Source organism: Gymnoscopelus microlampas (assembly GCF_963454915.1).
Source record: "Gymnoscopelus microlampas genome assembly, chromosome: 17".
In the NCBI taxonomy this organism is placed as follows: Eukaryota; Metazoa; Chordata; class Actinopteri; order Myctophiformes; family Myctophidae; genus Gymnoscopelus; species Gymnoscopelus microlampas.
This window is the reverse complement of record NC_139954.1, coordinates 3,393,746-3,465,834: the sequence shown is the minus strand read 5'-3', so window position 1 is coordinate 3,465,834 and position 72,089 is coordinate 3,393,746. Positions and strand designations below refer to the sequence as shown.

General features: G+C 43.0%; 1 protein-coding gene across 1 annotated transcript; it reads right to left on the bottom strand.

Moving 5' to 3' along the window:
- Positions 1-37,974: 37,974 nt before the first annotated feature.
- On the bottom strand, positions 37,975-49,258 carry LOC311065184 (extracellular calcium-sensing receptor-like; the record flags this gene model as incomplete). Its single annotated transcript, XM_084085401.1, has 9 exons — positions 37,975-38,888; positions 40,187-40,310; positions 40,396-40,623; positions 44,037-44,312; positions 44,557-44,763; positions 45,604-45,873; positions 47,220-47,306; positions 48,155-48,435; positions 49,255-49,258. The coding sequence occupies 9 exons, from the start codon at positions 49,256-49,258 to the stop codon at positions 37,975-37,977; spliced, it is 2,391 nt and encodes a 796-aa protein (XP_083941527.1).
- Positions 49,259-72,089: the final 22,831 nt, after the last annotated feature.

Genomic DNA, 72,089 nt, shown 5'->3' with positions numbered 1-72,089 from the left:
CATGCTGAACAACTTTCACCCTCTGACTTTTGACCTCTGACCTTTAGATCTCCCACCATTTTGAATTATATGAAAAACAGTCATTGGCTCCTAACTTCTGCATTTTTTCACTTATGGAAAATCCGTTGGAAATTTTTGTAGGCAGAGGTCCAAAGTTCAAGTGTTAAACGTTTCGTGCAGATTGCTCAAAAATCCCAGGAGGAGATAGATTTTAACTATTACAGTTTTTTGAAAATTATTCATCTGCGCCTAAAACATACATGCAGACTCACATTTCTTTGAAACTTTGCAGAAATGTAGAGGTTCATTCCAAATATCACTGAAACCAACACTCAACACTCATTCGTCAAAGGGTGGCGCTATAGCCACCCTAACTTTGAACAGGTACAACTCATGCCCTGTTTGAGCTACAACCATGAAACTTCGATACACACATGCGTCTCTTCATGCCCGACAACTTTCGTGGTCTGACTTTTGACCTCTGACCTTTAGATCGCCCACCATTTTGAATTATATGAAAAACAGTCATTGGCTCCTAACTTTTGCATTTTTTCACTTATGGAAAATCCGCCGCTTTCGTTTTGTCGGCAAAGGTCCTAAGTTCATGTGTAAAATGTTTCGTGCAGATTACTCAAAAATCCCAGGAGGAAATAGATTTTAACTATTGCAGTTTTATGAAAATTATTCATCTGCCCCTAACACATACATGCAAGACTCACATTTCTTTGAAACTTTGCAGTGATGTAGAGAGTCATTCCAAATATCACTGAAACCAATCTCACTCCAATTGGCGCTATAGCAATTTTTTGAAAATGCAAACTTTAAACAGGCAAAAGTCATGCCTCGTTTGGCCGAAAGTCGTGAAACTTGCTTACACTTGTGCCTTGACTCATGAGGAACACATCTATCGCTTTGACCAGTAAGCTCTGCCCTTAGATTGTCCGCAATTTTGAGCAGTTTGAAAAACACTTAAACCCAGGATTTTTCAGCTATTTGCGTGAAACTGTATCATCTGCGTGATCTCCTTTTTCACAGTTATTTGTCTGTTGGTCCAATGGCGTCTCCCTTAAATGAATGCCTCACAATCGCAAGGTCACCAGTTCAAGCCTCACTTGATGCAGACTTCATTTAAGTTGAATTGCAAACAACATGACTGTATCAATGAATACATGTGCAAATGGTAAAGATAACCTGAAATGCATATTTGAGAGTACGTTTTTTCAACGTATGACATACTTCATTCTGAAAATAGCCGATCTACAATCTCAAAACTTTTCAGATAGCAACGTGTTTCTGAGCTTGTAGATCGGCTGCTTTCACTGTTTTCGGTTGCGAGGAGACATACAATTTCTCTATTGGTAAATGGTTTGTGAACGAGTGATCTTAGTGTTGACTTGGTTCATGACAGAAGGCAAGAGTTTATGATCTTCAACAGACAACATCAGCCTGGACAGAGCTATAGCACTATAGGGAGTGTTGCAGCCTATTAGTCCGAAGGTTAAGAGTTCGATTCCTGTTAATGGCAATAGGTTGAGATGTCCAATCAATCCATTCTGTTTTCATCTCTCTCTCTCATCAATCTATTCCGTTTCCATGTCTCTCTTCAATCTATTCGGTTTCCATGGCTCTCTCTCTCTCTCTCTCTCTCTCTCTCTCTCTCTCTCTCTCTCTCATCAATCTATTCCGTTTCCATGTGTGTGTGTGTCTCTCTCTCTCTCTCTCTCTCTCTCTCTCTCTCTCTCTCTCTCTCTCTCTCCAATCTATTCAGTTTCTATCTCTCTCCAGTTTCCATGTCTCTCTCTCTCTCTCCAGTTTCCATCTCTCTCTCTCTCTAGTTTCCATGTCTCTCTCTCTCTCTCTCTCTCTCTCTCTCTCTCTCTCTCTCTCTCTCCAGTTTCCATGTCTCTCTCTCTTTCCAGTTTCCATTACTCTCTCTCTCCCTCCAGTTTCCATGTCTGTCTGTCTCTCTCTCTCTCTCTCTCTCACTGGCCCCGTATTATCGCTGCTTGCAGCTATATTTTTTATTATTTTTGTGGTAATTTAAATCCAAGAATAAAAAGTACAAAATGGCATTAACAGTTCAAATACGATATTACATGCCCTCATGAGCATGCACTCATGAGGAAGAATATTTTCTGTATATTGGTGTATGTCTTCAGCAGCCACAGCGACGTACATAGGCTGCATAGTTTTACTGAGGTTAGGGTTAGGTTTAGGCATTGTTTTACTGAGGTTAGGGTTAGGTTTAGGCATAGTTTTACTGAGGTTAGGGGTAGGTTTAGGCATGGTTTTACTGAGGTTAGGATTAGGTTTAGACATCATTTTACTGAGGTTAGGGTTAGGGTTAGGTTTAAGCTAGAGTTCTCAATTCCTGCCGGAGCCCGACCTCGCCCTACCCGACGGGTTCGGGCCGAAAATGTATGCTAATTGATCTGGCCGGGTCAGGCTCAGGCTGTCTAAAAAAAAAAAAATCTGTCTGATCTGTCTTTGTGTGTATTTATTAATTATGAACAGCAGGGCTGTCCATATGGTGCTGCGCTGACAGTGACTGCCGATGATGCCTCACCATACTAATCCTTGTAATAATAGACCGTAGACTGTAATAACTAACATAATTTGTCAGGTTTTTCATTGTTTTTATTATTTTTGTGGTAAATTAAAATAAAAAGTACAAAACGTCAATAACAGTTCTAATACGATACTACATGTCATGCCCCCATGAGTATGCACTCATGAGGAAGAATATTTTCTGTATATTGGTGTATGCCTTCGGCAGCTACAGCATAGGTAGCATAGTTTTAATGAGGTTAAGGTTAGGGTTAGATTTAGGCATAGTTTGACTGAGGTTAGGGCTAGGGTTAGGTTTAGGCATAGCTTTACTGACCGGCAGCTTCCGGTGCCGGTGCCGGAGGGCAGCTGGCGGTCAGTAAAATGCCTAAACCTAACCCTAACCCTAACCTCAGTAAAACTATGCTGCCTAGGCAGCGGAGCTGCAGCTGTGTGAATGCCCATGAGGGCATGTAATATCGTATTTGCACTGTTATTGACATTTTTATCCTAAAAAAAAAACTAAAAAAACAATTACAAACCTGACAAATTATTTGAGTTATTACTACAATAATATTATATTACAAGGATTAGTACATGGTGAGGGAAAGACCTTGTAGGACTATGTCCGCTGTCCCTCCCATTTTGTTTGACGTGGCCAGAGGGAACAGAGGATCTCATGGTGGTTACCATCACCATCAAACCCCGTTTAATCAATGTGAAAAGTAAACAGGTTCTTCCTTGCCCTATATGGTCAACATTTCCAAAGACTTTTAGTTATAAGTCACACCTGCTTCCACTCCTCCTATTGACCTCTTTGACTTTGTTGTCCCATGACCACATTTACAGCGTTTCATGCAAATTTGATTATAATGTTTTAGAGTTATGCTACTCACATAAAAACAAACAGACAAATGGAATGAGGTAAAATCCAAGCCCTATCCAATTCTGTTAACAATAACAATTATGTAATCGTTTGATTTTATTGAACATGCTTTTTCCATCTGAAGGTCTCCGCTGCTGAAAACGAAGAGAACACAGAAGTTCCTGCTTTATGTCCAGAGAGTGATTCTGCACTACAAGGTCAGTCTCTAGCAGAGCATACGAGCAGAGTGGAGCGGGGCAAATGCCGCTCCATGCCCCCGTGGGCTCATGTTGCCCCCCCCCCCCCCCCCCCCCCCTGCTCTGTCGCTAATTAAAATAACTTGCCCTCTACTAAAGCCTGATTTAAATTTTGGCGCACAATGTTGTTGAGCAGTGAAAATTGCCAATCCACAAGCTCAGTGTCAGATGTGAGGTGCTGGGAGTTTCGGCAGTTTTCGCCACACGACACAGTTGTACAATGAGCATAATTTTGATTTGACAAAGCACTGACAGCCTCAAAAATGTTAATATTTTGCCATTGCTGGGTTTTTGATATCCCTTGTGTCAATACTATGGAACATATCATCAATTTAAAATTCTACTTCATCACATACAACAGGTAGAGTGGGTGAAATTATCCACATTTTGGTAAGATTTCTTCAATAGTTCTTCAACATTGATCATAAAGTGATCATCTCCTCATTGAATTACATAGCATGGTGAAACAGCTTTCAATGAGTCTTTAGCAAATAAACAACAATTATGACGATATAACATCATAAAACGCAGTAAGCCATTAAAAAAAAAAATACATATAATCAATGCTTGCTGTCGATCAGCTGTTTTTGAAAATATGTGATACATTTAGAAAACATATGGGTACTTTTGCTTATGGCACTTTAAGTCTATTTTGATGCCAATACTTTTGTACTTTTACTCAAATACAATTTTGAATACAGCACTTTTACTTGTAATACTTTGTGTTATTGGTACTTTTAGTAAAGACAGCTACTACTGTACATGGACTTCTTCTACCACTGTCTGGAGACCAAAGTCAAATAAGAAATGGTTTAGCAAAAACTTTAACTTTGAACTATTTAACTTTTATTTAATTGTTTTAATATTATGCTAGTTAATGGAGTAAGGATTGGCCTGAACCTTACGTTTGCCCATAAATGGAGATAAATTATGTCAAAGTACTGACATCAAAGTAGTGATGTCAAAGTACTAGATAAGCATAAACATGTACTGTAGTACAGTACTCATGTACTCAATACTCTACTGTCCACCACTTTCAAAGTGTGAATAGAAGGTGTGACAAACACCTCCTTCACATTGCTGTCTCCTTGTGTAATACAGGATCGCTTTCAGTACATTGTTTGGAGCTGTGGTAATTTGTGTCTCAACTTTTTCCCCCTGTATTCTTACTGTGCAGTTTTGGTGTGATTCTGGGGCTCATCCGTACTCTCCAGAATCCAGACATTCCAAGATGTAAGCTCCAGTCTGTGCTTTAAGCTCATAAAGGTAAACCATTAAGGCTCATAAAGATACCCAGAGCTTCTTGTTAGCGAATCTACATTATGGTAGGGCTGGGAGATATGACTATCACCAATATCACCATTATTTCAAACTTAAAAACGTAAGCGTAAAAGTGATTTAAATGTGCTATTATTGAGCAGTGTAACCATAGAGCTGTTATACTACATATTATTATTTATTTATTCTGTCCATTTTTTTGGCACCTGCCATTTGTATTTGTTGATATACTTTGAACTTTTTTACATATTTAACCTTTAATCACAAATAAAATAAAATAAATAATAATAATAAATCCTCTTAGCTTGAATACGATACGATACGATAATACTTTATTGTCAGTTTGCACTGAAATGTGTCTTGCGACCCAGAAACAGCCATGTATGCAACATATAACAGTACACACATTTGACATGACACAAGAAAACAACAAAATACAAATACATACATAAAGACATGCAAAGACAAGAGCAATGTCCACCACTCAGCCTACCCCTGGCTTATAACTCCTGATTAAGCCTCAATGTCGTCTGATGGACAAAGGACCTCTTCAGTTTGACCTTATTGTATGTAGGAACACTGTATCTCCTTCCTGAAGGCAGCAACCTATATTCTCCTTACAAAGCATGGCTAGTGTTTGAAGTGATATTCCTTGCCAACCTTATCATACTGTTATCATACGTAGATGTATAGAGCCTCTGAAGTGGTTGTCCAACAGTCTTTGAACAAATGTTCACTTGTTGCAGCAGTTGTGACTTTAAAGCTACAGACAGACATCCATACCAGGTGGTACTACAGTACTGCAGGACACTCATAATAACAGAAGTGAAAAACAAAAGAAGAATCTGTCTACTAGCACCAAAAGATCTCAGACGGCGAAGGAAATAGACTCTTTGTTTTGTCTTCTTACCCACTGATTCAATCTGGTCTTTCCATGACAAAAGGTGGTCTATTACTACTCCTAGGTATGTATACGAACATACCTGGTTGATCTGTTCACTATGAATAGTAATAGGGGATCTGTGTATCTCTAGTGGGGCACTAAAAACAATCTCTTATGTCTTTTTTGTGTTAATGATAAGAGAGTTGTTATCACTCCCCTCCACCACCTTATTTACTCTGTGTTGGTGCAGTCCAGGATCACTGGAACTATCCAGAAGAGAAATCAAAACTGTATCATCAGAGTACTTTAGAATGTATTGGTCTGGCTTGTCAGTGTGACATTCAGACAGACATTTCTCAGTACTACAGCTGTCAGTATAAAGGGTGAACAGTACAGCTGAGCTTACACAACCCCTGGGGAGCACCAACATTAGTGGTTAATGCTGAGGAGAGGGTTTTGTTCACTTTCACCCTCTGTACTCTGTTAGTAAGGAAGGAAGCATACCAGTGAATTAAGTATGGATTCAGTTCCAACTGTACCATCTTTGACACCAGAATATCAGACTGTATTGTATTGAAGGCTGAAGAGAAGTCTAAGAACAGCACCCTTGCATGATTCTTATTAGACTTACTGTATCTAGGTGTTTTGTAATGAAGTGGACCAGTGTGACAACCGCATCCTCTGTACAGCAACCTTTCTTATAAGCAAACTGACAGGGGTCAAATTTGTCTTTAGTTATACTCACAAGATGTTGCAACAGTATTCTTTCCAGTGATGGTCACTGAAGTAAGAGCTATGGGTCTATAATCCTTATGTTCTTTTGGACATTGGATTTTGGGTAATGGTTTTATGTGTGAGGTTTTCCAACACAGAGGAATTATATGTGTGTCTACAGAGGTTTGAAATATTGGTTGCCACACAGGAGCCAACTCGGATGCAAAGTTTTTGAGGAGAAAAGCACTGCACTCGTCCGGCCCATTAGCTTTCCTTGTGTTAGTACACCGAAACACTTTCCTGACATCCTCTTCAGTGATGATAATTCTGTCTGAGGGGGCAGGTGTTACAGCCTTAAGTATTTCAGTGCACTGGCATAGAAAGTATTTAGGTCATTGGCAAAGCCAAGTTGTCTGTCATTGTCTATCACAATAGGTTTGGTTGGGGCTGACATTCCTGTCATGGATTTCATAGTATCCCACGCCTTTTTGTGATTTTTAGCTTTGAACGCATCCTCTAGGTGCTGTCTATGTGCCAATTTTGCCTGCCTCATTTTTGTTTTTAGTTTATTTTCTGTCAATTTGAGTGCACCGAAATCTTTGTTTATGAAGGCTGTTTTCCTTTCATTTATTATATTCTTTATGTCCTTGGTCACATATGTTTTATTGTTCGGATAGATTTTAATTTCCTTTGTAGGAACAACCAGCTGTACACACAAATTAATGTAATCATTTGTAACTGTGGTTATTTTGTCCAATGAACCATCTCTAAAAGTGTCCCAATCTGTACAGTCCAGGCATGCTTTTAGTTGTTCCTTGCTTTCATTTGTCCATGTCCTAACTACTTTCTTCTCCACCTTTCCTCTCTTCAGTTTTTACTTATAAACTGGAGTCATGTACACAACATTATGATCAGAGGTCAATATAGGTGGGCCTACCTTGGCAACATATGCATTTGGAATGTTCACATAACACTTGTCCAGAATGTTATTTTTCCTAGTCGCATCCTTGACATACTGTACAAATCCTGGCAACACAGTGTCTAGATAACACTGGTTCAAGTCTCCAAGTACGATTGCTGGTGCCTCTGGGTACTGTAGTTGTAGTCCATGTACACAGTCAGCAATGTTTTTTGCTGCCTGTGCTGCTCTTCCTGGCCCTTTAGGAGGCACATAGACTATGAACAGTAGAATGCACCCAAATTCGCGGGGGAGATAGAACGGTCTTAAAGTCATGCCCAGGATTTCCACGTTGGGATCGTCGCATATCCCGAGTTTGACGGAATGGGTTCGACACCAGAGATCATTAATGTACACACATACTCTACCGTAACAACTCCCTCCACCTCTGTCCTGTCGCACCAGAGTGAATCCGGGGACCTCATAGAGTGAGTCTAGTTTTGATGGTTTTAACCAGCTTTCAGTGAAACATAACAGTGATGCCTCACGAAATTTGTAGCTGTACCTTGTGTATGTTCTTATCGTGCTGATTTTGTGTTCCAAGGATCGCACGTTGGCCAGAACGATAAAGGGGAGCGGGGGGGCGGGTGAATCTCCTCCGTAAACGGTTTCGAATTCCCCCTCTTTTTCCTCGTCTCCTCCTCCTCTTTCCTCGGATCAGTTCCACGGGTATGCCATCCAACACCGGCAAGTGGACGTGGCCCGCCGTTGTGTTCGGCTCGGCTGTACACATGGGCGATCCCGGTAGCGCCGTCTTCACGCCAGATGTTTGTCTCGAGCCGGGTCCCCGGTTCTATCGACCAGCACTTTCCACAGAAGTTACTAATGACCAGGATCAGCAGAGCTACCTCTGCGGCTCTCATCTTGGCGACATTGCACATCTTTACATGTGACGACATATAGACACGGACAATACAGATAACTAAACAATAAGGCACACAAGGCAAACTCTGAGGTCGCGGTGCTCACACACGGAAGCAGCGTCAGCGTCACAGCGTATTCTTACGCGCTCCTTTGGGTTTGCTGAATGGGGAAATGCTAGTGGTTCGTAAACTTTTTTTGCCTTTAGATATATTCTATACATCAAAATGGTACATAGCCTATTTCTTTTGCGTTATGACCACTTGAACAAACCCATGTTCCTCTACCCAGTTAATTAGATCACTAACACTAATTAGATCCCACTAATCAACTACACCTGCCACTTTTCCAAGTGTAAAATTAGGTCAATCCCTTAAAGGCACAGTACGCTCAAAAGGTAATTCTCATTAATGTTTTACCATAGCAACGCTCATTTTACCCTAGCAACCGCCTGTTTCACCCTAGAAATCAACTCTTAGCATTAACACTTTCTTAACTGCTAGGCAGGTTTATGAAATGTCCACAGCCCTCCTTTGAGACACGGAGTCAGTAGCCAACAACTGTAACATATTATAAAGAGCATTCGTGAGGACCAATTATATGAAGATAAGGTTGAAAATCGGTGAAGTTGTCCTTTAAAACTAACAATACTCAACACTACAAACTTTCTTAGCTACTGCATACTGGCTAACAGAGCAAGCCCACACTGTTTCTTCAGGAACAGTATTTTCTGATTACTAAATCATATTATTATTATTATTATTATTATTACAATTATTATTATTATTATTATTATTATTACCCTTATTATTATTATTATTATTGTTGGGCTGATAAAATTAAAATTGTGTGTCATGGAGTTGTCACAAATTAAGTTGTGAAATACATTATGTCTTATTTCAGAAAATAGTGTTCTTACCAAAAACCTCTTCATTGAGTGAATAAATGGATATTGTTGAATTGAATGTTTTGTCCCCCGTTTTTTAACACATTTAAAACAATACCTGGTATTCAACGTGTTCCTAGATGTTTAGTATGTTCTGTTGTGCAGAAAGGTGTGCTAAGCACAAAAATAATTGGTGGTCTGGGGCTTGGACGTGGAGTTGTGAATTGTAGTATTGGTCAAAAGCCTGGCAGCAGCATTTTGCATCAGTTGCTGGCAGGAAATTAATTTCTGGGTAGGCTACTGCAGACCATTGCAATCTAGATGGGAAGTGATAAATGCATGTATGATCTTTTCTAAATCAGCAGAAGGACTTGACTTTTGCGATGGTTCTCAATTGGAAGAAGCACGTTTGAACGACTCTTTTGACTTGGACATTACAACTGTGATGCAAGTCAATGAAAACACCTACCTTTTTGACAACTGGCTAAAGTGTTGGATAAAGATGGTCCGCCCATGTGACATTCGTAGCATTCTTGGGTAGTCAGCCGTCACCACCTTCAGCATCATCCAGGGCTGTACATATAAGGCTCCCCAGACAAGATCCTATAAATTTGCCGAAGCAGGAACTGTCGTCCTCTCCTAAAATATATAATAAACATTACTACTACTACTAATAATAATAATCATAAACATAATCATAATCATAATCATAATCATAATCATAATCATAATCAAACAATATTATGTGAATTCAAGTTAAATTTAATGTTTGACAAATAAGACTACCAGACCAACCGATTTGACCAGTTAGTTCACAAATTGGTTTGTGCCAGGGACCCTCAGAAGAGAGGGTTTGTGTAAAAAAAAAAACACACACACACTTTCAAGATTTTTTTTAAATGTTCAAAAATAGCAGTACAAGCTCGCAGTGTGGCACAAAGTGTCGCACTGTGAAACTTGCATTCTGCTTTTTTTTTAAATCCTAGCCAGATTTTAGCTATATATATAGTATATATATATGGCTAAAATCTAAAATGACACAGATGCTTTCCCGGTTTTAATGGGTTAAGAGACCAGCACTCAAGGGAAGCAGTACTGTATATAGCCTGTTAAAACAATGTTTGTGAAAACTGAAGCACCAATGACATTTGTTTAATGAGGACATCACCCCCAGATTATTTTAGTGTTTTAGTCATCTTGATGAGCTCAAACAGGTTTGGTTGAACTGATTTACTTAAGTTTATAGTGATACAAAGAGAGGTTTACATCCGGCAATCAGGCAATCTCTGCAGTTCACCTGTTATGAAACATGTACTGTAGCCTACACAAACATTAAGCATGCTGGTGCAGAATGCACGTCTTGAAGATAGCTTGTCTGCTACAGACACTTCCACCCTAATTATTAAAGGGTGCTCTTAGTAGGAACAAATATCTTCCAACAAATAATTAACTGTAGTTTTATTTATTCATCTAGAAAGTAAGAATGTTTGCAAATGTACTGTTCCTTATGCTGGTACTTACACACACACAAAAAAAAACTGTTTTGACTTACCTTTACAACAACGTTCACAGGAACAACAGGCACCCATCTCAACTTGAACCAGTTCTCAACGTGCAGATAGTAGTGCATGTGAAAATGTTTTGTTCGGTTTATTAGAACGGCGACTTTGAACACGCCCCCTAATTAACATATTATTAACACACCATGCACATGCTGTAAAACTGGCACAAGTCAGATTCCAGCCCAACTTTAATGGAGAACACAGCTGGTTACAAAAGCAGGAGAAAATGCCTCAAATTAAGTACTTTATTGATAACTTAAATCCAATGGAGTATACTGTAGCACAAAAAGATAATGACCTCTAATTCGGGTGAAAAATAACTGACTGACTCAGTTCCCTCTATTAGTGTGGTTGTCCCCTAGGGGCAACACAGTATAGTACGTGGGCGACTTTAATATTATTATTATTTATTAATACCCATCCCAGTTTTGCTGGCGCAAACAAGTCAAGTCTTAATCACATGCTTCCATTTTACTAAGCAATATGTTTCATAGTTTAATTTAGATTAATTCATTAGTGAATTATTTTTGTTCCCATTAACATGAATGTAAGTATTTTTCTCTCGGAAACCGTAACGGCTACAGTTACCACACTTGGTGGAAAGGTTCACGGTCCACAGCCCTCTTTACATTTCAGCCTATAACTCTTGAACCATATAGTTGTTTTTTTTCACCATTCAACTTTTTCACTGGATTCCTTGGATCATGACGCAACTCCCCATATTGGGTACGCCCATTTGCGTCTTACTAGATTTTCCGCCATGTGATAAAAACACACCACACATCATTTTGCCAAAAATCATAAACAAACCGTCCAATCAACCGCAAATTCTAATCACACAACACAGCGACAAAAGCAATTCTACTTTCACCCATAGGGGCGCCACAAATGTGAAGAATGTAACAATGTAAATTGCAAAAACATGATTTTGGGGGGAACAAATCCCTCCGAATTATTTACACACAATCTCAGGGGTGAGGTGACAATGTAATTGGCTTGCAAAATTGTGGGAGGGGCCTATTTCTTAAAAAATTAAATGCCATATTCCATAATCATGAACGCATCCGATCAGCACCAAATTTGAATCGCAAGTTGCTTGTTCTCTAACACGATGTGTCTCAGCGGATTCCTCGCGTCCCAACGGCATCGGTGTGATCAAGGCAACCACACTTGCAATTTCCCCATATTGCACCTTTCCAGATGACTCAAACAACTAGAAAGGTGCAACTTGCTCTTAAAGGGACATTTCACCCCTGGAAGAAAATGACCCAATGGTAATGAAGTTTAGGACTCAATTATTATTATTTTTGTGAGTGATCTGTGTTTTGAGATATCTAGTAATCTTCCAACGTCTCGTGACGTTATTTACGTCACGAGATGTTATGTCATTCCTTTTCCGCACTACATGTTGTCTCGTCGCGTCTCAGTCAGAGCAGCTCCAAGGGGGTGTCACCAAGATTTGGTCCAACCTTGAACCTTCTTGGACTCCACCCCTTTGTTTTGAGTTGTAAATAATCCCCACCCCTTTAGCTGCGTTCCCCGTTCAGATTAGTATCATGGCGTCAGCACTCACATCTGAGTCAGAGGATATGGAAGAAGAGGACTTTTTGCAAATTATTGCAGATGCTGAGATACAGCAGGGTTATTTATTTGAACCGGAATACAACGCTGAACAGCTCCAGCTCAGGGACGAGGAGGAGGCGGCGGCGGCTGCTGCCAGGCAGGCAGCAGTTGCTGCTGGGGCGGTCGTGGCGCAGCCACGCGTCGGGGACACTTCTTGGTGCCTGTGCACCAATTGCATGTCTATGGTGACAGAATTAGAGTCGATTTGTTGCCACGAATTCCCCCGTGCGCAATTCCTGCTGGATGAGCTGTTGGATGAGCAAGATGCCAGGGGGGGGGCAGCAGGGCAACCCATATGTGTAACCCTGCACAACAGCTATGCAATCAACTTAGATCGACATAACCTGGAAACCTACTTCAGGATTCCCAAAAAGAACTGGGAGAATCAACCAAAACCAAAGGGGCCAGGTGGACGCATGTCTGACGAGTAAGTAAACATTGCTGTAAAGTAACCACTATCACTAAAATCTCAAGTTGTATACCTCGGGTAGGCTAAGCTACCTGAAACATGTCCCCCCGGTTTATCGGCGTGTTCTATTTTTTTACATTGCCAACTCTCACATGTACAAAAACGTTCAGATTTCAAATATAAAGTGCTTACCCCCGAGCCACGGATGTTACCTCGCGATCCGGACCGCGATAAGTACCCATATCTCCCGTATTGTTCAATAAAAAGCATTTTAATCCGATCATCAGAGTGCAATACACCTCCCAACCATTAGTGTCGCATGGTTGAAAGCAATGGTGAAAATGTGGAGAAAATGGCCGGCGATCGGATTAAAATGCTTTTTATTGAACAATACGGGAGATACGGGTACTTATCGTGGTCCGAATCGCGAGGTAACATCCGTGGCTCGGGGGTGAGCACTTTATATTTGAAATCTGAACGTTTATGTACATGTGAGAGTTGGCAATGTAAAAGAATAGAACACCGCGATAAACCGGGGGGACATGGCACCATGACACTTGCGTCATGTGAACCATGGCTAGCTGATGAAGGTACATGGAGGCAACACGCGTCCTGATCTGATTGCATTGTTGCCTCTTTTGAAATAAAATAATAAGTACCCTGTCCTATCCTACACGAGGAACACAACGTGAGTGCTGACATCAATTATTTTATTAGCTTATGAATTGTAGACTCCTGGGTTGTTATAATGTTCCGTGTGGATAATATTCTACCCAGTGTGTAACAGTGTTCATTTTACATGTAAATATTAGGCTACTGTAGGTCTGTATTTACTGTAAGCATTGAAGAGTCAAATGGAAAGATCCGTGGTAGTCACAGGAGCATGAGTGTCCATGTAACGGTAGTCTACCGATCTAATCAATGATTAGTAATCATGTCTTTTGTCAATTATATCTTTCAGTCAATATCGTTTGGTAGCCTACAGGCACTTTGTTGAGTGGGTCTTGCAAGGAGAGAAACTTGGTCCAGGAGTTCGCCTCGTCTTACCGGCCTGCGTAATAAAAGCTACCAGATCCGCATACCCATCACCAACGGGACAGTACCGGGGATTCCAGCAAGTCCGTGAGACTTTTGAAGAGCTATGAACAGCCCCCTTTGGTTCTGGTTGATTTTTCCAGGTTATGTCGATCTAAGTTCATTGCAAAGCTGCAGTGCACAGTTACACATATCGGTTGCCCTGCTGGTCCCCCCATGGCATCTTGCTCATCCAACAGCTCATAGCAGGAATTACGCGCGGGGGAATTTGTGGCAACACCGCGCCTCGATTTCTGTCTCCATGGACATGCAATTGGTGCACAGGCAGCTGAAATCCAGCAAACTTTTTTTTCATATTTCTTATTTGTTTTGTAAATAAAACTAAGATTCTTCACATTTGGTTGCAATATTCATTGAAGGTATGCCTATAATAAGCATTCATGAGAAATGTACATTTCATTACTTGGTCAGTATTTTCAGTTTGACATTTGATACCAATTACAGCTGTGGGACTATAATGTACTTTTGAACCATCATTACACATATCTGGTCTGATGTCTCATTTGGCACAGAATTCCTTTTAGCATGTATGTTACATAAACAGTGTACTGTCCATGTTTTAGTCATAGATAACAGTGAAAACTGCCCATGAACAGAGTTCTTTGTATTTGGTCACATGTAATGTAGCAGGGGAAGCCTATACTGTTATCAATTTGGTGTTAGGCAGAGTAAAAACCAGATTACAAAGTATGCAAGTCTACTAGCCTGAGTTCCATATTATCAAGACTTATCACAACTTTGTGGGCTGATAAATAACACTGGTTGCATCTTACAGTACATGACATAGCTTGTATTTGAGCACAATGGAAGGGACACAGCACACAGGTAGTAGATTCTTCCTTTTTACTTCCATATTGGCACATACAAGGATTTTCTCTGAAGCCTGTGCATTGCACAGTAGTATGCAAAGTTCTCCATTCACTCACAATGTAAACAAGCAATGATAAGGTAAACGGTTTCCATAGTTTCAGCTTGATTCAATATTCCAATTGTCACACCTTGATTGACAAGTACATAATAGTAACATTCTATGTTTTGGTTCCTAAAATGATAGCAGCAATAATATACTGTACACAATCCCTGGCTGTAGAATAAGCATAAATGCACTCAGACAATGTTATGCAAAAACAATGTGTTGGTATTCAAATGTGATCATACCCACTTTGTAGTCCATATATTCATTTCTGCTCAACTTTCATGTGCATGAGGGGCCTTCTTTCAAGGACAGTTATTGTCACATCACAAGTTTACAGCTGTGAAACAGAATTCCTTTTAGCATGTATGTTACATATACAGTGTACGTCATGAGTATACTGTCCATGTTTTAGTCAGAGATAACAGTGAAAACTGCCCAAGAACAGAGTTCTTTGTATTTGGTCACATGTAATGTAGCAGGGGAAGCCTATACTGTTATCAACTTGGTGTTAGTGTTCGCATATCCAAAATGATATGGAGAGTAAAAAACAGATTACAAAGTATGCAAGTCTACTAGCCTGAGTACATAATACAATACATAGTACAATGCCTGGCTGTAGAATAAGCATACATGCACTCAGACAATGTTATGCCAAAACAGTGTGTTTGTATTCAACTGTGATCATACCCACTTTGTAGTCCATATATTCATTTCTGCTCAACTTTCACATGCATGAGGGGCCTTCTTTCAAGGACAGTTATTGTCACATCACAAGTTTACAGCTGTGAAACAATGGGTGAAACAATTGCAGTTATAAAATATAATCATAATAGAGGAAGAAGTGATAATGCCTGTGTGACGTCCCACGTAGCCACAGTGATATAGCAGCAGGGCTCAGCCTTTTTCAGCACATCAAGTGTGGCCCATTTGAGGTCCTTGGTCATGTGTACTTGAACTTTTGAATCATTTGCAGTCTCCTGGAAATTAGAAAATAGCCATAGACAAAACACAAGGAAAATGGTCAGATATGTGAAATGTTCCCAATATGAGCAGATCAGATGTATGAACACATACCGGTGCAGGGTTCAACTAATGACAATGAAATAAGGCAGCACAACAAGGAACTTGAAATTGCTGACCATCTCCACTGCGACACCGTCGATGCACAGGGGAGTAAGCTCTCTTCCCAGCCTCCTGTAGTCCATAATCAGCTCCTTGGTGTCCTTCATTGAGTGCGAGGTTGTTATCATGACACCATTGTGTCAGTGATTTGACCATATTCCTGTAGGCAGTCTCTCTAACCCACGATTTTGTAACCCATTTTTTACACCCAGTGCCAATTGCCTATGTAATCCTGGGCACTACCTTCCCTCTGCCAACCTAGGGAGGTCAGGGCCGAGCTCATGCCTCCTTCAATGCATGAGAGCCAACTGACCTTCTTGTCACCTGACAAGGGAGAGTTTCCCTGGTTGGACGTAGCGCGTGGAAGGAACACGTTATTCCAACCATTTCCTTTCCCCTCTAGGGAGGGTACCTACCCTAGGGAACACGGGGAGAACATGCAAACTCCACACAGAGGCCCTTTCGCCAACCCCACCTAGGGTATGGGCACTGATGACGCGGAGGAGAGAACACGCCCCCAGCGCCCACAGCGTCCTCTGCGGGAATCCTGTAGGCAGTCTCATCATCACTGATGAGACCCATCACCGTTGTGTCATCAGCATGGTCACCAGCAACCGACCGTCAACTGCATCAGAATATGACAGGAGAGGTGTCACTGACTGGCAACATTTTTGGGAACAATCAAGGAGAAGACTATAAGCTTCACAACATGCAGGACTTACCTATTGGAACCGACTCCGACTTCTGTCGAGTAGTTCCTGCATTGGGGGCGCAGGTGTACGGGCAATGTTGGGCGGAAGGTCCGATGGCTGAGGCAGATGGAGTGAGGATGTCGGGGCCTTGTACACCACACTTGGGTCCAGGCGACGCTCAATGACCAGCTGCATTAGAGTGTCTCTAAAGTGGTAGGTGCGAGGCTTATAAATCCCTTTCTCCACCCACATGCCTGAGCGCCTGCAGTTGACCTTCTTGTGACGCGGTGCACCTGAATAAAAGGAGGAAAAAAAGTTTCAACAAGGACTCACCATTGAAAGTATGCTGCAAGTGTAACAAAAAAAACATATATCTGCTCCAAAAACACACCTGCAAGAGTAGTGGCTTGCCTTCTCTTTACAATATTCTCATTGTGGTCCATAATGGCAAGATGGCCTCTCTCCTTCATCCCCATGTAGGAGAAGGACTGGCGTTTCGGGATGTATTTCAGCAGGGCACTATGGAACACCTCAAGCTCACCTGTGTGTTGTAACATGAAAGCACACAAACATCCACTGTAAACCAACTGGTATGTGTCATTTGAAAAGGTGTCAACTTGACAATGCCTTATGCTTATCGCGTTCAAGGGCTAATTCCTTACCAGTATGCTTGAAGAGGCCCATTTGTCCAAGGTCCTTTAGCAGCCTTTTGTCCTGGACCAGGGAGGACAGCGTCTTCTAGGATGGAGACTCCCTCTGCATCCAGATCCTCTTCCGTCGCTGCTCTGAGCACAGTGGAAGATGATGGCAATTGTGCTGATCATCACCCTCTGTCCACTTGTGCTCATCACATACATGGTGAAGAATGGACAGCCACCGCTGCTCCAGTAGCTACAGTATTGTGAATATCAGTTATTGACTGCTTGGTAATGACTGCAACAATGGAAAGACATTGCAACTGTCTGAGAAAAATCCAGAATCGTACTGCTGGCGATCCCTCACCTCTGTGTCACCGTCACATGTTGAGCAGGAAAACCACATGTGGTTATAAATGGACCTATCAAGAACAACATACACAAGAAAAAACAATTAGACTGAACAAATGACATGTTTGAAATATGCGTCTTCTTTGCATAAACAGTCAACACTCACATTGTCCACCCACGCAATATGTCCAGGCTTTTTTTTTTGCTTCTGGTCTTCAACTTTTTCAGGAAACCTACACACACACACACACACACACACACACACACACACACACACAACACACACACACACACACACACACACACACACACACACACACACACACACACACACACACATACACACACACACTGAACATTGTGCCCTGTATTGCATGAAATTACATGTGCTGCCACAATTATCTGATGATAACATGAATAGTATATACTGTATACAGCTTTGAACCAGAGACAACCTTTAGCTGTGTGCCATACGTCAAACTGATGTTCGATATCCGGGTGTTCAACTCTCATCAGCTTTCGGACCGAGGGAGAGCGGTCTGTAGCGATCACGTCCACATACAACCCCATACCAAGCAGCTCTGTAAGTAAGCAAAGTTTATCTATGAAGTACCTTTCAAAACATAGTTACAAGGTGCTGTACAATGACCCACAAAATGAGAAAATGTAGTTATAACAAGGCAACATAAGAGCAATAAAGCATATGAGAACCTGTCAGTCCACGCCTGAAGCCCAGTGGTTCCATCATAACAGAGCTGGAGGCTTCTGTGACCTGGAAGGAGGAGCGAGAAACAAAATGCAGCAGTACAGAAAGTTATTTCAGTAACAACACAATGTTACACTATGTTCTGTTAGAAACAGACAACATTTCAAAACATCTACATTACCTGAACCAGTTCAGTGTGAAGAATCTCCTTCGTGTCCTCCAACATGAAGGTGTAGTGGCAGAACTTGGCACTGAATCCAGGAGAGTCGCATCTGGCATCTCCCAGGAGCTGTGGCTCCTTACTAGGACTATATTCTATGCCTTCCTGCTCAAAGAAGACTCGTGCCAAGAGTCCTCTCCTCTGCTCCTGGTATAGGTCCTCAATGACAGGGTGAAGATAGGCCTTTTGAAGTGAATGGAAGGTTGTGAGACCAAACATGTTGAGTCTCATGGTCTTTGCCCACGCGGAAAGCTCAGTGAAGCTACCCCCCGTGAAAACAACCGCTCCAGCAACTTGTAAGTGGACCTCTGGCATGCCCCTGACATCCGGCGATGACCTCCAGGTGTCTGTGTGCCCGTCAGTGCATGTCCACTTGATGTTGAGCTGTGCACCAACATAGTGCTTCTGCACCTCAGATTCTGGGATAGATTTCCCACACACCTGGCAGAATTTGAAGAGGGACATTATCCTCTCCTCATCCACCAGCACCTTCCCATCCTCGAGTTCCTTCCCCTTCCCATTCAATGCCTCCTCTTCCTCCTCCTCCTCCTCCTCCTCCTCCTCCTCCTCCGTCATCGTCTCAGGCTCGTAGCTCTCATCCCCCAGGTCACACGCCTCCACATCGGTCTCAACTTCACTGGAAAGTTGTCCTGCGGTCTGAATGAAAACCATGACTTGAAAGCAATCTCTTTCATATGGAAGTATGATTGTATTCAAATGAGAAGATTACAGATGTTCACGTCAACATTTGCAGACTTTTCATTGCATATTTTCTATGGCGCTAGAAGTGGATGACACCTGAGTAAAGTAGTTTTTCAAACAGCTAGGCTAACTTACAGATTGACTTGCCCCTGGCACTGCCACTGGAACAATGTTCAGCGACGTTGACGGTTCCTCTGTCTGGATGAGAGAAGAAACAGCAACAGTGTTATGTCCAAAAAAAAACATGATTACTACATTCAAACATTTGGACAGCTGTGTGAGACCTGGTGAGGAATGGTTTAGCGGTACGATTCAAACAATTCAAACATGTTATCAGATTCTGTTGTCCAAGCAATATAGAAATTACTTATATTTGGTCTTATATTACTTTGACTAGTTTTTCTTTGTGGTGTGACAAAGTGCATTCTGAAGTGTAAGATCAGGGTAAATGGCATGACTAGTCAGCAAATGGAGATGTTCTGTAAATGGAGTGAAAATAAAATCACTTGCTGTAAAACATCTGGCCCCCCAGATATGTGGGCCAGTTGTAGGGGAGGTATTATTGAACTATTTTCCAACGTTGTAAAGCGAATTTGAAAAAGGAACTGACCTTTTCCTACAGATGTACAAACAAACTGTACAAAAGGTTTACATTTGGGTTTTTGACAGCATGTATTGAAAAAGACGTTTGGGAATGTAAAAATGAAAACACAAACCCGAAACAAACAACTCAGATGGGCAAGGAAATATTACACCAGGCAACTTCGACACATGCAATAATAACGATAGCCATTCATATATACCCATTGTTATGCTACGCGTAGCTATGTTTGCTCAATGTATACAGATATAACCATGGATCACACGACGGTCGTGAAGTCATCTACATAAACATTCAGATTTCACATATAAAGTGCTTACCCCATTGCCACGGATGTTACAATATACATCGGGTGGGTCTAAGTACCCGTATCTTCGTTATTGTTCAATAAAAAGCATTTTAATCCGATCGGTGGCCATTTCCTCTGAATTTCCTCCATGCTTTCAACTATGCGACCCTATCGGTTGTGAATTGTATTGCACTCTGATACATTATAACTATGATGAAATGGCTGCCGATCGGATGAAAATGCTTTTTATTGAACAATACGTAAGATACGGGTACTTCTGAGGGCCCGTACATAATTGTAACATCCGTGGCCATGAAGTAAGCACTTTATATTTGAAATCTGAACGTTTATGTAGATGTACGGGTTATAAATGCAGAAAGTACCTAAACACCAGGTTGAATTTGCGCCATGACGCTCGTGACAGACGAACATCATGCGAACCATGGCTAGTTTCAGGGCAATACTAACATATTATCGTGATCCGATCAAAACAAACTTGGTATACCTGTGTTCGACGCATTTTCGCAGGCGAAGGTCCGACTGACTCGGCGTCGTCCAAGTTTATGGAAGGAACCGCGGTGGTCGACAGTACCGATCGAGGTTTTCGACCTCCCATGAGATGGTACCTCATCTGGTCACATTCATACTCCTCCGGGTTGAAATGTAAACTACACACTCTCTTGTTCTGTAGCTCCCTGAGCGGTGTGTTGTCATTGAAGTTCGGGTTCTTGATGGCTCTGACCCACTTCTTACAACGCTCTGGATCCTTTACTGGAAAGGTGAAGGAACTCACTCCACCAGGATGATTCCTCCTCTTAGCAACTGTGCACGGTGTTACTGCACAAGAGCACACGGGCGGTGTCATGTTTCAGTAACGTCGCTAGCTCAACAAGAAACAAGTCACCTCAACACTGCTCTGAACTCCTACTCTACGAATTGAATATGGCGCTTCTTCAGTTTATGCATACATGCCCAAAAACATACCCAAGTGGCACCGGGGTAGCCATGTGTTGTGGGTGTGTGTAGGGGTGTGTGTAAGTGATATTACGTATGCAATGTGGGTGGCTGCATTTGGGAACCGCGCCCCGTAGCAGAGGGTGGGTGCACAAAGCATTCTGGGAGTTGAAGTTATAGGCAGTGATCCGCTGTGGTCTGCAATTCCATAAAACACAGACAGACTATTTTTGTCCTCCAGTTATGGGACGCCAATTTTAAATGTTTATACTTGTTCCCACTACATATAGAGGTATGTTTGAGTGACTAAAATTTCTTCCAGGGGTGAAATGCTCCTTTAAGCACTGTGGTATACCATGGGCACAGTGAAATTGTGTGACGAGTTCGTATGCTTTTTCAAAACATCTAATGGAGATCTTATCACCGTTAATTCCCCTTCTCTGGACATGCGGAAGTTTTCCTTCCACTCCTCCTCACTCACAGTCCCTATCACACAATTGTCCCACCAGATGCTGGTTTGACCGGATCTGATCCAGAACCGTTGTTTCTTGCAGACTTTAAACCACGGACCCTGTGAAGTAGTGCAGTGGTGCAGTTGATGCAACAATGCTAAGTTCAGTTGTAATGTTGAAATTTGTCCCAAAGGTGGCAAGCAAACATAGACACCCCGGTGCATAGCCAACATATTTGTTGTTGTTGTTGTTTTCAGGTGCATGCTCACCGCTAAAAGCAAAAATCAAATCAAAATCAAACTTTATTTATATAGCACATTTACAACAATCAAGATTGATCAAAGTGCTGTACATGGAGGGTAGCAACAGAAACAGGCCTGTGCAACAACATAGTCACAGGACAGAGCAAACAATAAAATAAAACAAAACAAAACAAAACAAAACAAAACATGAGAAACAAGGTAAATGACAAGAGTTTAAACAACATTAAAAGCTAGAGAAAAGAAGTGTGTCTTAAGGCATGTGCATGGGCATGTGCGAATAGGTTGGGGACGCCATCGTCATACCCGCTCCACATTACATGTCAACACAGTTCCACTGAATCAGATGTTTTTGGAAATCTTTACTTCTTTATCCGTTTACAAAAATATGCGTTTTTGTGGCCAAAAACAATGTTTTTGTGTGTCTGAAAGGCCCAAATGCACAAAAGATTTAATTGCGTTTCTTCACTATTATTCAGATATTTTAGCTTAAAGCGACACTATGTAACTTTTTTTAACGAATAAAATGTATTTTTTTTCCAATCTGTATGGTAGTATGTTAATACAATATAATTTATATCCTAGAATTGGGTTGGTTGTATTTTGTCTCCCTTTTTAGATCGTGTCAGAGGTCGTGTCTCACCTAGACACGGGATCTGACATGAATTTGGACCTGATGGTCAAGATTCAAATTATCCCGAGCAAGCAGGCAGGCTCTATTAGCTCAATGGTAAAAAATGTCAGCTCTTACGCAGGAAACCTGCTTCAAATCCGAGGCAGAAGAGGAAAGTTACACAGGGCAGCTATAACTGCCCAGTGTGTACACCGGATGACACAATGTTCAAACATTGTATGAACTTGCTCATGCAGACATTTCCTCCACTCAAAACTCACTCAAAACACGGCAAAATGTAGTGATGATCTGTTTTCAGTCAATCTCACATAGAACACAGTCATACAGCTGTTAACCCATTAAGACCTGGAACTGTGTCATTTTTAGATTTGTGCTAAAAAGCATTATTTTACACTTTGGGCTATTCAAAAATAGCAGATCTACAAGCTCATAGCGCGGCACCGAGTGCCGCGCTACGAGCTTGTAGATCTGCTATTTTTGAAAATTTGTGAAAATGTGTGCAAATCTTTGAATATATATATTTTTAAACCGAACATTTTTAACTCAAATCTGTGCTTCTGGGGGGTCCCTGGAACAAAATATTTTGATGGGGGTCCGCGGCCAAATACATATAATTTTGAGGGTCCTTGACATGAAAAAGATTGAGCACCACTGATATAGAATACGTTTTTCAGAAAACTGTTGGGATTTAGGAGACATGTAGAATCGTCTTCAGGTCTCAATGGGTTGTTAAGATAAGATAAGATAAAACTTTATTGATCCCCAGAGGGAAATTCAGGTGTGTTTTGTGTGTCTGTGTGCATGTGCGCAGTGGCGGACACCAGTGATTTGTGGCCTTAGCTGAACCCTGGTATGAGGCCCCAGGCCGCAGATCAAGCACAGGGCATGAGGGGGCAGAGGTAGTGATTTAAGTCAATGAATACAGAGTATTATGTGGCATTACCTGCATGGATAGAAGTGTTTATTCTTGGTTCCATGACAGGAGGTGCTGGTTGGATCAGATTACTGCTGCACTATGTGGTGTTGAAAAGCTCAAAACATATTGTATTACCTAATGTGTTTGTCTCTCTCTCTCTCTCTCTCTCTCTCTCTCTCTCTCTCTCTCTCTCTCATGAATGGTTTTGTGAGTGGACCTGGTTTCATGGGCTGTCTTCTGTCTTCAACAATATAAAACAAACTATAACATGATAAACACAGTCTACAAGAAAACACGTATTACCTCTCTCTGTCTGTCTGTCTGTCTGTCTGTCTGTCTGTCTGTCTGTCTGTCTGTCTGTCTGTCTGTCTGTCTGTCTGTCTGTCTGTCTGTCTGTCTGTCTGTCTCTCTCTCTCTCTCTCTCTCTCTCTCTCTCTCTCTCTCTCTCTCTCTCTCTCTCTCTCTCTCTCTCTCTCTCTCTCTCTCTCTCTCTCTCTCTCTCTCTCTCTCTCTCTCTCTCTCTCTCTCATGGTTGCCTGTATACCTTTTTTCATGCGTTGTCTTTTATTCTAAATAAGAGAAGAGTACAACAATGGAAACACAATATATTCATATATTAACATTAATATATTATATTTTACAGTAGATTCTAAAACCACAATCATATCATTTCAAATAAATGCTTTTAACCCTGCAAGGCCCAGTGTGATCGCACGATCACATGTATGTTTTATAAAGAAATGAGTTTAAATCATTTTTCTTTTCTGTTATTTTTTTTTTTGTCACCTCTAAATCCTCATTGGGTCCTATTGTTTAGTTTTACAATGCCATTGGCCAGGATATTTGCATATAAATACCCCCCACAGAGCCAGGAATCATCACAACTTGAAAATAATCTGGGCCTTGCAGGGTTAAACATGTTATCAGTTGTTGATGTTGTTGGGGTATTTGTTATTGTACTTCATCGGTGTTCTTAGTCAGTTGTTTAAGACATGCTATTGTAGGCTACTCAATCAGTTGTTTGTCAACACCGTCAGATGAGTTTTGTTCATTTTCAAAGAAACATTATTCTGTGTTAAAGGGATATTTCACTTTCAAACATGTTTGGGGTCATTTTAACTTCTACTCAGGCTTTTGTGAGCACCCCAGACAGTTTTTAAGTGACTTTAATTTAGATATTTGATATTCATTTCATCAGACACACACCCCTCCTATACAAACTTCAAACTCTATTTTAACCATGATGGATTCATTGAAAATACCCATCCTTGGTTCTGGTGACTGATATTGTCCTTCTAATGCAATCTTTTTTTCTGGGGGGGAGGGGGGATAAAATAATAATATTAATATTAATAAAGCTAAACTAAAGCCTGAGCAGACATTAAAATGAACCCAAACATGTTTGAAAGTAAAATATCACTTTACGTTTATTGTGCTTACATATTAAAATACCATTTGCATGACTGTGCTGTGGCCGGGTTAGGGAATCCACAGCAGTAGTACAGACTACAGAGAGACCCTGACACAGTTAGACGAGTGAAGCCTGTAGGCGTGTTTATTCAAACAAAAGGAAGGGGTAAGGTGTTGGAGCGAGGTGAAGGACTCAGGGCAAGTGGAGAGCCTGTTGCTCCGTGGCAGGAATAGGCAGCGGGGTAAGGGGCAAGTGGCTGTAAGGTAGCCAATCGCTGGCCGTGTCGTTCTGTAGAGAGGAGGAAAAGATAGAAATAATACATACAGCAAAGCTCTGCTTGTTTCTCTGGCCGCCGTCATTCTCTCTCTCTCTCTCTCTCTCTCTCTCTCTCTCTCTCTCTCTCTCTCTCTCTCTCTCTCTCTCTCTCTCTCTCTCTCTCTCTCTCTCTCTCTCTCTCTCAAATGCAGAGAGGTCTTTTTTAAACAGGGCAATGAGCCACAGCTGCGGCCCATCGGTTCCTCCTCCCTCTTCCCAGAGGCGGTGATGTGCCTGACGAGCCTGCAACTCAGGCAACTTAGAAATGGTATATTGCATAATAGTGTGAAATCTGAACAAGAGATGATATAATGAATTATATTACTTAAATGAATTACTAAATACCATTAAATTGATGACTTTACATTATTGTTGGGCTGATCAAATTAAAAGTGTGTCTCACGGAGTTGCCACAAATCAAGTTGTGAAGTACATTATGTCATATTATAGAAAAGAGTGTTCGTACCAAAAAACTCAATGATTGAATAGATGAATATTGCTAGTTTAGACCTTTGTCTACAAAAACATCCATTTCAAATTAGTGTTTTATAAAAATGTAATACAAAATCTGACTTGAACCATGTTTTGTCCCCCGTTTTTCACCACAATTAAAACATACCTGTATTCAACTCTTTCATATCTGTTTAAAATGTTCTGTTGTAAAAGGTGCAGAAAGGTGTGCTGAAAATAATTGGTGGTCTAGGCCCTAGACTCTAGGGGCTAGGACGGCAACTAGACGTGTATTTGGGACATTTACGTGAGTGAATAGGCTCTATGCACAGCAGCCATATTGGGAATGAATTGGGCCCCTTCCTTACTTCCTTCACAGGTGATACCAATGATACTAATTAAGGCTCTGTTCCATTTAGTGTGGAATAGTGGTTGTCTTATTTTCAAGGACCCCTATAACTCTTGTGAGTGTACAAATGGAACCAAATGGACCCGTAAGGGTCCATTTGGTTCCATTTGTACACTCTCAGAGTTACACACCCACCATAAAGGGGCCATTTGAGAACCAAAATGGAGTGTTTCTAGTGAGCCAACATGCACGATATCAGCACCCTGACCAGAATGGAACAGAGCCTTCATTAGTATCATTGGTAACACCTGTGAAGGAAGTGAGAAGAGGCCCAATTTCTTTCCAATATGGCTGCTGTGCCTAGAGCCTATTGTAGTATTGGTCAGAAGCCGGCAGCAGCATTGCTGGATTAGTTGCAGGCAGGAAACGGATTTCTGGGTACAGACCATTGCAATCTACTGGAGATGGGAAGTAATAAATGCATGAATGACCTTTTCTAAATCGGCTGAGAGGAAGGACTTGGAAGGACTTGATTTTTGCGATGGTTCTCAGTTGGAAGAAGCATGAACAGACATGAACAGACATCATGAAAGAGTTGAACAACTCTTTTGACTTGGACATTACCAGTGGTGTAAAGTAACCAAGTACATCTACTCAAGTACTGTACTTAAGTACACTTTTGAGGAACCATTTACTTTACTGGAGTGTTAACAATTTTCAATATTTTTTTTGCTTCTACTCCATCACATCTCAGAGGCAAATATTGCACTTTTTACTCCACTACAATTATTTGAAAACTTTAGTTACTAGTTACTTTGTAGATTTTGATTATTACAAAACATAGTGTAGTGAACCTGCACTGAGTGACGTGGACAATGATGCGTGTCAATCACAGGCTGATGCCACGCACCTGATTGTGACTGACAGATGCCGATCAAGCACGGCTGGACATGATTGTGTTGAGGGTGACGGGACACTATAAAACTGTGAACTCAGAAGAGACTCGGTGTGTTGGAGAGCGGAGCTCAGTCCAAGTTACAGGCGAAGCCTGCTGAGCTATTTTGTCTTGCACTCACTGCTGGGGGGTGGTGCTGCTCGCATGCTGTGTAGGGCTGCCGGCGGCGAAGATAGATAGGAGGGCCAGGGACAGGTTGCTGTTTAGGCAGGGCGAGAAATTAGTATAGTGGGGACTAATAGGAGTGCTCTTCCGCTCTTCATATGTGCGAGTGGTCTCCTACAGTCAACGGAGACTGCTCACGGCGTTGGACGGGCAGAGTCGACTCACACAAAACCGACTGTCAATCAAAGCTGCCGACCCAGCGCCAAAGTCCAGACCCGTTGGGGGTCGCCTATCCTGGGAGAGTTAAGTAGTAGTTTTAGAGTTTCTAGTAAATGTGTTTGATTATATTTTAGGTGTCCATGCTCGAGCTGTTTTATTTAGGACTATCGTTTAGTTATCTGATTATTTGATGAATTATAATGTGAATTACCTACTGTATGGTTACCTCTTGCCTTTTATTGTTGCTGCTTTAGTATAGTTAAATAAAGTATCCTGTTAATGTCCATTGGAAGTTCTGCCTCCTTTATCAATGCTTACAGTATAAATATTCTGTGGGCGGGCTCTTTACATCTCTCATACCTGAGACAAGGTTCATTACACTGGTGGCAGTGGTGGGATCTTGTATCTCCCAAAACTTAACACTTGGTAAAGTTAGCCCTTAGAATGTCGGAGGCAGACAATAACCCATTGGGGGGGGGCAGTAATGGGGAGGGTAATGAGAACGCACCCTCTACTAGCATTAATCACTCTGTGCGTCCTGTGGGTGGGCAGACACCTCGTCCGATCTTTATGCCCGAGACATTCACAGGAGCAGGCCGTGAGTGGTCTGATTGGTCAGAACAGTTTGATTTGGCAGCTGAGGTTAATCATTGGGATGAAGCACTTAAACTCAAGTTCATGTCTCTCTTGCTGTCCGGGCGCGCCCGAGACATGTATAGTGGTCTACCTAGGGAAGCTAAGAACAACTATGTCCTGTTAAAAGCAGCTATGTCACGGTGTTTCGAGCCGTGTGATAGCGATGATTGGGGCAGGGCTAGCTTCACTGCCCGCCGTCGTCGCCCAAATGAGACGGCCAGGGAATTTGGTAATGCATTGAGGAGGCTTGCAACTAGAGCATATCCCTCAGCTGATGACTGCACCCGTGATATGTTGGCCAGAGACCAATTCATATTACATCTAGCTACAGGTGATTTTCGAGTCAGCTTACGAGCTGCAAAGCCTAAAACATTAGAAGAGGCCATTGAATTGTCTGCTGAAATGGAGCTGCTTAGAAATCTGGAACAGTCTCATGTGATTCCAGAGGCTAAAGTGATGGGTGTGTCGGTTGCGAAATCCAGCAGCGAAGAGCAGATGGGTGTGTTATTGGGGGTGGTGGAGGGGTTGAGACAGGATGTTGCGTGTCTTCAATCAACTGTTAAAAACATGCAACTAGCTCCAAGGGCACCAAAGCCTGCCCAATTCATCGAACACCCCAGTGGGGACCGTGGGCGTAGTGCGCCACCTAGTGGGGCCGTCAGTCAGGGCTACAGAGACAATGGAGGGGGGTGTTGGGAATGTGGGTGTACCAGACACATCAGACGTAATTGCCCATACCTACAGGGAAACTAGAGGGGGCAGGTACCGCAGGCCAACTGCCTGCCCCCGAGTGCATTAAGACAACTGTGGCCGTTGCAGGTAATCATGGGAGTTCTGGGTATATCGCAGCAAAAATAGGGGGGGTAGACTCACTCCTATTAGTCGATAGTGGTGCAACATTCTCTGTGATTCCAAAAGGAATTTGGCTAAATATCACTAACGGGGGATCAAAGTTGGGTGGGCACCAGGGGGAGGTATCTGCTGCAAATGGTGGGGGGATGGGAATCCTGGGGAAGTGGCAAACAGTCTGTCAGCTTGACTCACTGGCAGTAGTTGCTGAGTTTTTGGTTGCTAATGTGCCCTCTCAGGAGATCTTACTGGGGTTTGACTTTCTCCACAAGTATGGAGCTGTAGTGGATTTTGACAAAAATGAATGTAGAATAATGGGGAAACGCTTTCCCCTTATTGTGCCAGCAGACCTGGAGAAACCCCAAGTCGTCACAGTCCCTGTGGACACAGTAATTCCCCCCCGCAGTGAAACGATCATCGAAGGTAGAGTAGGAAGCATTATGGGTTCTGGGCGGGAGGGGATGTTTGAGCCTGTTGAATCTGTGTCCGAACATTGTAATGTCATGGTGGCCCGGGTGGTTTGTAGGGTAGAACAGGGCTCCCTGCCAGTCCGGGTCATCAATGTAACTGACGAGGCGCTCACTTTGAAGGGAGGGGTGAAAGTGGGTATGTTACATACTGATGTGGAAGTGGGGAAGAGGGCAGAACATTTGGGGGTGGGAGACAAGGGCGGTGGTTCACCTGTATCTTGGTCAGCTGACTCACTATCAGACCATCTGGGGTTAAAACAGAAGGGTTTCGAGGCCCCAGAGTTGGCAGTTATCCATGATTTACTGTACCAGAATTTAGCAGCATTCAGTACAGGAGATAATGATTTGGGGAGAACTCACTGCACTGCGCATCAGATCGATACAGGTGAGGAGAGGCCGGTGAGGTTGCACCCTCGTCGTGTCCCACTCCATTTACAGCATGAAGTTTCAGAGCAGGTAAAGCAGATGCTGGAGAATGACATTATTCAGCCCTCTCACAGCCCCTGGGCAGCCCCTGTAGTTCTGGTTCGAAAGAAAGACGGCAGTCTCCGTTTTTGTGTTGATTACCGTAAATTGAATGATTTGACTCGAAAAGATGCATACCCCTTGCCCCGCATTGATGATGCCCTTGACATCCTGAGTAAGTCGTGTTGGTTTTCCACTCTCGATTTAGCCAGTGGGTACTGGCAGGTCGAGATGGACCCCCAAGACAGACCTAAAACAGCATTCACTACGCGCCAAGGCCTTTTTGAGTTTAATGTCATGCCTTTTGGCCTTTGTAATAGTCCGGGTACATTTCAGAGGTTGATGGATCTGGTGTTGGCAGATCTGCAGTGGGTAACCTCTTTGGTGTACTTGGACGACATTATTGTGTTTGGCCGGACATTTCATGAACACGCTGCACGCTTGGATGAGGTGTTAACAAAATTACGGCGGGCTAATCTCAAAGTAAAACCAGCTAAATGTAACCTATTTGCTACTCAGGTTAAATATTTGGGCCACATAATTTCCGAGCAGGGTGTGGAAGCTGACCCTGCCAAGATAGAGAGTGTGAGACAGTGGCCTGTACCAAAAAACCAGACTGAAGTCAGAAGTTTTGTTGGGCTAGCGTCCTATTATAGAAGGTTCACAAAAGGTTTTGCCGACATTGCCCGCCCCCTTCATCAACTCACCGAAAAGGGTAGACGGTTTAAATGGACAGACGGCTGTCAGGCAGCATTTGAATCCCTAAAGCTCAGTTTGATGTCAGCCCCCGTTCTGGCGTACCCTGACCCCCACAAACCGTTCATTTTAGACACAGACGCTAGTGATACAGGCATTGGGGCAGTATTGTCACAGGAAGAGGATGGGCAGGAGCATGTCATAGCCTATGCCAGTAGGGCTCTATCCAAACCCGAAAGGAAGTATGCAACCACCAAGAAGGAGTTGCTGAGCATGGTCGTGTTTACTCAACATTTTAAACACTACTTGTTGGGCAAAGAATTTGTGCTACGCACAGACCATAACTCTTTGAGGTGGTTGCATCATTTTCATGGAGTAGAGGGACAGCTAGCTAGGTGGCTAGAACAGTTGGCCAGGTTCCAGTATAAGATTGTGCACCGTCCTGGACGAGTACATTCTAATGCAGATGCACTCTCTAGGTTGCCTGCATTTATATCAGGAGAGGCAGGGGAGTCTCCAGTGACTCAAGCCATACGTGCAATACATCATGCTCGTCCTAAGGGGCCATCAGTTCCAGATGAGGGAGATGAGTTGGCGCAGGCTCAGAGAGAGGATGTGGAGTTGCAACAAATCATTGCTCTTAAGGGGGGGAAGAAGGAGTGTGTGCAGCCCCCCAAAGAGTTACAGAAGTTTGCACTTGTATGGGCGCAGTTGCAGGTGCAAGGTGCCAGGTTGGTGAGGGTACCTCCCAGCAATTCAGACGCAGCCAACCAGGTTCAGGTTGTCCTCCCAAGAACCTTGGTACCAAAAGTGTTAGAACAGTTGCACAATTCAGTTACGGCAGGCCATTTGGGAGTACAAAAGTTACAAGCTAAGGTGAAAGACCGATTCTACTGGCTGGGGTGGTTTGGGGACGTGAAGCGATGGTGTCAGGAGTGTCTAGACTGTGGTTCTCAAAAGACAACTGGACCACAGCGGCGTGCTCCCCTGCAGACTACAGTAGTCTCCAGGCCATTTGAGCGGGTGGCACTGGACATCTTGGGGCCACTGCCAGAAACCTCTAATAAAAATAAGTACATCTTGGTTATTAGTGATTATTTTTCCAAATGGACAGAGTCCTTTCCCCTCCCAAATCAGGAAGCTAAGACAGTGGCCAAGGTGTTGGTAGAGCAGTGGGTTTGTCGCTTAGGGGCCCCCCGTACCATTCACACAGATCAAGGTCGAAATTTTGAATCTAATTTGTTTCAAGAGGTGTGCCAGCTGTTAAAGATGCACAAAACACGCACGTCACCCTACCACCCTGAGTCTGATGGAATGGTAGAAAGGTTTAATAGGACATTAATCTCCATGTTGTCCTTGTTTGTGGAGGACAATCAGACAAATTGGGATGTGCTGTTACCTTATGTAATGTTGGCTTATAGGAGCAGTGTGCACTCAAGCACAGAGTTTACGCCCTATAAGGTAGTGTTTGGGCAGGAGATAATTCTCCCAGTGGACTTGATGTTGAATCTGGGTGGAGGGGAGAGGTTTTCTACAGCTACTGAATATGTATCTAGATTGGCTGACACACTGTCCACAGTGATAGGTGCTGTAAGAAGACATCAGGCCAGGGCCTCGGGTAGGCAGAAGGAAGGCTTTGATGTTAGAGTCAAGTGGCAGTATTATTCAGAGGGGGAGTTGGTATGGGTCCGTTCCAAAGCCAAGAAGAGAGGCGTTTGCCCGAAATTGCAGAGGCGATTTAAGGGCCCCTATAGGGTCCTAGAGAGAGTGACAGAAGTATTATATAGACTTGTGTTGGTTGAGGGAGGACCCGAGGTTGTTTTGCATTTCAACCGACTCAAACCCTGTCCTTCCCCCTTACCAGAGAGAAACGACCAGGAGGGTGCACCGAGGCAGCAGACTGTGCCTACACAACCTGGGGCGTCTGGTGGTGCTGGCTGGACCCGTTGGCGAACCTCGAGTTCTACGGCAAGGTCGGCAGGGGCAGACATCCATCAGCCAGAAAGGGCAGCAGCCCCCAGTCGGACGGTGGTGGAAAGAGAGAGACAGACGGGAGGAGCCCCGGTTGGGGACCAGCCACCAGCAGAGTCAGAGCCGGTGACTCCGGGAACTAGCGGCCATCCTGCCCGAGAAGGGGAAAGGCGGAGTATGGGATCAACATCACACGAGAATGCAGTGACCCCCAGCCCGGTTGTCGGGGGAGGCTCGAGGGGACAGCAGGTGTTTTCATCCTCCCGTCAAGGACGACAAAGAAGGTTACCTGGGTGGGCCAGTGACTATGAGTTTTGGTGACTCAGGGACGAGTCACATTTAAGGGGGGGAGGAGTGTAGTGAACCTGCACTGAGTGACGTGGACAATGATGCGTGTCAATCACAGGCTGATGCCACGCACCTGATTGTGACTGACAGATGCCGATCAAGCACGGCTGGACATGATTGTGTTGAGGGTGACGGGACACTATAAAACTGTGAACTCAGAAGAGACTCGGTGTGTTGGAGAGCGGAGCTCAGTCCAAGTTACAGGCGAAGCCTGCTGAGCTATTTTGTCTTGCACTCACTGCTGGGGGGTGGTGCTGCTCGCATGCTGTGTAGGGCTGCCGGCGGCGAAGATAGATAGGAGGGCCAGGGACAGGTTGCTGTTTAGGCAGGGCGAGAAATTAGTATAGTGGGGACTAATAGGAGTGCTCTTCCGCTCTTCATATGTGCGAGTGGTCTCCTACAGTCAACGGAGACTGCTCACGGCGTTGGACGGGCAGAGTCGACTCACACAAAACCGACTGTCAATCAAAGCTGCCGACCCAGCGCCAAAGTCCAGACCCGTTGGGGGTCGCCTATCCTGGGAGAGTTAAGTAGTAGTTTTAGAGTTTCTAGTAAATGTGTTTGATTATATTTTAGGTGTCCATGCTCGAGCTGTTTTATTTAGGACTATCGTTTAGTTATCTGATTATTTGATGAATTATAATGTGAATTACCTACTGTATGGTTACCTCTTGCCTTTTATTGTTGCTGCTTTAGTATAGTTAAATAAAGTATCCTGTTAATGTCCATTGGAAGTTCTGCCTCCTTTATCAATGCTTACAGTATAAATATTCTGTGGGCGGGCTCTTTACATCTCTCATACCTGAGACAAGGTTCATTACAATACATTAACCACTCCAGCCCTATGCATACTTGCATCTACAAGCTCACAACATGTCGCAAAGCGACGCGTTGTGAGCTTGAAGATATACTATTTGCAAAGCATTTTTTATACATTTGGAAACTTGTGAAATGGGACATTCTGCAAAATGAGTGCTTTTACTTCCAGTACTTAAGTATCTTAATGAAAATACTTTTGTACTTTTACTCAAGTAAATTTTGAATACTGGACTTTTACTTGTAACTTGTATTTCTACATTGTGGTATTGGTATTTTACTTAAGTACAAAATGTGAGTACCACCACTGGACATTACAACTGTGATGCGCGTCACACCTACCTTTTTGACGACTGGTTAAAGGGTTGGATAAAGATGGTCCGCCCATGTCACATCTTGTGACATTCGTATCATTCATGTGTAGTCAGTCGTCATCACATCCCAGGAGTGAACATAAAAGGCTCGCCAGACAAGTTACTATTATTTCGCAGAACGGTTGACAGCAGTGTTGACAGCAGTCGTCATCTCCTAGTAATTTGCAGAACGATTGACAGCAGTTGTCCTCTCCTAAAATATATAATAACATTACTACTACTACAATTACTACTACTACTACTACTAATAATGATAATAATAATAATAAGGGTAATAATAATAATAATAATAATAATAATAATAATAATAAATGTAGCTGCAAGCAGTGATACAGGGGCCAAGGAACAAAAGGCAAAAAGCAACAAGCCATAGAAACAGAATAGATTGAACTTGAGACAAAGCAGCTCATGCAATTAACAAATCAGCATTCTCAACAGCTGAGCAGAGTGCTGAGGGATTGTGGATATTGTAATGTATCTCTGCATTGTGTTGCTTATAATGCAGATTTCAAACACGTTTGTTATCATTCAAATTCTGTTACCTTGACAAAAGTTTGCATTTTACTTCAACTTTCTATTCTAATTAGGCTTATACATTTTGTCACCATGGTGACAATACACACACACACACACACACACACACCACACGCGCGCACGCACGCACGCACGCACGCACGCACGCACGCACGCACGCACGCACGCACACACACACACACACACACACTGTAAACCATCTGAATTTTTACTTTTTATAACTTTTCTTAGCCTTAGCCCACAATAATCATCCGTTTTTACGCCTCAAGACTCCTGTCCAGGACAGGCTTCAGACGTGCCTCCTCAGGAGACTTGGCTCAGATCTGAACCCCTTTGATTCGGCGTTAGGAACCCGTTGCGACCGCATGCCCTTGCTGATGTCGACCCCAGGCAGGGTTCGAATCATAACTAGATTTGTGTTTTTACACTGCACCGATCTGTGTAAAACTCTGTTTGCGTACTCCATAGATTTTACTGAGAGATCATTTTCTCGATGAGTTCAAACTGGTTTGGTTGTACTGACTTACGTAAGTTAATATTGATTCAAAGAGATGTTTAAAAAACGTAATCAGGCTGCAGTTCACCTGTTATGGAACATGTACACAAACATTAAGCATGCTGATGCAGAATGCACCTCTTGTGCTTTTTTTTTTGTGTTTTTTTGTGTGTATCTATGCACTGTACAGTCCACAAGCATTGCTTTTTTTTTCTTGAAATCACATACACAAAAAAATCACCTCATCATTCTTGACTTTCACTTACCTTCAGGGGGACAGGAGCAACAGGAACAACAGGAACAACAGGAACAACAGGTACACATCTTATCTTCAACCAGTGGTCAAGGCACTCAAATGGTGTGTTCAGTTTATATATAGAACAATGACTTTGAACACCCCCCCCCTAATTAACATATTATAAACATACCAGGCACCTACTGTAAAAGTGGCACAGGTCAGACTCTACTCTATTGATAACTTAAATCCAGTAGTATACGGTGTATCAGGAATGTATCTATATTTTCATATGTATCTATATTTTGTGTATGCCAGCATTATGTTTATTGTACATGAGCATACTACAGTGAAGAGCACTGTTTATTTATTACTTTTACTTGAGTACATTTCCGAGGCAAATATTTTTTTACTCAAGTACATTTCTAGGGTGGCTGTAAAGTACTGGGTACTTTTAGGTTGGCCGTTTCTTTTGTCTTCCCTAAAATGCAATTTTAGGGAAGGCCACACTTCTGCACTAGCCGTGTTTGTGGCTTCCCCCTCCGCTCACCCTCTTTGTTACATGTTGTATGGGTGTATAGGAGTAAAAGTATTTAATTTTGGTACCTCAGTCATTTCTATGTTTCTATAGGTGTTTCTGCAGGCTTTGTATAACGTAGTGGTTCTACAAGCAAGCACATCAGTGCAGTGCAGGTGGTTTCAGAGAGTTACTTACAAGGTCCTATGAATTAATTGTGAAAACATTACAGCAATTCATTGATATAAAAATTAAGAAACTTTAAGTATTTTTAAAAGCATGTACTTTTACTTGTACTTTTAAGTGTTTTTCAAAGCTGTACTTTTGAATACATAAGTATATTTAAAAGCAATGACTTTTTTACTCTTACTTGAGTAACATTTTGACTGAGCTACTTTTACTTGTAGTGGAGTAAATTTGACCAGGAGTATCTGTACTCTTACTCTGACAAGCGCACACATAGATTGTTTAAGGTGTGGGGGCACGACGCCGCTGCTATACACACAGGCGCACGCACATAGATTGGGTGTGAGGCACAAATGCTGTGATACAGACACACACTCATATGGGAAAGGTACTGGGCCATTATAAAACCACAGGGGGGTCAAGAAAGAGGATCTTGACTGTAATGAAGCCGAGTGGCAGATCTAATGCTGGACATGATGACAATTATGATTATTTGAATAATGCAAGTTAATCAACAGTATCGATCATGCTGAAGTATGAAACTAACTAAAAGATATGTGTACAGCACTTGATAATGAAATGACGGAGAAGTGACACAGATCACTTCTGAAGCTTAAATGATGGAATTAATTGTTTATTATAATAGAAATGTGGAATTAATCATGACTGATTGTTTTATGTTAACAAAGGACATCTGCATTTCAATTTCATTACCCTTTAGAGTGATGATGGGAGATAACTAGACTAAAGGTCAGCTGGAAATGGGGTCAGCCCAAAAAGTTTGACAAACAACAATTGAGGAACCAAATTGAGGAATGCCAAAAACCGCAATTTGGACATGAAAAAATTAAGACATGTAAACAATGATAAGTAGAACATAAAATAAAATAAGGGGGGTGCATATGGACCACTTCTTTGAGTACTAAACCGTTTTCTGTAATGGTGGCCTCCAATTTGCATATCTAATTACATTACAAATACCTTACACACATTGTCTGATCCTCAGAACATAGATATAGGCACTTTATTTTTCAGTTTTCCTTGCCTTGTTATAGACTTAGTTATTGAAGAAATTGTTCAACATTGGCAGCCATTTTTTTTAATGCAAAGTAGAAGGTTAAAAACAATAACATTTGTTTGGGAACCATGTTACTCAGATTCACAATCTACAGTTATTACAATTATTTTCCCATATTCCCATATATTGTCCCATTACAGTGTTGCTTCATAATTAGAATGGTTTCCCAAATTCAATTATTGAATACATCACATCATAGAAATTCCTGTGGCATCACAGTTTTATTTAAAGTTAGATTAATGGATAAATAATTTATGGTTGAAAATAGAAACATTAGCTCTTCAGAGCACAGGTCACCGCCAGGGCAGGTAGCTTATTGTGGGCCAGCAATGTTTCACAGCAATCGGATGCTGCGTTCATGATTTGAATTATTTTGTTCAAAACGTGCCAGTCTTTTGGAAGCCAATCTTAAACAATGAGGATGGAATATGTAAAAAAAAAAAAAAGGACATATCTGTCTTGCTCGTTTGGTATCAGGAAATACAAAGTCACCTGACAAGCACGCTCATTAGTACAAAGTAACAAAGTTGCAACAGTCATAGATTCAGAGGAATGTGCAGTATGTCTCTGTGTGACATCCTGATTTATCCTGTGTTGAAATAGTCCACTCAGCCTTTCAGAACCTGCACTGTATCAGCAAACATTAGTCTTAACCAATTTAGACCTGGAACCCCTATATGTAACTATATCTTTCAATCCGAGAACCCCTTTTGGGGTTGTTGTTGTTGTTGTTGTTGTTGTTGTTGTTGTTGTACAGTATATAGCAACATATTTTGTTTGTAATTTTTGATTTTTTTCAGAAAACTTAGGTCAGGAAGGCATTTTTAGAATCTGTATCAGGTCTAAATGGGGTTTTAAGCTAAATGACTGCAGGTAAAAGTTATTCTAAAAGCAACCTTTCATTGTGGTAAAAGTTATTCTAAAATTAATCTTTACATTTTACCTAACTGTATATGACTATCTCTTGTACCATATTTTAAGGAAGGGTAGTCAACTTTTCACCAACTTTTCTTTATCATAGATAATAGATGTTTGCATCTCTGACCGGATTACACTTATTGTAAAAAAAAAAAAAAAAAATCACAGAAAGTGTGTCATTGAATTTCTACTTCTACATCTTGGTGGCATGGCGGCCCATGATGGACTTCTTAGTGTTTCTCTCAGGTTTTAAAATAATTATGTAGCATTTTGGTCCAAACAGTGCCACCAAAAGGCCAAAACTAGATGCTAAAATAGCAAATACCTCCACTACGTCTGCATATTTGCCTGGAGAGCTGATATATGCTGGGATGAAGGCTATCCACACGGCGCAGAAGATCAACATGCTGAAAGTGATGAACTTGGCTTCATTGAAGTTGTCTGGAAGATTCCTTGCCATGAATGCTAGGATGAAGCTGAGGAGTGCCAGTAAACCAATATAACCTAGTAACACGGCAAAACCAACTGTTGATCCCACTTCACACTCATAGACTATCTTATCACTGTGGTATTGTGTGTTTTTATGAGGAGTTGGTGAGGCAGACACAAGCCAGGCTGTGCAGATTGTTGCCTGGATGGAGGTAAGAGCCAGAACTGTTCCTCTCTGCTGTATAGCACCGAAAAACTTCATAATGTCTGCACCCCCAGGCTTGGAGGCCTTGAACACAGCCAACACCACCATAGTCTTTACCAGGATACACGAGACACACAGCACAAAGCTGATCCCAAATACTGCATGCCTCAGCTGACAAGTCCAGAGTCTGGGACGGCCAATGAACAGAAGTGAGCACAAGAAACATAGTTTGAGTGACAACAATAGTTGGAAGCTGAGTTCCGAGTTGTTGGCGCGCACCATGGGTGTGTCTTTGTGATAGATGAAGATTCCCATGATAATGGCACACATAAGTGTGCCTAGCAATGAGATGGTTGTCAAGGAGATACCCAGGCCCTCATGGTAGGAGAGGAACTCCATGCTCTTAGGGACACACTGGTCACGCTGGGGATTAGACCAGAAGTCCTCTGGACAACTGATGCACTCTGTAGAATCTAACAAAAACCTCAAGGTTAAAGATACAGATAAGAAGTATCGTCCCAAAGATAACCTACATTGCTACGTCGTACTATAATCCTACTATATTCTACTAGCCTACAATGCATGTGGAAACCTCTTTCCTTCCTTATGTCTGTCTGTCTGTCCGTCCGTCCGAATGTTTGTGAACTCTCACTTAAATCTCTGCTGTGGGTGGAAATGCCCTCCACCATTTCTCTCCTCAATGGGTTGACCAATCATTTCCAATAATTTATTGATTTGAAATTGCACACAGGCATTGAATATAAGGCAGTGAGTGAAGCATTTAAGTTTTTTATTAGCATTTCTGTGAACTCTCACTCAATTAAGACCACTGTTAGTGGAGTAACGGGGAGAAAATCATGGGACCACTGCCATGGTTAATTGATCAGCAGGTGTTTCCAATTGCCTAACTGTGCTCTCCTCTTTATAGTAGCATGCTGTATCTAGGCTGCGGGTTATTAGTCAGGACTGCAACTTCAACATTGTGACCCTGTAAGCGTTTTTGAGAAAAAGTTGGCAAACTACATTTTTTCAACTACATTTTTCAACGCAAATCCACCATATGCCGCTGTAATTTGTACGTAACATGTAACATGTACTGTATGTAACATGTACCTGGGACGATTCACCCATAAACGTTCCAAGCTCACAGCTACAAGGGGGTGGAACAATGGGCATGACCAAATAAAAAAAAAGAAAGAAAGAAAAAAAAAACACCTGGAAAACAATGCATTCACCTTTGAAGTTGGCTAAAAGAAAGACATGTATATCCTGGTTTGTAAGTAATTGGCACATAATGTGTGCACATTATACTAATAAGGAAATGTTGCATGACTGCACCATCCCAAAATAGGATTAGTCCTGACTGCACACTCATGCACGCACAAACGCACACACTCGCACACAGGCACACACCCGCACGCACACGCACACGGACACAGTGAGTGTAGTGTGTGTGGTCAATTACAAAACGATCTAATAAGTTATGTCAACAACCCACAGTAGCACTCAGCGTCCTATAATGACTAAATGGCGACAGGGACTTTGATACACTAATACAGTACATGTGGCTGTTCTCTGGGGAATTGTATCAGTCTGAAAATGATTTAAGCTGATTTTTAACTTGTAGTGACATTTGTGGTCCCAAGTGCAAAGTCTGCACGTAGTTTGTGTGCAAACTTCGTCTGGTATGGACTACTAATGTAAACCTACCAGTCTGAATGGACTAGTATTTAAACAAACCAGTCTGAATAGACCAGTAATGTGAACTAACCAGACTGATTGCTGATCTCTCCCTCAGAACAAGCAATGCAGTCAAAGCAGCAGACAGGTTCTCCTTTCCTTCTGGCCACACGAGTTCCAGGAGAACAGCTCTCACTGCACACTGACCGAGGAGGCTGCAGAGGAAAGTAACAATCATCAATTTCAGTCTAAACTAACATCATGAGCTCAACCTTAGTTATTTTAGGAAGCTGAAATTACCTTATTGGATTCAAAGTTCCAGTAGATTTTGTCTTCATCAAGGATGAATTCTTCATCTCCAGAGGCTGACTTCTTGACCACACCTACATTGTGAATCTTTGTGCTTCCATCGGGGAGCCACGCCCAGTTCATGACATCATAGATTGGTAAAGCGTCACCTTTCTCATCAAATGATACATGATCACCAAATGATGTGGTGAAGTTGACCTTTTCCAGGTAATACACAAGCTATAAATGGTGACAAACAAAAGCATGAAGGGCAAGACACTTTAAAAACCTACTGAATACAATATACACTAGACCAGGGGTCTTCAACAGGGGTCCGGGACCCCTATGGGGTCCTCAGAGTTACTACAGGGGGTCCGCCAAATCTTTGTGTGATATATATTTTTTTACATTAACCACTTGAACCCTAGCATCACTTTTCTGAGGAGAACTTTAAAATAGCCGATCTACAAGCTCTCAACGCCTCGCACTGCGAGGCGTTGTGAGCTTGTAGATCTGCTATTTTTTGGCAAAGAGGTATAGGTGTAGAGGGAAAAAAGAGCCGCAAAAGAGCAGCAAAAATGTTTAATCTGAAACACAATTGTATACAATATAGAGGGGGTCCCTGCTTCATCTCTCTCTCAGCTAGGGGGTCCTTGGCCTGAAAACGTTGAAGACCCCTGCACTAGCCGGATCAATATATGAAAACAAATAAATTGATGCAAACGGTTTCTCAATGGATTTTAGTATATCCAAGATGGCTGCCAGGAGCCTATGATGGCTATTTCTCTGCAAAAAGTAATATAACATTTCTGTAATACATCTGGGACCCGGGAGATGGTGTCAAAGGTCAGGACCTACCACGCCGGCAATGGACCTGGCTGAAACACCTACACATTGGGGTCGGCTGCTTCAAATAATCTACGAAGAAGTGGGGCTTGGCAGACAGCTCAGCATACGAGTTTGAAGAACGCCAAACATATACAGTAATTACCACCTGCCCTCTATACAGACCACCTTCAGAATAACATATAATTACCACGTGCCCCCTATACAGATCACCTTCAGAAGAACTTATGATACCACCTGCCCCCTATACAAACCACCTTTAGAATTTGGCCTCTTCGACGTAGGACCAGAGACGAAGTCATGACCACATGCAGTGGTGGAAAGTAACTAAGTACATTTACTTAAGTACTGTACTTAAGTACAATTTTGAGGTATTTGTACTTTACTTTTGAAAACTTTAGTTACTAGTTACTTTTCAGATATAAATTATTATATTATAAAACATACATTAACCACTTTAGCCCTATTTTATACCTAGGCTATTTGAAAATAGCCGATCTACAAGGTCACAACGCGTCGCGATGCGACGCGTTGTGAGCTTGTAGATCTGCTATTTTCAAATATTTTTGTAGTTTTACTTTTGGTACTTTAAGTACATTTTGATGCCAATACTTTTGTACTTTTACTCAAGTACATTTTGAATTCTGGACTTTTACTTGTAACAGAGTATTTTTATATTGCAGTATTGGTACTTTTACTTAAGTAAAGAATTTGTACAATTGTAAAAATGTGTAATGCAATAGCACTGCACTAATAACTAGAAAAAGTGCTCCTCGGAGCACAGGTCTCCGCCAGGTCAGGTAGGCTACTGTGGCCTCCTGGTGGCGCTATAATAGGCCAACGTGAAAAGGGTGCCATTTCTTCTTAGGCCTTGCACGACAATCGGACACTGACTGCATTCATGATTTGAGTCAAAAACATGTGTTTTGCTGAATTAGACCTGTTGGTGGCGCTATAACAGGCCAATGTTAAAAGGGTGGCATTTGTTCCTCAACATAGTGTGAATGTGTGTGCAAAGTTTGAGCGTAATTGGACGGTGCGTTCATGATTTGCAGAATTTTGTTCAAAACAAGCCAATAATGCAAACTTTAGATGTCAATCTTAGCCAATCAGTATGGAGTATGAAAAATCAAACACATCCGTCGTGATCACATGACTATAGAGATCATGTGTACCGATTTGCGTGAAATTTGGATACAATTGGAAGGAGTAGTATAAAAAAATGTGTTTTACACAAGTCGGCCTCCTGGTGGCGCTATAAAAGGCAGATGTGAAAAATGCAGGGCAAAGGTTTTTCCTTGACCTATAGGGAGTGTGCATACAAAGTTTTACACAGATCGGTGCAATTATAGGTAAAAACACGAATCGGCCTGTTATAGCGCCACCATGAGGCTGATTTAAAAATGTTCAAATGGTAGTTCTTCCTCGGCCTAATGGGAATGTGCTTGCAAAATTTCTCGGAAAGTGCATGCTGTGTTCATGATTTGAGGCATTTTGTTCAAAACGGAGCACTCCTGCAAACTTTGGAAGACATTTTTAGCCAATCAGGATGGAATATGAGAAATCTGAAAGACCCGTTTCGTTTAATGACTGTAGAGATACTGTGTACCGATTTGTGGGATTTTTGGACAAAATCTGTAGGAGTACTGTCAAAAAATGTGTTTTGCACAAATCGGCCTCCTGGTGGCGCTATAACAGGCCCCTGTGAAAAATTTGGGGCAGAGGTTCTGCTCTGGTATCCAGGGACTGTGTGTGCACAGTTTGGCTGCGAGCAAGCCAACGGTGCCGGAGATTAGCTGTACACAGACAGATCGAATGACGGACGGACACACGGACACACGGACGGACGGACAGGGGGTAAAACATACTCTCTCGCCATGCCTTTCGGCCTGGCGGAGACAATAACTATACTCTGTTGTCAGGGGGCAGAGGAGGGATCAATGCATCTTTGCATTCATCATGGTGATGGCTTTGGGGAAGAAGCTGTTGTTAAGTCTGTTTGATGCACCTTTGGCGCCTCCCAGTGGGCAGCAAGTGGAACCTGCCTCCAATACAGACCACCTTCAGAAGGACACATAATTACCCCCTGCCCCCAGTGGTGGAAAAAAGTACTCACGTTTTTTACACAAGTAAAAGTATCAATACTGCAATATAGAAATACTCTGTTACAAAGTCCATAAAGTCCAGAAATACGCATTTGAGTAAAAGTACAAAAGCATTGGCATCCAAATGTACTTAAAGTAGAATGTCCCATTTCAAGTTTTCAAATGTATACAAATCTTTTGAAAATAGCAGATCTACAAGCTCACAATGCGTCGCATATATATATATATATATATATATATATATATATATATAGGGCTAAAGTGGTTACTGTACATGTTGTAATAATAATCAAAATCTATAAAGTAACTAACTAACGTTTTCAAATAAATGTAGTGGGAGTACAATATTTGGAGATGAAGTAGTGGAGTAGAAGTAAAAGTGTTGGAAATTGGAAATACTCAAGTACAAATACCTCAAAATTGTACTTAAGTACGGTACTTAAGTAAATGTACTTAGTTACTTTCCACCACTGCCTGCCCCCCATACAGACCACCTTTAGAAGTCAGCCTCTTCGACGTAGGACCAGAGACAAGGGCATGACTGCACTGTACTGAGCTGGTCATCTGATGATACACGAAAGATCCTACTATATGTCAATTTGTTCTTGTTTTTCTCCAATGCTATATTTACATTTTCATTAGTATTCAGCATTTGAATCCAACTAGAAACATTAACAGGTAAACTGTGAATTAACATCTCACCTGCCATGGCTGTACTGTCTGCAAACTGGCACAGCTGTGCCCAGTGAAAGGCCCTCTTCCTGGCACACATTGCAACATGTCATGGAGGGCATGGGCCAGGGCATACACAGCCTTGTACACATTATACACAGCCCTGAGGTCAGACACGTCCAAAAGTGTTGTTTCTGCTGTTCCAAGGTCCTCTTGTCCAGTACACATCCCTCCACCAGCATCCACCCACTCTGACGGAAGGGGTGCGAATTTACACTGAAATGTGTGCTCCCAAAACTGCCTCACCTGATGAAACAACAATGAAGACTTTGGAAATTTGGCCACCCACCTGGAAATGTATTTTGTATTTATTAAAGAGCTGGAGCCGAGGAGACCCCTGTTACTGAACAAACAGTCTATAGCAATGATTACTATGACAATATACTGTAGTGCTTTAACCTTTTAACAAAAAAAAACAAAAAAAACAATACTTAAACCTTTTGTTTCACTTACCCTACCTTTCAATGCAACATTAAACAAAAATACTCACTATGTTATCTTCATGGCTGTTGTCTGGGTCAGGATGTATTTTTGACAAGAAATCCTTGAGACCCGGTATCTCTCCACGACGAATGGCAAAACCCAGGGTGCCTCTCAGGTACGGCAGGTAGTGAGGAGACCGGAGATAAGGGTCCTTCCACCAACCCGCAGCGGCGGGTAACATCCATTGCAGACCTGTCACATTCTGCTTAACCACCTTTTTATTGAGTTGAAATAAAATAAAAAAAAAGTATATGTTACAGTGTGATTGGAAAACCAGTCTTGAGTGTACAGTGCTCGTTTTCTTTGAGTTCACCAGGGGTGGGGGTGGGGGGGGCTGGTCCTTGTCCGCGCGCGACCGGCGGTGTTGACGTCTCGGAGGTACCGAGACTGGGGGAGGGGGGAGGGTGGGGGGGGGGGTGATTTACGATTCATAACACAACTCAGACGGCGCTGAGTCGGACGGAGGTGACTTTGCAACGTTTGGCACGGCGACTCGCTAGCCTATAAGCTCGCTCGGTGGTGCCTCTCGTGGCACAAGTCCCCTTCAGACGGCGCACCTCTGTCGGTGAAAACGGGTGCCCTTTTTTCAATCCGACTAGTTTCACAATCATACGTAGTGCTGTCATCTAATGTAGCGTAAAGAGAATAATAAAATAAAAAGATGCCAATTTTTCATAATCACAAGGTCGTTTTTCATTATTTTATTACGTTATTGATGTGTCACGGTTACAACGCTCAAGTTGTTGAAGGTGTGTTACAAAACTGAATGACAATATTTAGTTCACTACACCCCATAACTATTGATTAAATGTAATTCCTATTATTACAATGTTTTCGTAACAAACCGTCACATTTTCTGATTCTCTGGTCTAATAATTGATAAACTTACACAACCTTGCAATTATAAAAAATGGCATACTTTTATTGTATTCTATTTAAACACCTACGTTACACTGAATAATATTTTATAGGAGGGGAAGGAAAGTCTTTACTTACAAATAATTCATTTCAGATTCCCTCTAATTGGGAAATTAGCGTGTATCGTAACACAAACCTCCTCCATGAGATTGGACATATAGATCATGTATGCAAAGGCGATGACCACGCGAGCTGTGGACTTCTTCATCGCAGTGACGATCCTCTGAAGTTTAGCCAGGTCATTGTCCCAGGGCAGAGCCTCTGAATAAGCCACACAACCCAAACCAGACTGGACCAGGTCAGACTGGAACGATAGGCCAGCATCCCGGCCACCATCGTCCTCACTAAACAACACTCCGACCCAAGTCCACTCAAACCGCCTCATAATCTGGAGCATAGCTCGCACCTGATTGGAAAAATAATGGAGGGATCAGTGGCGTGAAGTAACTAAGTACATTTACTCAAGTACTGTACAATTTTGAGCTTTTTTTTTTTTACTTTACTGGAGTATTTAAAAATGTCAATACTTCTACTTCACTACATCTCAAAGGCAAATATTGTACTTTTACTCCACCACAATTATTTGAAAACTTGAATTACTATAGTTACTTTGTAGATTTAGATTATTATTACAAAACCTACATTAACCATGTCAAGCCCTATATACATTTCTGCCATTTGAAAATAGCCGATCTACAAGCTCACAATGCGTCGCGATGGGACGCATTGTGAGCTTGTCTATTTTCAAAAGATTTGTATATATTTGAAACGGGACATTCTGCATAATGCGTACTTATTGATGCTTTTACCTAAATAAAACATGTGAGTACTTTTTCCACCACTGGGGGGGGGGGGGGGGGGGGATAAGTACTTGGGTTAGATTATTCACACAGTGGCAAATCAGTGAATCTTCATTTCCAGCAGTAGTTCTGAAGCTTTTCTGGATCAGGGCTGGCTTGAAAATCTCTAAAGCGTTTGTGGCCCTCCCATCTGACCACGGCAGCCTGTGTTAACCCATTGAGACCTGGAACTTTGTCATTTTTTGAGCTAAAAAAGCATTATTTTACACTTTGGGCTATTAAAAAATAGCAGATCTACAAGCTCATAGCGCGGCACCGAGTGCCGCGCTACGAGCTTGTAGATCTGCTATTTTTTGAAAAATCGTGAAAATGTGTGCAAATCTTTATCTGCAACATTTTTTAAGCGAACACTTTTAACTCAAATCTTTGCTCAATGGAAATAACGTAGTATACTTATCATCACAATGAACACTTGTTTTCAAGCTTTTCAAGTAAAAAATATCATGTCATTTGTCTAAATACATAATTATGTACAAACAAAATATAGATGATATAACATGTTAAAGCAGTAGTTCACCCAAAGAAATACGTATTTTCTATCAATTACACGCCCCATATTAGTCCTAAGCCAATAATTTGATTGAAGCCAGAAATCCGATTTCAATGCTTCATGGGGTGTGTAATTGATAGGAAATAATTCATTTATTTTGGGTGAACTACTCCTTTAATGTTATATTATCTATATTTAAAAAATCTATTATATGGGGGCTGTCATGCAATATCGTTGGGAATCGCTGCGCTGGAACAATGTTTTGTGTGTGTGTGTGTGTGTGTGTGTGTGTGTGTGTGTGTGTGTGTGTGTGTGTGTGTGTGTGTGTGTGTGTGTGTGTGTGTGTGTGTGTGTGTGGAACATGAACTACTAGACACCAACACATTGTGTGTAGAAGTTCACCTGGAAGCCATTACTTGGGATTGTTCTAAAGAAGGATGGGAACTGATCCACGTTACTCAGACAGGAGCAAACAGCATAGTAACTTATCTGAAAAGAAGGCACACAACAGCTGTCCTGTAATATTTATTTTTGTTTTCTGATACTGTATTCATATTCATATTGTTGTTGTTGTTGTTGTTATCATTATTATATTTGTTCCCCTTGCAAGCAGACCATGTGAGCTGAAAGCAATTGGAGGTCAATGTGATGTTTCAACACAAACACTGCACCTCTACCCTACCCTATAATCACGATGTAGACTGAATACACCTACAGTACATGCATCCTTTAAGCACCATGGACAGCGGCACTGTCACAAAACAGCAAGTTTGAACCCCTAACAAATTACTAAGCTATACAATTTACTAAGAGACGTGGATATTTACTTTTCTTTTTTTTTAACACAGATGCATTGCACTCCATCCTTGTGAAAACCTGCTTCACACTCCATTCACAACCTGCCCTCTCTGCTCACATGCTCTGCTGTAGGCTAAGTGAATATGTTTATGTCTTTCAAATGGTAAAAAGACCAAACACAAGATGTATCATAAATCAGGGCCATTGAACACCCTTTACGTCTGTGTGTTGGTAAAACAAACATTGAACCAATGAAAACCATTAAAAAGTGCTTCTGACAAAACCAGCTAACTCCATTGGATCCTCAAACTTTCTGCTAAACCAGCTAACTCCACCAGAGTTAGCTGGTTTTGCTGACACCAGGCTCCACCCCCTTTTGACCTCCAACCTCATTGTGAGCTTGGAGGTCCATTCAGCTGTTCTTATCAATGATGAACAAAACCTCCTAACTCCAAAAAAATGAACATTTTGGAGTTAGCTGGTTTCTGCCGGACAGCAGAGATATGTCATAGTAAATCGGATTAGAGTAGGAAACTTACCACGGGCACTCTGTACAAACCTAGTATTCTAGACAGGGCAACAGAACTTGTTGACGTAGCAGGACCCACAATTCCGAGCACTGGAGGGGGCCCAACACAGCTCTCATCCAATTGAAACTGCTCCCCTCTGCCACTGACCAATGACATTGCTGCACGGAATGCAACTCCAAGCGTGCTACAGGTATCATAGATGCTATATCCCAGAGTCACATTGGGTAGTAGGCTGGGGTTTCTGTTGATCTCATTAATGGCAAAAACCATTATCTGGGCCGGTCTGAACCCTTCGAGGTGAAAACTAACACATACAAATACGCTGTAACTTTGAATATCGTTGCAGTCGGGCAGAAACCTTGTATCTCCATATTTCAGTCAGACAACTCTTGGATTGAATAAATATATTTATTGATGAGCATAAATGTAAGCATATTTGGCGTCACGGCTCTGTCTCATTTCATTCATTTCCCTGTAAGCATGAATTATAATAAATTATTTGCCAACTAGATTTAACAGGGAATGGAATGAAATAGACCCCCATCAGGGAATCACAGAAACAGAGCCCACAGGTGGACAGGTGAATGCTGGGGTGGTGGTGGGAGCACAAAAAAACTTCATAGAAGTCTGCCTGAACTATCTCTGCAGGCTTCCCATCATTTAAATTGTGTATATTTTTGTTTTGGAAATGAGTTGCCCTACTTTGTCACACTACAGTGTCACACAAAAGTAGCAAACAATCGCTGCTGTACAAGCTCACAACACCATGTGATATGTGAGCTTGTAGATCTGCTATGTTTGCTTTTTTTTAATTTGTGGTTAACGTGGTTAAGTGTATATCCGTAAGATTTATAAATATTGAACCAATGCATACTATTAGGAGATTCTGACTAAATAATAATGCATCCATTGGATCCATTGGCACACATGCAGGTTATGTATTTCATGAAAAGTAACATAGACATATATATTTACTATATTTCCAACCGAAAGTGACAATATGTTTCTTTTGTAAACATACAATATACAACATCAACTAATCCTCGTACAACATTATCAAAACAAGGTCCCTGTTTTCTCTTGCTCTCTATTGTATTTGTGATACTCACCCATAGCAAGCGGGCTCCTGTTGCTTGGAGGTGAAAGACAACTCAGGGAAGACAGAGGAGTAGTGTATTGGAAATAAGCCACCCAGAACCAAGTCTCCGGCCTTGTGAAATCTGTTTAGATTAAACTGTGCCTGTAACTCACAAGAAGAGGAAGGAGAGGAAGACAACGGAGAGAATGAAGAGAACAATATCAAATACAAGTACAGGTATGAAAGCAGGTGTGTGTCTAGAGAAGCCCTCATGACTGTCCTCCTCTGTCTAACACCCTCCCCCCTTCTCTAAATCCATTGTCCAGTTGTTAAGTTTTATACACAGTGCTGTGCCATCCCCTCTGCCAACGTATGCCACTACGTAATGTTTCACAACACCCATCTGGACCATAAGTAGAGGCAGAGCTTAACATACATTAGCAATGCTTTCATATCAAAATAATGTATTGAGATCTGCGTTGTATTTATTTTTTATGGCACTCCACGCATAGCTTTTCAAAAACGGTCTGGATGGTTTTTAGCACTCAAAGGGTTAACAGAAACTCTCGCCAATATTTGTTATCTTTAAAAGCAGTGACATTTTCCTGACAAACTATATACACTACGGCTTACCTGCCTATTAGTGGCCGAAGAGAGAGTCACATTCCAACAGGGAATCAAAACAAAACATAACACCTACAACTTCAGTGACAAAATTACTGTGAAATACATGACATGATCCAAGTCTTAACACCTTACATTAAAGCCTCACTATGTAACATTTTTAATGAACAAAATGTATTTTTGTCCAATCTGTATAGAGTATGTTAAGACAATCTAACTCATACAATTAGGGTGGTTGTATTTTGTCTCCCTGCTCTTTTATTGAGACGTTTAGATTATGTCAAAGGTCATGTTTCACCTATAGACACAGGATCTGACACAAATTTTGACCTGATGATCAAGATTCAAATTAACCCCCAAGCAAGCAGGCCAGATCTACTAGCTCAATGGTAAAAAAAAAAAAAGTATATCATGTTCAACTTTTCTCTTTTCAGCCAGATGCTGTTTTGCATGAATGAATACAAGTGACACACAGGTCAATCAAGATTCAGATGCATGAAAAGACGTATGCATGCATACATGCACAATGTTTTTTAGACCTTTTTGCTGATATTTTTTATATGACAGCCGGAATGTAGACGACACCCGGGAGCAGTTACAATAGCAATAGCTTTTGCAACCAAAAAACAAAACGTAACCCAAAGAACCTCCAGTTCTGAAGGTTAGAGAAACACCAAACACAATTTAACAGTTATTCATCCCATAGGGTGCTCTTTAAGAATGTACCTACATTTAGCTCTAGTAACCTTTTCCCGGGTCAAAGGGGAAGGTTAAAGGAGAATCTGCAGGCCCGATGTCTACCGGCAAAAAAATTCCAGGTGGCCAAAGAGCGTTGACCCCAAATTGGTCAGATTCTGAACGGCCACAAATCAGGCACACTGGTGTGAGTTTCGTGTCACTAGTTTCGTGTCACTAGTCAACCAAAATGAAGCCTTAATTGGTTGAGGTTTGTGGACATGCACGCGGGCAAAGTCCCTTCAAGTTATGTCCAATAACCAGTAGAAATAATTTGGTCCCTGTGGTGGACATGAGGCTAACAGGACTGTGTGAGCAGATAATGTACCTTCAAGTTGCATCCACTGTGACTTTAAATTTCACCCCAACATAGCCGGACTACCACCAGCCACGTGATATTTTTATACAACTAGATTCTGACAAGTCCTGGAAAAGACGCGCTGTGATTGGCCAGTAGTCACTTTGAGTGGCAGCTGGGGCAAACACTCAACCCAAAACACAATTCTGTGCCTATCGGTACATAACTCGGACGGTGCTGAGCCGGCTCAAGTGAACTTTGCAATGTTCGGCACGGCGACTCACTCGCTTTAGCTCGCTTGGCGGTGCCTCTCGTGGCTCAAGTTTGCTTGAGACGGCGCGCCTCCGTCGCGGTCCAAAACTATACTTTATCGGCAAAAAAGATTCAGTCGGTTGTGGGAAAAAAAGAGTGCCGGCAGTGGGATTAGATCACGGAGGGTTGGGATCGGCAGTCCATTGCTCAGCAACCCTACATTGCCTCCAATGATTCGATCGGCGCTAGCTTGCCACCATTGGTGTGTGAATGTGGGAAAAGTGAGGACGCTGGCGTTGACTGTTCGCCACTTCACCTCCCAATGTCCCCCCCCCCTGTATGAATGAATGAACCATTGTAAAGCGCTTAGAGCCGGGCCCGGCGCCACGGGGGTGCCTGAGGGGGCCTGGCACCCTCAGTTGCAAATTCTGCCCCCTCACTTTATGCTTGACCAACCTTGGGGGGGCACCAAACGGCATGGAGAAAGTGAAATAAGACAGAACTATCGCGTGAAATGCGCCGGTGAAGTGTAATTTTTTTCCGTGCTGCGGAAAAATTAAAATTCTGATTCTGGGAAGTCTACTGAAGACGAATGCAGTAATTTCAAAATCCAGCAGAGACAAAAGTCCTTAAATTCTTGATATACTCTTCATTAGTATCACTATGGTTATTAGGTTGACTTTGTAATTGTCTTTTTAATGTGGCTGTTAACATTCAAGTCTGAGTCCAACTCCACCATGGCTTTTGGCTTGGTGAGTTTTGCAATTTGTTAATCAGAGTATTACCCGGTCCAAAAAAGTGCCCAATCTTCCCCCAAAAAAAGATTTCACCTCAGGTGCCAGTCTTCTGAGAAAAATTGGAGGCCAGATTTCTTGGGTGGCCACTCTCCTAAGGGAAAACAAGAGTGAAGCCTAGGGCATCTTCAACTCAGTTGTGTCCCAAATGACAGTCCCTTAGCTGAGTTACGTCATCTGCCAGGCAGCTCCACAAAGACACAAACAGTGTTGTTATTTAATTAACACAGGCCTTAGAGGCCATTCAAAGACCACAAGGTTGAAACAGTACAATAACACCAATTAAATATGACATGGGTCAATGCCTTGATAAATCAGCTGTTAAGATTTAATTGTTTATTTGATGAGATTGTCAATAGTGTAAGTGTAATACCTTTAATACAGATGCCCACTTTCCCTATAATGATGTCGTATGTAGAGTAGAATTATGTGAACCTTCTCCAAAAAGAGCAGATCTACAAGTTAACATTGTGACAACGCGTCAGATCGCATCGCGACACGTTCCTTGTTCAGTCCTTTTAAATCGGCTATTTTAGGTGATTTGGTGTGGAGTGATTGCACCATTGAAGTGCATTCCGGTTAATGTAAGGTGATTTCAAACGTATCAGTTTGTACCATCCATTTGTAACTACATTGTAATGATATTTGTATTATTAATGTCATACGTTGATTACAGATTCATTGATAGCAGAGCAATTGAAACAATACCTCCACAACTAAAATGGATGAGGAGAATGACGTATAGTAGTAGCCTACAAGCTAGTAGCCTTCCTTCTCATTATCACGGCAAGTTCAAGAATCAAGTTCAAGCGCTCAGCTTTGCTGGTCGGAGTGCAGGCAGAACGTAGAAACAAGGGCTACGTGGCGCGGCAAAAACAAGGGCTACGTAGCGAAGGCCCGCTGCTCCGAAAGCCCACCAGTCCGACAACCGTCCCTGGGCGCGGAGGTGGACCGGGGACCCCCGGGGGTCCCTGGTCCGCTTCGCAGCGGTTTGGTCGGTCGCAGGAGTACGCGACGAACGTAGGGTTTGAGAAACGGAGTCTCCGGAGCGCGCCTTCGCGTCCCCACGGCAAACGGATCTCCTCGCCAAGCCCCGTGATGGGGCTCGAGGCGAGGCCGACCGCGGGAACCCTCGGGCGGTCCGTGACAGGGCAACTAGGGCAGACGGGGCGCCTCGGTCTCGCTAGGCCGCGGAGGAGTGCGGAGGACAGGCCAACGGGGCCTCTCCGCACATGGTCCCTCCGCGCCTGGTCGGGCCCGCAGGCTGCAAGCAGCGTCCACCGAGCACCAGAGGTGCCGGCGGGCCCTTGCAAGAGGCGGGCTATGAATGCCATTCAGTCAGAATAGTGTGGGTTCCACGGCCTTCGGGCGGCCTGGTTCCTGGGCCACAGTGCTTCGACTAGCGGCCGCCGGCAGGCCCGCAATCCGGGGCGGCCTGCTGCGTTCCGTCCCCAGCGTCCGCACGCTGGTCCATATATCCGGGCTGGGAAAAGTTGGCAATTGGCCCGAGAGAGAATTTCAAAGGAGGGGGCCACGGCGGAGCCCAGATTCTCCTGGGCTCGCCGAGGACCTATGCGATAGAGACGGCGGCTGGGAACACCCAGGGCCGTCAGTGACGGTGGGTGACGGCCCGTCACCCACCGTTGAAACGGTCTCATGTGTAGCCTTCCCATTCGTAGGGGTGTCCACCCTACCTTGTCTGGACTGTTGTGGTGCGACGGTGCCATCTGGTGGATGAACGGAGGATAGCTCGCTCCATGGCCTCATCCGCGAGAGGGGTCGCAGACGTGATCCGCCAGGTCCACGTCGTAGAGTGGTGTTTATTTATTTTTTTGTCCGAAGAGTTCCCGAAGAGTACTTAAATGTTAGTGTCACCACTGCTTCTCTTAAATCCATAACGTATTTCCTGGCCTACAGTGGGTAAATAGTTCAATGCAGTCGCGTAACAAGGCAACAGTAGCCCCGACACGAGGTGGTCACAGCGGGCCCACATGCTCATGCTCGCGCGCGCGCGCATGTGCTCTCGGACGAAAATGTTGCGGTTATTTGTGGTTTCTGATACTTTTTTTGTGGGTTTGTGACGGATTTTGGGTACATAAACAACGGTTTTGTAACAACTACTTAACAATTACAATGTTAAGGGCCCACCCAGGTTTATTTTTTAATTCATAATTATTTTTTTTCTATATATAATTGTTTTATTTATTTATTTCTGGGTGGGCCCCAACTTAACCGTGTTGTCTGCGTGACGGTAGTGACGCCCCTGGTTCAATGTAACCATGGTAAGACATGACAGTGCCATTGACACATTACAGGACACACACAAGTTTGATGAAAGCATTGTTAACATATTCTGTCCTGCCTCCTGCCTCTGTCCAGATGGGTGTTGTGAAACATTACGTAGTGGCAGACATTGGCTCAGGGGATGGCACAGCGCCGCGTATAAAGCTTAGCAACTGGACAATGGATTTAGAGAGGAGGGGAGGGTGTTAGACCGAGGAGGACAGTCATGAGGGCTTCTCTAGACACACGCCTGCTTTCATACCTGTACTTGTATTTGATATCGTTCTCTTCATTCTCTCCTTTGTCTTCCTCGCCTTCCTCTTCTTGTGAGTTACAGGCACCGTTTCATCTCAACAGATTTCACAAGGCTGGCGACGTGGTTGTGGGGGGGTTGTTTAACATCCACTTCTCCTCTGTGTTTCCTGAGCTGACTTTCACCTCCAAGCAACAGGAGGCCAGTTGCTATGGGTGAGAATCACAAATACAGCAGCATGCAAGAAAACAGGGACATTGCTGTGATATATGTATAGTAGCAGCATTAGTTGATGTTGTATATTTCTACAAATATACATATCCTCTCGGGTGGAACCCTTGTATGTCCAAAACCGTTACTTTTCGGGAAATGGAAAAGGGAACTTGTGTTCTGAGTGATCCAATGTAGTTATAATGTATTCACAAGCTCTTGCTAATACTTTTCATCGGTTTAATATTTATATAACCCACAGACACTTAAAGGGATAGTTCACCCCAAAAACATATTTTTTTCTATCCATTAGTCACCCCATGAGTCTATTTATATTATTTTTTATAATATTTGTTTAGTTTTTGTCGCATTCCTAAGCCAATAATTTGATGACCAGCCGACCGGCAGGCAGCGGTTCCGGTAGGAGACACAAAGGAGACTCTTTGTGTCTCCTACCGGAACCGCTGCCGGTCATCAAATTATTGGTTTAGGAATGAGACAAAAACAAAAAAATATCCATGAATTCAAGTCTCCATGGGGTGACTAATCCATAGAAAAAAAGTCATTTTGCGGGTGAACTATCCCTTTAAACACTTTCAGTTAAAATAAAATTGCAACAACAGCAGATCTTCAAGCTCACAATCTGTCACATTTGACATTTGTAGATTGGCTATTTGTGTGACTTGTGAGACTTTAGTATGACAAAGTAAGTATTAACATCAAGGTCGAAATATGAAGATGCAAGGTTTCTGCCCGACAGCAACGACATTGAAGGTGACAGTGTCATTTTGTGTCAGTTTTTGGATTGAAGGCTTCAGATGGGCTCAGACAATGGCTTTTGCCATTAATGAGATCAACAGAAACCCCAGCCTACTACCCAATGTGACTCTGGGTTATAGTATCTATGATACCTGTGTCACGCTTGGAGTTACATTCCGTGCAGCAATGTCATTGATCAGTGGGAGAGAGGAGCAGTTTCAATTGGATGAGAGCTGTGTCGGGTCTCCTCCAGTGCTTGGAATTGTGGGTCCTTCTACCTCGACAAGTTCTATTGCCATCTCTAGAATACTAGGTTTGTACAGAGTGCCCGTGGTAAGTTTCCTACTAGAATCCCCTTTTTTATGATACTCCAAAATGTTAATTTTTCAGGAAATGAAAATAAAAGTGGCGTTAGGAGGTTTCGTTCATAATTGATAAGAACAGCTGAATGGACCTCCAAGCTCACAATGAGGTTGGAGGTCAAAAGGGTGTGGAGCCTGGAGTCAGCAAAACCATCCGGTGAAGTTAGCTGGTTTAGCAGGAAGTTTGAGGATCCAATGGAGTTAGCTGGTTTTGTCAGAAGCACTTTTTAATGCTTTTCATTGGTTACATTTAGTTTTACCAACACACAGACGTTAAGGGTGTTCAATGGCCCTGATTTATGGAAAAAAAATGCAAAAGCATCAAAATTGAGTTAGCTGGTTTCTGCCCGACAGCAACGAGGAGAGTAAACTATTTGGTGTGATATTCAGGATGTTAAATGTATAATAGAATTCTACAGTAACATTAAACCTTATGTATAAATCACTGTGCTCTGTAGGCCTGCATTATAAGATTAGAACAGTGTTGTAATGTCCCCAGTCTAGTAAGAACCCACACGTAATTCTGAATGGATTTCTGTCATTCAAATGTCTCTGTAATCCTTAACGAGTGATTGTTAATCCCTTGAGTCAGTTCCATTTTTATTGGTTGTCGGCTTTTGGCTGCTTTTTATTTTATTTTATTTTTCCTCCAAACTCCCTGCTCAGCTCACATGTTCTGCTTGCAGGGTAAATTTGTAAAACTAAATACCTGAATGAATAAATAGTAATAATAATAATAGTAATAATAATAAGGGTAATAATAATAATAATAATAATAACTAGAAAAAGTGCTCCTCGGAGCACAGGTCTCCGCCAGGTCAGGTAAGCTATTGTGGCCTCCTGGTGGCGCTATAATAGGCCAACGTGAAAAGGGTGCCATTTCTTCTTAGGCCTTGCACGACAATCGGACACTGACTGCATTCATGATTTGAGGCATTTTGTTAAAAAAACATGTGTTTCGCTAAATTAGACCTATTGGTGGCGCTATAACAGGCCAATGTTAAAAGGGTGGCATTTGTTCCTCAACATAGTGTGAATGTGCGTGCAAAGTTTGAGCGCAATTGGACGGTGCGTTCATGATTTGCGGAATTTTGTTCAAAACAAGCCAATAATGCAAACTTTAGATGTCAATCTTAGCCAATCAGTATAGAATATGAAAAATCAAACAGATCCGTCATGATCACATGACTATAGAGATCATGTGTACCGATTTGCGTGAAATTTGGATAAAATTGGAAGGAGAAGTATAAAATAATGTGTTTTACATAAGTCGGCCCCCTGGTGGCACTATAGAAGGCAGATGTGAAAAATGCAGGGCATCGGTTTTTCCTTGACCTCTAGGGAGTGTGCATACAAAGTTGTACACAGATCGGTGCAGTTATAGGTAAAAACACGAATCGGCCTGTTATAGCGCCACCATGAGGCTGATTTGAACATTTTCAAATGGTAGTTCTTCCTCGGCCTAATGGGAATGAGTGTGCAAAATTTCACGGAAATCACATGCTGTGTTCATGATTTGAGGCATTTTTTTCAAAACGGAGCACTCCTGCAAACTTTGGAAGGCATTTTTAGCCAATCAGGATGGAATATGAGAAATCTGAAAGACCCGTTTCGTTTAATGACTATAGAGATACTGTGTACCGATTTGCGTGATTTTTGGACAAAATCTGTAGGAGTACTGTCCAAAAATATGTTTTGCACAAATCGGACTCCTGGTGGCGCTATAAAAGGCCCATGAGAAAAAATTGGGGCAAAGGTTCTGAATTGGCATCCAGGGAATGTGTGTGCACAGTTTCGCTGCGATCAAGACAACGGTGCCAGAGATTAGCTGGTCACAGACGGACGGACACACACACACACACACACACACACACACACACACACACACGGACACACGGACGGACGGACGGGGTGGAAAACATACTCTCTCGCCATGCCTTTCGGCCTGGCGGAGACAGTCACAGACGGACGGACACACACACACACACACACACACACACACACACACACACACACACGGACACACGGACGGACGGACGGGGTGGAAAACATACTCTCTCGCCATGCCTTTCGGCCTGGCGGAGACAATAAACAAAAAATATTTGTATTACAGAACAGATGTGTTGTGTCTTTTCAGATAAGTTACTATGCTGCTTGCTCCTGTCTGAGTGACGTGGATCAGTTCCCATCCTTCTTTAGAACGATGCCAAGTTTTGACTTCCAGGTGAGTTTCTATAGAGTAGACAATAGATGTGTTGGTGTCTAGTAGTTCATGTTCCACACACTTGACAAAATCATTCCTCTGGTGCCATTCTCAACCTGTGAGCCGGGACCCAGGATATGATATATCCCTAGTCAAAAAAATAGGATTCCAATAGAAAAAAATCCAATTAAAAATCCTATAACATTTTGGAACAAATCCTAATGGATTTTTTCTTATAGGATTATCCTATAAAAGAGAGAGGGGGGGGGTGTAAGAGAGGGGGTGTAAGCGAACGATATCAGTCATGTATCAGTCATCTAGCCTACTATATAATGACACATCTAGTTAGTAGCCTACAAGCACAAACATTAGCCTACCGCGAGTGAGTTTGATCTATACTTCGCCGTACAGCGGGTCGCATGTCGAAAATAGCCGATCTACAAGCTCGCAACGGGTCGCTTCCACGATGCGTTGTAAGCTTGTAGATGCTTTTTTCGGCACACGCCACCATCGTACGACGAAGTATACATTCAGCTGAGCATACGTGCTCTGCGCAAGTCAGGTTACCTCTCTGCAACTTCACAAATTATGTGTGTGTTAAGACCTGAGGCCGATTCTAAAAATGCCCTCTAAATCCCTGGCTCCCCGAGAGTTAGTGTCGAAGTGTCCTTGAGCAAGACGCTGAACCCCTAATTACTCCCGATGAGCAGGTTGGTGCTTTGCATGGTTTCCTCCGCCATGTGTGTGTGAATGGGTGAATGTAATGCACAATCTATGTAAAGCGCTTTGGATAAAAAGCGCTATATAAATGCACCATTTACCATTTTTACGTATTGGGGTTCCAGTTTCTAAATGGGTTAAGTGGACAGGTGCGTGGGCTGTGAACGCTTTCGAGGTTTTTGGCCATGGGCCATATTTCTGGTACAACTCAAGGTGGCAAAGGTTACTTGCAATCTGTGAAAAGAAACAGCTTTTGTGTTTTTTGTCTCCGATGTTTCTTGATGCCAAAGAAAAGATACATGCGCCAGTGTCTAATGGGGGTGGGGAGTAACTTTCCCGGCTGATAATTTAGCTGTGACTCAGGGAGCGTTATCATTGTAATGAGTGAAGTTACTAAGACAGTGTGCTTGTCACTTTAAGAGCTGCATGTGTTGTATGACGTAGACGGAAGTACGTCAGATGTTATGTGTGTTGCCGGTTCTGGAGGGAACGTTAATAAACAGACAACTGCTGATACACAACAAGAGAACTCGTGGAGTCGCCTCATTATAATTATGTGAACTTTATATGTCCTGTAAGATATACTTCTACAGACATTACATGGTGTCAGAAGTGCTTGTGTGTCGGCGCAGAGAAAAAAGAAAAGAAAAGAAAAAGACGGAAAAATGCCGAAGTTTAATCCACCGAGTGAATTCAAGTTCGACTGCCCAGCGGAATGGCCGGAGTGGAAACAGAGATTTTCTCGCTTCAGGTTGGCCACAAAGCTCAATAAAGATGACGGGGAGGTTCAAGTGAGTTCATCTACGCGATGGGCAGCGAGGCTGAAAAAATATTCAGTTCCTGTGCATTTGCTGAAGAAGGGGATAAGAATAAATATGACGTTGTGCTGAAAAAGTTCGATGAATACTTTGTTCCCCAACGCAACATTATACATGAGAGAGCCTGTTTCTACCAACGAGAACAGCAACAGGGTGAAACGGCGGAGATATACATCAGGAGATTGTACGAATTGGCTGAACACTGTGATTTTGGAGCCAAAAGGGACGAGCATATCCGCGATCGCCTTGTAGTAGGCATACGGGACAAGGAGCTCTCCCGACGGTTCCAACTCACAGCAGAGTTGACGCTGGCGAAAGTCATCGCGGAGGCGCGCCAGGCGGAGGAGATAACGAGGCAGGTTAATCTCCAAGCCAACCGGCCAGACGCACCGCTGGCTAACGTTGATGAGTTCAGGCGGCGCGAGGGCCATCAAAAGAAAAACGAATGGCAACGACGTGAAAACAGCAGCCATGCAGCCCACAAAAAGGAGGAATGTGGGAGATGTGCCCACAGCACTCTGATGAGAGACACTGCCCTGCATTAAAAAGTAAGTGCAACAATTGTCACAAAAGGGGACATTGGGAAAGGGCATGTCTTTCAAAGGGAGTGAGAGAGGTTGAAGAGGAGCAGCCATACTTCCTAGGAGAAGTTGGCACTGAGACTAAGCAGGATGACTGGACTGTTAGTCTAATCATAAATAACATGCCAGTAACCTTCAAAATCGACACGGGAGCTGACGCTACAGTTATTGATCAAGAGACATTCAAGTTAATGAGACACAAAATAAAACTGGGACCTCCAGACACACGCTTCATAAGTCCTGGGGGCGACCTCAGCTGCATAGGCCGTTTTGAGGCCACCACCCGCTACAAGGAGAGACAGTATGCCTTTCCTGTGTATGTAATAAGAGGGACATGCAACTGCCTGTTAGGCCGCCCTGAGGCTGTAGGGATGGGTCTGGTGAGGCGGGTCGACGAGGTCAGTAGCATCTTCGGATCAGGGGGATTACTGAAAACAGAGCCAGTAAGAATAGCCCTACAAGAGGATGCCCAGCCATACGCGGTCTATGCAGCCAGACGGATACCCCTGCCACTGGTACCGCTGGTTAAAAGAGAATTACAGCGCATGGAGGATGAGGGCATAATTGAAAAGGTTACACAGCCGACAGAGTGGTGCGCCGCTATGGTGCCGGTGCTCAAACCCAACAAGAGGGAGGTCCGCTGCTGCGCAGACCTCAGGAGGCTGAACCGTGCAGTGAAACGGGAAAAGTATGTACTGCCCACTGTGGAAGAAATAATGCCAAGACTCGTCGGTTCCAAAGTGTTCACGTCACTGGACGCCGCAAGCGGATTCTACCAGATTCCACTGCATGAGGACAGCATGAGGCTCACCACATTCATCACTCCATTTGGGAGGTACACTTTCCGCCGCCTCCCATTTGGAATATCGAGCGCTCCAGAAATTTTCCAAAGGAAAATGGCAGAGACTTTGACAGGACTTGAGGGGGCAGAGGTCTATATGGATGACATTCTTATACATGGAGAAACAGAGGAAATACATGACCAACGCCTGACCGAGGCACTGAAGGTCATTGAAGAGGCAGGCCTCAAACTGAACAAAGCTAAGTGCAAGTTCAAACAGCGACAGATCCGCTTCCTGGGTCACATCATCGACGAGACAGGCGTCAGGCCTGACCCAAACAAAGTGACCGGGATAGAGAACTTTCCTCAACCCCAAAATGTGACCAAACTAAAAAGATATTTAGGGATGGTCAATTACCTTGCAAAGTTTGTGCCAGAGCTGTCCACGGTGGGCCAGCCACTGTACGAGTTACTGAAGGCAAAGTCAGAGTGGCTGTGGGGGCCCGCACAGCTCATAGCATTCAACAAAATGAAAACTGCACTTGCAACCGCCCCGGTGCTCACCTTCTACGATGTCACCAAGCCTACCATCGTGTCAGCAGACGCCAGCAGCTACGGGTTGGGAGGTGTCCTGCTCCAGCAGCACGGGGAGGATTGGAAGCCGGTAGCTTACTGTTCCAGGCGCCTAACCGATGCAGAGAAGAGGTACGCTCAAATTGAAAAGGAGTGTTTAGCCAGTGTGTGGGCCTGTGAACGGTTCGACAAATACCTGTTTGGGCTAGACAGCTTCAGATTAATCACTGACCACAAACCCCTGATACCTCTCATGAACAGTAAAGACTTGGACAATGTACCCTTGAGGTGCCAGAGGTTACTGATGAGACTAATGCGTTTCAATGCCATAGCTGAGTATGCACCAGGCAAAACACTAGCCGTGGCGGATGCTCTTTCCAGAGGCCCAGATCAATGCTGTGGGGACGGAGTTTCCCACGATGATGTAGCTGCACACATTGATGCTGTAGTGAGTCAGATGCCAGCTACCCCCCAGAGAGTGAGGGAGATTAAACAGCACACAGAGAATGATCAGCAGCTCCAGACAGTGTTAGGCTTCATCAGGAACGGGTGGCCTGAGTACATAGAGAAGGTGCCAGTGACAGTCAGACAATTTTACCAGGTGCGGGGAGAACTCTCTGAGCTAGATGGCCTAGTCATTAGGGGGAGTCGCATTGTCATTCCCACAGAGATGAGGGAGCTCATCTTAGAGAAGATTCATGATGGGCATCAAGGTCTAGCTAAGTGCAGAGACAGAGCTTACCAATCAGTGTGGTGGCCAAAAATGTCAGGGGACATAGTGACAAAAGTACAGCAATGTGAATTCTGTAGAGAAAACAAAAACACACAGAGAAAAGAGCCCCTAATGTCAAGTGAACTTCCATCCAGGCCATGGGAGAAAATTGCCATAGACCTTTGTGAGTTTAAGAAGCAGAACTACCTGGTAGTGTCTGATTACTACTCCAGATATTTAGAGATTCTAAATGTGCCAACTACTACAAGCAGTCAGATAGTGGCTAAGCTGAAAGCTACATTTGCACGTCACGGTGTCCCAGAAATTATTTTTTCTGATAACGCAGCCAACCTAGTCTCAGCTGAGATGAGGAAGTTTAGTGAGGATTATGATTTTGTCCATGTGACATCAAGCCCACATTTTCCCCAGAGTAATGGTCATGCAGAGAGGGCAGTCCAGATAGGGATATTGAAGCAGGAGGACCCCCTCCTAGCTCTGATGACATACAGAGCCACGCCATGCTCTTCCACTGGAGCCAGTCCAGCTGAACTCCTGATGGGCAGGAAGCTCAGAACCACCTTGCCCACACTGCAGGACAACTTGAAACCGAACTGGCCTGACGAGGACGTCATCAAACAGGCCGATGCAGCAGCCAAGCAAAAGCAAGCCTATTACTACAACTGCAGAAACGGAGTGAGGATTCTACCCCCACTGAGCCCGGGAGACACGGTGCTCACAAAATTGGATGGACAGAAGAAATGGTCAATGCCAGCTGTTGTTCACAGCACTTGCCCTGCTCCAAGGTCTTACATAGTGGAGACAGGCCAAGGTGATCGCTACAGAAGGAACAGGCGCCACCTGATGGCCATGCCCAACACACACACTCCTGTTAGTGAGGACCAGGTCACTCCTGAGGAGGTCACATACACAGAACTGCCCCATGCTACAGACACACCTGTCACCCCTACACAAGGGACCGAGACTGTTACTCGCTCTGGCAGAGTGTGCAAACCTGTACAAAGACTGGATTTGTGAGACTTGTGGGGGGCCTGAAAAAAAAGAAGAAAAAATAAAAAGAAAAGGGGGGATGACATGTGAAATATTGATGTTGTTGTTGCAATATCAATATTGTGGTTACAAAAGAGTTTTGAAAAAGAATTGGGAGTTAATCATCTTTGAGGGGGAGATGTAATGAGTGAAGTTACTAAGACAGTGTGCTTGTCACTTTAAGAGCTGCATGTGTTGTATGACGTAGACGGAAGTACGTCAGATGTTACTGTATGTGTGTTGCCGGTTCTGGAGGGAACGTTAATAAACAGACTACTGCTGATACACAACAAGAGAACTCGTGGAGTCGCCTCATTATAATTATGTGAACTTTATATGTCCTGTAAGATATATTTCTACAGACATTACAATCATACCAAAATATAATCTATAGAAATCTTTCAAAAGATTTTAAGTAACCTTTGCCACCTTGAGCGGTGCCGACATCAGAAAAGGTAGGGAACTACTGCTGGAGCTGCAGGGCTCTGTTGACAGCGTCAAAAGAGAATGATTAGACCTTTTTGTGGAATCTGTGCAGGAGATTCACTGATTTGCCACAATGTGAATAATCTAACCTACCTATCCCTCCATGCTTTATCCACTCAGGTGCGAGCTATGATCCAGATCATGAGGTGGTTTGAGTGGACTTGGGTAGGAGTGTTGTTTAGTGATGATGATGGTGGCCGTGATGCTTCCCTATTATTCCATTTTGACCTGGTCCAGTCTGGTTTGGGTTGTGTGGCTTATTCAGAGGCTCTGCCCTGGGCCAATGACCTGGCTAAGCTTCAGAGGATTGTCACTGTGATGAAGACGTCCACAGCGCGTGTGGTCATTGCCTTTGGACATGGCAGCTATATGTATAATGTCATGGAGGAGGTTTGTGTTACGATGAATGCAAATTTAGGGATTCATAATTCGAAGGAATCTAAAATGAGAATGTATTGAAGTAAAGACATCCCTTCATATATGAACATAAGTGTGAACAACTGTTTGTGTGTGTGCGTGTGCGTGTGCGTGTGCGTGCGTGTCTGAGAGAGAGAGAGAGAGAGAGAGAGAGAGAGAGAGAGAGAGAGAGAGAGAGAGAGACAGTGGGGGAATTGTTTTTTACAAGCTCCCATAGTTATTTTATTTTATTTCAACATGCACATAATGCTTTATGAGTATGTAAAAATAAATACTATTTTCTTAGTCTCTGTCTAAGGAGTCTTCCTTAATAGAGTGAGTCTTTTTCTGCCAGTATTTATCTGTGATTCCCATAGCTCTTGTTTCAATCAATCAATCAATCAATCAATCAATCAATCAATCAACACACCCGGCAGGTGGTAAAGCAGAATGTGACAGGTCTGCAATGGATATTACCTGCCACTTCTGCTTGGTGGGGAGACCCTAATCTCCAGTCTCCCCATTACGTGCCGTACCTGAGAGGCACCCTGGGTTTTGCCATTCGCCGTGGAGAGATACCAGGCCTCAAGGACTTCTTGTTAAAAATACATCCTGGCAATGATGCTGACAATAGCCATGAAGATAACATAGTGAGTATTTTGTTTAATTTTGTATTTAAGCCGCAATTTCAGAATTACATTTGTTATCTTATTCATGCTTAGGTCTTCATTATGTTTCTTCAGGTGAGGCAATTTTGGGAGCACACATTTGGGTGTAAATTTGCACCCCTTCCATCAGATTGGGTGGATGCTGGTGGAGTGGTGTGTACTGGACAAGAGGACCTTGGGACAGTAGAAACTACACTTTTGGATGTGTTTCGCCTCAGGGCAGACTATAATGTTTACAAGGCTGTGTATGCTCTGGCCCATGCTCTCCATGACATGTTGCAATGTGTGCCAGGAAGAGGGCCTTTCACTGGGCACAGCTGTGCCAGTTTGCAGACAATACAGCCATGGCAGGTGGGATATTCATTCACAGTTTATCTGTTAATGTTTGTTGTTACATTTAGAATAATAATGACATTGTAATTATAACATTGGTGAGAAACCAGAAAAAAAATGACATAGTAGTAGGATTGTTTGTGTATCATCAGATTGCCAGCTCAGTGTCGTGTAGCCATACCCTCGTCTCTGGTCCTACGTCGAAGAGGACGATTTCTAAAGTTAGTCTGTATAGGGTCACGCAGTAAATATGTTCAGAGGGTGGTCTGTGTAGGGGGCAGGTGGTAATTATATGTTCGATATTATGCTCAGAATCACCACTTCTTCATAGATGATTTGACTTTTGACACCATCTCTCGGGTCCCAGATGTAGCAATGGATACGTGTAGGCCCTGCCATCTCGGACTTCTACTTCCAAGATGCCACCAGACATACGTTAACAGACAGGTCCTCATGGATAGAATGGAGAATTTCTTGTGCCGACTTATAGGGATACAATCAGGAGTCGGAATAGTTATTTAACATCTATAACAATGATTACTATTGGAATATAGAGATATTTAACACTTATTTTAACTTTCAGCACTTTCAATGTCCTTTGATGACTGTAAAATCCAAAGCGGGATGCACACTGTCTGTCACAGACAGGGCAAGTGAAAACCTGTTCCGGTGGGGCAGGTGTAGACTTGGCGAACTTCCATCTTTGAATTCTTGCCAGGCGATGTTTCATTCTGTCTTCCTCTGCCAGTTGGACTCCTTGTTGGCAGATTCCACGCCAGGAGGAGCCAGTTGGTGCTTCAGCCTATTTTTCTGTCCCCCTGCGGAGCGTTGGCCTAGGTGGAGTTGGCCATACAAGTTCTTACGAGGCAGGCTACTGGCTGGCATTCTTATGACATGTCCAAGCCATTGGTGATGGTGATGCATGAGGGTGGCCTCTATGCTCCTGCAGCTGGCTCTCAGAAGGACTTCTGAGTTCCGTATACGGTCTCAGGTCACTTTTAAGATGCGTTGGCGGCATTTGATGTGGAATGCCTCAAGCATTTTCAGATGGTGAACATAGATGGTCCATGGCTCACAGCCGTATAGAAGGGTCGAAATACATATTGCCCTGTAGACTGGTATTTTTCATAGCTCATAGCTCATAGCTCGAGTGATGTGAACATTTCTCAGGTCCATGCCTCTGACAATGATGTAATCTAGAAGGTGCCAGTGATTGGATCGAGGATGCATCCAGGAGGTTTTGTATTTATTTTTCTGAAATATGGTGTTGGTGATGGTGAGATTATGTTCAACACAGAGACTTAGGAGTCTTAGCTCATTTGCTTTGGAATGGCCAATGCCATGTTTTCCAAACACGCCTTTCCAGATGTCACTATTATTCCCCACTCTTGCATTAAAGTCACTCAATAACAGGATTTTGTCGCTTTTGGGACTTTGTAGAGAGCCTCCTCCAATGCCTCATAAAAGTGATCTTTCACGTCTTCTTCTTATGTCAGAGTGGGTGCATAGACACTGAAGAGGGTGACGTGTTGCTTTCCAGCAAGGGGAATGCAGATGGACATAAGCCTTTCATTTATGCCAGTTGGTGTCTCTGTGAGACTTGGCAGAAGGTTGTTTTTGATGGCCAGGCCTACGCCATGCAGTGCTGTCCTCCTATGGGCTAATCTTTCCAAAATAAGGTGTCACTCCTTGAGTGACCCGGGTGAAGGTTGATGTTGTAGTGCTTAAGCTTTGTTGCGATCAGTGCTGATCTTTGATCGGGCCTGTTGGTGTTTTGGCTACAGTCCAAGAGGGTCCTGATGTTCCAAATTGCAAGTCGTAGGGATATGTTTATTTGTTTTGCAGTGTTTTCGACTGCTAGCGGTTTAACCTGATAGGCGCGGTAACCAATCCAGGAAAGTCTGTATCCGATGGCAAGGGGAAACCCAGGACGACCGGCACCTCCTCACAGCTGCAGGATGCTGCCGGAACTCAAGTCTGTCGGAGGGACGCCTATGGTGCACCTAGCACCAGCTTTTGTCGCAGGGTGTGCTTCCCTAGCCTTTTGTCCTCCCAGACTAACCCACAAGGCAGCGGGGCAGTGGTTGGCTGATGCCAGGCCGTGTCCACACTGTGGGCCTGCACATCACACCTCTGGGGACTTGTCAGTGTAGAGTAGGCTACATTGTATACAGTAGGATTTTAAATGGTCTTGCTCTTCATGATTTTGCTCACCACCATTTCTAGCTTGTATATTACCTGGAAAAGGTCAACTTCTCCACATCATTTGGTGATCGTGTCTCATTTGATGAGAATGGTGATCCTTTACCAATCTATGATGTTATGAACTGGGCGTGGCTCCGGGATGGAAGCACAAAGATTCACAATGTAGGTGTGGTCAAGAAGTCAGCCTCTGGAGATGAAGAATTCATCCTTGATGAAGACAGAATCTACTGGAACTTTGAATCCAAAAAGGTTTCTAGCTTTCTAAAATAACTAATGTTGAGCATATGATATGAATGTTATTCAGTTTAGACTGAAATTGATGATTGTTACTTTCCTCTGCAGCCTCCTAGGTCAGTATGCAGTGAGAGCTGTTCTCCTGGAACCCGTGTGGCCAGAAGGAAAGGAGAACCTGTCTGCTGCTTTGACTGCATTGCTTGTTCAGGGGGAGAGATCAGCAATAAGACTGGTTGGTTTACATTACTAGTCCATTCAGAGGGTTGTTCTCATCCAAACTACGAGCAGACTAGAGCCGTGGCACTGCAACTATCAGATCCACAGCCCATGCCAAAAAATATAGTCTTCAATTTGAAATAAATAAGCAAGCAAGCAAGCTTAAACAAGCTTACATTAGCTCAAATTGGCTTAATTAATCTTGAACTGTAACGGTGTACTGTATAACTGTATAAAAGTCATTGTCCGGTGATTATGGTGGTTAAGTTACTGTAGGAGAAGTGAAGCGCGTTGGACATGCTGGCTGTTCATAGGTACTGCAGCTTATTACGCCCAGGGCCCGAGACATGAACGAGCGAAAACTGTTTCGACCAATGGGCTCGACTCACGAGCTTGCGCACAAGCTTGTACACGGTCTTGCACATGGAGGTGGCGCAAAACACGTCACCTCCATGACGCAAACCGTGTCACAGAGGCCCCAAATAGGCCCCGCTTGTCACATTTCCCAACCCGGAAAAAGGGGTGAAAAGGGAGTATGCGTTGGGTGAGCAACTCCATACAAGTGGATGGCTGGGGATTTCCTGTGCCCTCTCTATTATTTTTTAACTCTATGGTTGTTGCTGACATAATTCATGCCACCATTTCATATTTAAAGCTGTTCACCACACACATACGGTACATATTGGTGTTTACATGTAATAATAATTACATTATTGAGTTACATGTAGCCTGCTGCTTGCTATAAACTCTGAGCCAGGTCTCTCTCTCTTTCCGCTGGCATTTTCTCTGGTGTGTGTGTGTGTGTGTGTGTGTGTGTGTGTGTGTGTGTGTGTGTGTGTGTGTGTGTGTGTGTGTGTGTGTGTGTGTGTGTGTGTGCGTGCGTGCGTGCGTGCGTGCGTGTTGAGCCTAGGTACAGCATGCTATAAAGTGGAGAGCACAATTAGCCAATTGGAAACACTTGCTGGTCAGTTAGCCCTGGCACTGCTCCTGTGAGTCATTCCCCTGTCTCCACCACACAGCAGTCTTAATTGAGAGGGAAATGCAATACACAGTTTAAACTTGGGCCAAGTGACTTGGCTTCCTCACTTCCTGCATAATGCTAAAAGTCAAGTTCAGATCGAATGGTCAACTCACTGACGAGATAAATGGTTGAAGACAGACAGACAGACAGACAGACAGACAGACAGACAGACAGACAGACAGACGGAAGGACCTAGGTTTCCACATTTATAGTTGGAAAGGATAATGTGATATAGTAGAATTATAGTAGGATGTAACAAAGTAGAGCCCAAAAAAACAGCCGTCCTCCAAGTAAAGTGAGTCTAGTCTGTTTGCACATGGACCGTCTGAAATAATTACATTGTATCTTGATAAATTCTTAAGGCAGGGAAAATGCCAAGTTTGTGATGTCACAGAATTTTGAAACTCAAACGCCATTAAAAAATTGCCGAATCAATGAATTGTTTTTAGTGATCTCTGTCCAAACACATAGGGGAGGCTCCTCTATAGTCGACAAGGGAGTTGACAGCGTCCGTTGCATATCAGCTCCTACTGAGTCGGACATCTGCGTTCATACATACAGCCCTGGACGTTTAAAGTCTGGAAAACTTCCATGTTACAGAGAATGTGTGAAAGTCACTCTGGTTAGCTGTACTGTACGATAATACTTCACTTGTCTGTCCCTGTGACCTTGCTGTCTTTGTTAGACTCTGCAGAGTGCACCAGTTGTCCAGAGGACTTCTGGTCCAATCCCCAGCGTGATCTGTGTGTCCCTAAGAGCGTGGAGTTCCTCTCCTACCATGAGCCCCTTGGTATCTCCTTGACAACCATCTCATTGCTAGGCACACTTATCTGTGCCATTGTCCTGGGAGTCTTCATCTATCATCGAGACACACCCATGGTTCGCGCCAACAACTCAGAACTCAGCTTCCAACTTTTGCTTTCACTCAAACTATGTTTCTTGTGCTCACTTCTGTTCATTGGCCGTCCCAGACTCTGGACTTGTCAGCTGAGGCATGCAGCATTTGGGATCAGCTTTGTGCTGTGTGTCTCGTGTATCCTGGTAAAGACTATGGTGGTGCTGGCTGTGTTCAAGGCTTCCAAGCCTGGGGGTGCAGACATTATGAAGTGGTTCGGTACTATGCAGCAGAGAGGAACAGTTCTGGCCCTCACTTCCATCCAGGCAACAATCTGCACTGCCTGGCTTGTGTCTGCCTCACCAACTCCTCATAAAAACACACAATACCACAGTGATAAGATAGTCTATGAGTGTGATGTGGGATCAACCGTGGGTTTTGTCGTGTTACTAGGTTATATTGGTTTACTGGCACTCCTCAGCTTCGTCCTAGCATTCATGGCAAGGAATCTTCCAGACAACTTCAATGAAGCCAAGTTTATCACTTTCAGCATGTTGATTTTCTGTGCCGTGTGGATAGCCTTCATCCCAGCATATATCAGTTCTCCAGGCAAATATGCAGATGTAGTGGAAGTATTTGCTATTTTAGCATCCAGTTTTGGCCTTTTGGTGGCACTGTTTGGACCAAAGTGTTATATAATGCTTTTGAAACCTGAGAGAAACACTAAGAAGTCCATCATGGGTCGCGGTGCCACCAAGACGTAGAGTCAGAAATTCTATGATATGTTCTGTGTAATTTATTACAATAAGTTATGTGGATTTGATTACTGATCACCTTGTTAGTAATACCCCTTATGTATCCATCATAAATAAAGTGGGTGAAAAGTTGAAAAGACTAAGTTTGGTCATTTTAGACATACTGTAACGGTCAGATACTATATATTTGACTGTTACTATTTTTTAAATCACGGGTATTGAATGATCTCTTTACAGATAGGCCTACAATTGATTATGTTGAGAGCAGTGCACTTCAACAAATAAACAACAAATAAACACAGCCAGAAATAAAGCACGAAAGTTTGTGGTCAAGGTTAACCCTTTTATCTAAATCAAATGACAGGAAAATAATACATGCATTGCAAAAGTAGCAGATCATGAAGCCCGACGGTAAAGTCCGCGTCTCCCGCACGCTCGCGCGCACGCGCCTATTGTTCCAGTATAGTTCTTGTGGCGTCTCCCAAACGCTCCCCAAAAACAGCACGAAAAAAGGTTAATCCAAAAGAAATCCAAAAGCAAAAGTTATCCTCTCCAGAAGCGGAATAATCCCAAGAAACGGCAGATCTCCACGGAGAAAAGAAACGTAAATCCACGCTGGATACAAACACAAAATAAACGGTCTCACCAATAGAAGAATGTCCTCAGCGTCTCTTCTCTTTAACGGTGAGTATTGACAGATAATGTGGCCTTTGCTATATTCCACTGATAGCTTAGAGGAACCGACAAATACTTAATCAAACTAACCAGGTCTCCCGTGGACTCCCTGACGGTTTGTCTCTGTCATTTCTTTTCCCCCCCGAGGGCCGGCAACTTCCGCACACTATATGGTGCGTCCGTCATTCACAGACCCATCAATCAATGTCAATCAATCCATCACAATACATCAAAATGAAAGCATAAACATATAAACCCCCCAAAACAATAACAAAATGAAAACATAACCATCACAAACGATAGGACCTTACCCTTAAAGGATGGCGTTAATTTAAGGACTATTTTAATTCATAGGCATAAACTTTTAAATGCCATTATAAAACTAAATCCTCTTTTACACATGTGTGGCAGCGCTACAATACTGTAAACAAGACAAAATAGCACTTCCTGATTCTCTGTGGGTCAAAGTACTACAGGTATGTAAGAGGCAAATTATGTATACTAGGTTTAATATAATGCTTTTCAAATCTGAAAGAAACACTAAGAAGTCCATGGGTCACAGTGCCACCAAGAAGCAGAAATTCAATGATAATAAAAAATGTTTGTGTGTGGATTTATTTGATTGCTGATCACCTTTTTAGTAATAGATTGTTTTGAATCAGATTCAAATACACAAATATAGCTGCAAGCAGCAATGAGCGGTTTCGAGAATAATGGCAGACTGGCAGACTGTGACAGAGTGGCAGACTGGCAGACTGGCAGACTTTGACAGAGTGGCAGACTGGCAGACTGTGACAGAGTGGCAGACTGGCAGACTGGCAGACTGTGACAGACTGTGGCAGACTGGCAGACTGGCAGACAGACAGACAGTGACAGAGTGGCAGACTGGCAGACTGTGACAGACTGGCAGACTGGCAGACTGTGACAGAGTGGCAGACAGACAAACAGACAGACTGTGACAGAGTGGCAGAGTGGCAGACAGACAGACTGTGGCAGACTGGCAGACTGGCAGACAGACAGACAGTGACAGAGTGGCA